This window comes from Bos indicus, chromosome 2 (genome assembly GCF_029378745.1).
Source record: "Bos indicus isolate NIAB-ARS_2022 breed Sahiwal x Tharparkar chromosome 2, NIAB-ARS_B.indTharparkar_mat_pri_1.0, whole genome shotgun sequence".
NCBI classification, from domain to species: domain Eukaryota; kingdom Metazoa; phylum Chordata; class Mammalia; order Artiodactyla; family Bovidae; genus Bos; species Bos indicus.
The window spans coordinates 122,120,813-122,188,932 of NC_091761.1; the positions used below are offsets into that span (position 1 = coordinate 122,120,813).

Genomic DNA, 68,120 nt, shown 5'->3' on the forward strand with positions numbered 1-68,120 from the left:
TTTCATCTTTGTGGCAACACGACAGCAATCATTATTGCTCCTATTTTGTTAAGAAAACGGAGGCCCAGAGAGGTGACGTGATTTGCCCAAGGTCACACAGCGAGCGAGCTGCGAAGTCTGGGTTTGACCCAAGCTTGCTCTCTGCTCACTTCATTCCCTGCCTCTTCGGCTCTGCTCTCGGTTTCCCTACCCCTTCTCCCCACCCCTCCGCTTCCTTGGCCGCCCCGCCCCACCTCTCCCCTCCCCTCCTCTCCCCTCCCCTCCTCTTCTCTCCCTTCTCTCTCTCCGTCCTGCCCTCCCTCTCGGCAGCCGCGGCAGCCGAGCCACGTGGTGGGGCCGGGAAACTGCGGCCGCCGAGCACCCGGGCGGCTGCCCCAGCTGGGCAGTGCTGCTCTGCGCTGCGCCGCGCTCGGTGCCTGCGCTCCCCTCTCCGCACTCCCCTCCAACCGCCCCGGGGCGGGAGGCGCGCCCGGCAGCGGGGCGTCCAGACAAAGGAGGCGCGGCAGAGCCGGCGCGCGGGCGGACGGACCATGGACTCCGAGCGCGAGCGGCCGGCCCCAGCCCTGAGGACCCGGCGCTCCCGGGCCCGGCCCTAAGGCGCCCGGCCCCGCCGCCCGGGGCGCCCAGCGCGGAGGACGCGGAGCCCGCGCCGCACGGAGGAGGCGGCGGCCGCCGAACTAGAGGGGCGCCGCGGCGGTCGGCGCGCGCGACCCCCGGAGCCATGGGCAAGTGCAGCGGGCGCTGCACGCTGGTCGCCTTCTGCTGCCTGCAGCTGGTGAGCGCCGCGCGCCCGGGCGGCCGGGCCGGGTAGGGTAGGGCGCGGCGGGGCGGGGTCCCGGGGCGAGCGGGTGGGGTGTGGGTCTGGGTGTGGGTCTGGGGCGAGCGCCGGGGTTGGGGGTGGTCTGGAGTCACGGAGAGGACGGGCGGAGCCTGCTCCTGCTGGCCCGGCTGTCTCTTTGTGTGCGCCTCTCGCCCGGCGCTCCCCGGTCCCCGAGTGCGTCCTGTGCGCGAGTCCCCGGCCCGCCCGGCGCCTGGGGCTCCACGCGACTGGCCCGCACTGGACGAGTGGCCTCCTGTTGGGGAGATGCGCTGTGGGAGTGTGGTTCTCCGGGGCTTGGGGGTGTGTCCGAGGCGGGTGTGTGGATCCCTTGAGGTTCCTGCCGTGTGTTTTCCTCTAGATCACTCGTTTGCGTGGGTCTCTGCCTCTGGTCTCCGCCCCACTGAGCGTTTCTCACAAACTCTCTGCTCCTGTGTGTGTCTCTCTCCGCGTTTCTCCTTGGTATGTGTCTAGATCTCTGACCATTTCTGGTCCATGTTCATCTGTGTGTGGGGGGCTCTTAGACTCCAAGAACCGTTCACTCTTTTGTGCTCTTCCTGCCTGCCTCCACCCTCCTGACTGGGCAGGCCTAAGAGCCCCTCCCTGGAGAGGGTCACAAGGAGCTACTAGGTCCTGGGCCAGCTGATCAACCAGGTGCGGGACTGCCCTCCCTGCTTTGGCTGTGACAACCCTAGCCATAGGCATTGTCAGTCTTTCCACCAGAGGGGCGGGGTGTGGGGGGGTGGAGTGGGTGAGATAGGGCTGGCAAGGATGGGAGTGGAGATACTTGGGTGCCCAGGGAGGGTGGGAGTACCTGGGGACACTGTACATAATCTCAGCTCAGGGAAATCAGGTTCTTGTCTCAGGGAAGCGAGGGGAGTGAATTTGGGGGCTGAAGGGGACCAGCTCTGCCCCTCAATACAGACTCTGGCAAGTGAGTTTGGGAAAGTGATTAAGGAGAGGCCAGGATCTCCTGCCTATGCTAGAGCTGAGATCTAACCAGTAAAGAGGTCTGGTCTGGGTTCCACTTTTGCCTGCATCCATTGCCCTTCCTCCACCACTGGTGTGTACATACAGTAAAGCAGAAGGAAGCTTTGAGTGTGGATACACACACCCCATTCATCTTTCTTCTTTCCTCTTGGGGACCCCAGCCCCGAACACTCCATCCACAGACCTGCCCTCTTGGACAGCGGCCCAAACAGCTGGACCCTGAAGATTGGAGCCCTGCTCCCAGCTGTGGGCTGCAGGGCAAGTGACATCTTGGTCAGCCTCTCTGTGAATTGCTCATCCTTGAGGTTGGCAGGGGGGATTAATTAAGATCAGGTAGAATGGAAACTCCAGAAGAGCAGAGATTATCTGTTTTGTTCGTGCTAAATCCCCAGCAGCTGGAACAGTGCCTGGCACTCCATTAATATTTGTAAAGTAAATGAGTGAATCAGTTATTTGGCAACTCCTGGCTCCCGGTAGAAACACCCTTCTTTATCTCCTTTCAAGAACATAAAATTCCAAAAAGTGCTGAAACTTTCCAAGGAATTTTCTTTCTGAGTTTATTTTAAAATTTTAAACTAGGACTTTTTCTTATTAGAGAAGTAATATACAGGGACATCTTGGTGGTCCGCTGGCTAAGACTCCTTGCTCCCAATGTCGGGGGCCCAGGTTCAAGCCCCGGTTAGGGATCTAGATCCCACATGCAGCATCTAAGAGTCTGCTTACTGCAACTTAAGATCCACTTGCTGCAAATAAAAAAGAAAAAGAAAGAAAAGTAACATACACATTTTATAAAATGATTAAATCAATAAATAACCAAATAGAGCAGAAGATAAAGACGTTTCCTTCTATGCCCAGTCCTATACTCCAGAGATAAGCAGTATTAACAGTTTGACCCACCGTATTCTCTGTTGATGATAATAACAGTCCTTAGCTTTAGGGAACAGTTACTAGGTGCTAGGTGCCCTTGTAAGCACTCTTCCATGTATTAACTCATTTAATTATCATAACGATCCTATGAATTTACTGGTCCTGAGTTCTCTAGTTAGGGGCTATGAAGCCAGGCAGCTGACCAGCATCCTCCCTTGCCTTCTTTACTGGAAAATAAGTAGTTCTGGCTGTGATGAGGGGTGCTTACTTCTCTGTAGATAAATGAAGGTGGCGAGGCAGTCTCCCTGCTTCTCTCTTACCTGCCTCCGTAGCTCTCCCTAGCTCAGCTAAACCCACCTTTCCACTTGGAGGGCTCCCCAGCATAAGCGGCTCTGGAATCCGACAAGACCTGGGTGGGATTCTGATTCTTCTGAGTCTTAGCTGGATGCCTTTGGGTAGCTTGTGAGCATTCCATGAGATAATCTGGGGAGGTGCTCCAAGGAGGGACTTGGAAATTGGTCTCTTGGGTCTGTTGCTCTGTCTGGGCCGATTGCAGAGTGGGTCCCTTCAGCTGTCGCTAATCCCCAGGAGCCTCTGCTGCCTCGCAGTCTCGTTAATGTGCTCCTGGATGGTAGAATTCACCAACCTGACCATCCCAGGGAGAAGGGAGCCTGTTTTCTCATCCAGTGGAAAGGGGCAGAGAAGGAAGAGGCCGCTAAATGTTTCTCAGCTAAAAACTTTTGCAGAAGAACTGTATCATTTTTCTTTCTCATGTGGGGTTTGATGATTACAATAAAACAGCCCAGTTCTAAACACTTCTGGAGTTGGGTTAGACTTGCTTTGGGTGAGGGAGTAGGATGTGAGGGTGCACTAGAGGTGGAAGAAGCGGGTGAGGGCTGAACTGTTCAGGTAGACAAGTACAGGGGACAAGCCTCTGGAGTTTGACAGGACAGACATGGGGTTGAGTCCTGGCTCTGTCACTTCCTAGCTGTGTGATCATAAGCAAGTTGTTTGGCCTCTCTGAGTCACGTTTTGTCATCTGTTAAATGGAGATGATAGAAACAGTTCCCGGGGGACTTCCCTGGGTGTCCAGTGATTAAAAATCTGCCTTGCAATGCAGAACACCTGTTTGATCCTTGGTCCGGGAAGGTCCCCTGTGCTGCAAGGCAAGTAAGCCTGTGCTCTGGAGCCTATGCCTACTGAGCCTACGTGCTGCAACTCCTGAGGCTCCTGCACCCTGGGACCTGCGGAAACTGAGAAGCCACCGCAATGAGAAGCCTGTGCACCTCAACTAGAGAGTAGCCGCCGCCGTCTGCAACTAGAGAAAGCTCGAGCAGCAACAAAGACCCTGTGCAGCCCAAAATAAAAAAATATTTTTTAAAAAAGAAAAGAGTGCCCAATCCTTAGAGGTGTTGTGAGGGTTAAATGCATATAGCTTGCACTGTGCCAGGCACAGAGTAAGCATTCAGTAAACTAACTTTTTTTTTTTTTAAACTGTAACTTTTTGTTGTTGTTATCTTTTTAGAAAAATTTTTTTAATTTATTTTTTTCACTGCACTGGGCCTGTTGCTGCACTCGGACTTTCTCTAGTTGCGGAGAACGGGGCGTGCTCTCTAGTTGCGGTGCATGGGTTTCTTACTGCAGCGGCGTCTCTTGCTGCAGAGCACAGGCTCTAAAGCATGCAGGCTTCAGTAGTTGTGGCCCATAGGCTTAGCTGCTCCACAGCATGTGGGGTCTTCCTGGACCAGGGATCGGACCCGTGTCCCCTGCGTCAGCAGGCAGATTCTTAACCACTGGACACCAGGGAAGTCTGTATTGTTATTATCTTAATGATGTGTATCCTGAGATGCTTCCCCGGAATTGTGACCCAGACATATCCAAGGGCCATCCTGCACTCTTCCTTTGTGGGAAGCAGCACGAAATTGGACACGAAGCTAAGAGTCTGGAGGCCTGGATTCAAGCCTTCCTCACTGACATCCGGTGAACCTGGGCAAGTCTTTTCCCTACTGCAAGCCTTGGCTTTTCCTCATCTTAAAATGGGAAGAACCACTGGTCTGTGTCTCTAGGGTCCTGCTAGTTCTGCCCATCTGGCACACTGGGAGGATGTCTAGACTGGCCTGGAGGTTTCCATGTGTCTCAGTCTGGTTCCACTATGTGGAATATCTTGGGTCCCTTGCTTTCTCCTTTCCTGGTGTATCATCTTGACATTATTAATGTTATTCCTAATTTTTGTGTGTTTCCCATTTACCTCCCCTGCCCTTCTTTCCTGGTTCACCTCCTTCCTGAAACCTTGCAGGCTATGCTATTCTTCCAGTAAGAGGATGAACCAAGGAGATTTACACAAGGGAATCATCATCAATTTCTTCACCATCGTCATTTTCTGGACTCCTGTGCTAAGCACTTTATATGCATTACCTCATTTAACCCAATGAGCTTACATATGTCACGTACTTGGCAGAGTGCCTAGTGTGTGTTCAACGATCGATAAACGTAAGCTATTTTACAGCTTTTATCCTTCTTATTGTTACCCTACAAAATGTGATAGAGGTTTTTATTAGCCCCTTTTTCTGATGAGGAAACCGAGGCTCAGAGAGGTCTAAGCTAGTCAGTGACGGAACCAAGATTCATGCGCTCTTTGGCCTGAGCAGAGAGCCACCCTCTCTGCCCTGTGTCACTCTGCTGCTCATGCTTCAACAGCCTGTGGCCTCGAGTCTCTTCACTGCGTCAAGCCTCAGTTCCCTTATCTGAAAACTGAAATGGTACTATTTCAGTAGGATCACGCACCTGCCGGGCTCCGTGAGCCGTGAGTGGTCAGTAATACATCATTGCCATGGTTGTTCTTGTCCCTGCTCCGGGTGACCTTGGGCACATGCATTCGTTCCTCTGGGCCGCGGTGTCTTTCTCTGTCCAAGAGAAAGAGTTATCCTTACCCTTCAGAGTTGGAAAAAGGGCTTGGCCAGCTGCCGTGTACATAGTAGGTACTCAAAAAAAAAAAAAAAAAAAACCCACTGATTTTATTCTTTTCCCTTCTGGAAAGCTCTTTGCTTTCTGGAAGGTAGTGGATGAGGGGGGGAAATATGTTGCTTCCTGCTGAGCTGCGAGTAATGGTGTGAAACGTGGTCAACCTGATTGATGTCGTTATTAGCAGCAGTGATGGTGAAGACCTGAGGGAGCGGGGTTCTGCAGGGGCCTGTGCTCAGAAGCAGCTGCATCTGCATGCTCAGGGCTTCCTGGGGAGGGGCCGGCTTCAGAGTCAGAGCACTGGCCCTCTTTGTTCCCTATACCCCTTTGGACAACATAGGGGCTCAGGTAATCAAGTCCCTTTTGCAGATGGACAGACTAAGGCCAAACAGCCCTCAACACCCTGGATTGGGGCAGGGGGCAACATATGACCCTGGTTCTGCTCCTTTGCAGGGGTGGGTGCCTGGGCGAATTTGACATAAGTACCCCATAAATGGCAGCCACTCTGAGATCTGGCCTCCAGTACTCTTGCCTGGAAAATCCCATGGATGGAGGAGCCTGGTAGGCTGCAGTCCATGGGGTCACTAAGAGTCAGACACGACTGAGCGACTTCACTTTCACTTTTCACTTTCATGCACTGGAGGAGGAAATGGCAACCCACTCCAGTGTTCTTGCCTGGAGAATCCCAGGGACGGCAGGGCCTGGTGGGCTGCCGTCTATGGGGTCGCACAGAGTCGGACACGACTGAAGCGACTTAGCAGCAGCAGCAGCAGCAGCTGAGATCTGGCATAGAGGGGTGAAAGACCAGTACCTCTGGGATCAGGCAGACATTGCTGCCTTGCTTTGTGACTTCCAGAAAGTCTCTTACCTTCTCTGAGCCTCTGCTATAAAGTAATCAGAATAACCATGGTACCCCATGGCAGTTTGAGGGTGTTCCCTGAGCTGATGATCCGACAGCACTGGCCCAGGCAAGTGCTCCCTGTGGCCTTGAGGTTCGGATAAGTCACTTCAGCTCCCATCTCTGCCTGGATTAGAGATTTTAGTGATCAGATTCATACCCATTAACTTTCCAAGTCTTAGTTTCTTTATATGGAAAATGTGTGGTTCTGCCAGAAAAAATAATAAGAACGATTTCCTTTTTATTTGGTGTGTGCTGTGAGCCAGGCACTACACTAAGCATTTTACATACCTTGTCCCTTGTTACTATCTGGCTTATCCACGGCCACCTGTATACTGGGGACAGAAGAGGATTCACACATCAGATCTAGAACTCCACACCTTCTACCTTGCATGCCCTGTTGTGCCCTCTGTAGGATTTGGGAGATGCAGGATGTGGAAGCTGATGGAATAATCTAAATCTTCCTTCATCCGTAAAGAATTGTTACTAGATGACTAGATGCCAGACCGTCTGAGCTGCTTATTCAACTGCAACCCCATCCAGCATCCCCACTTCTACTCACCGCAAGGCCTGTGTTAGGTTTAAGAGAATTTGTGACACAGGTTAAGAACAAATTACCCAAGAAATTAACCTGTATTGAAGACTTATCAGCCCTCATTACAACTCGATGAGATAGGGACGGTCTTTATACCCATTTACTGATGGGCATACTGAAGTCAGAAGAATGAAATGACTGGTTGCCAAGGAAACAGAAGATACAGTCTAGGCATCACATAAATGATCAAGGGGAAAGGATCTGAGAATAGTTGCAAAATCTGGACCAAGTAGAGATGGTCAGCTCTGATGGTTGAAGTCTCTTTTCTCCTCTAGTTTCAGGGAGTAGTGAGTGATGGGAAGCAGGCTGAGACCAGAGATGTGGGGTTTTTTTAAATTATTTTTGGTTGCACTAGGTCTTCGTGGCTTTGCACAGGCTTTCTCTAGTTGGGGGGAGCAGGGGGCTGCTCTTTGTTGCAGCACATGGGCTTCTAATTGAGGTGGGTTCTCTTGTGGAACACAGGCAGTAGGCACGCGGACTTGGTCGTGGTGGCGCATGGGCTTAGCTGCTCCACAACATGTGGAATCTTCCCAGACCAGGGATCAAACCCGTATCCCCGGATTGGCAGGTGGACTCTTATTCACTGTACCGCCGGGGAAGTGCAGAGGTGTGTTTTTAAAGGCCGGCTCCTGGCCACAGCGGGTGGAGATGGCTTTGGTCTGGGGGACCCCAGTCCTATGCTCTTGGTCTCCCTGCTGGTCCTGGAGAGGGAGAAGGATGGTGATTCAGAGACCGAGGGAGAGCCTCAGGCAGCAAAGCACGCCTCCCTGGGACTTGTGCCAGCCAAGTACCGGGGTTTTGGAAGAGCAGTTGCTGAGGCTGTGCGTTCTGATGGCTTACCCTGGTCTCCTGGCCCCTGCCTTTCAAAGCAGCTAGTACATCTAGAGGCAGGGAGTTCAACTGGGAAGAGCTTGAGCTATGTCGTCTGGCTGGGGGTTGAGTTCCATCTCTTGTCTCTTTATAGCTGGGTGACCTTGGGTAAGACACCTAACCTCTGTGAGGTTCCACCTGCACTTCTCTAAATCAGGGTACTAGTAATGTGCCTCAAAGAATTGTCCTTCCTGGAGATAAAATAGGCTGCCTAGGAGCCCACAGAGTGTTCACACTCTTTTTTAAAAGTACATTTATTTAAGTAAATTTATTTATAATTTTCTTATTTTTTTATTTATAAATTTTTATATATTTATTTGTTTTTAGCTGTGTCAGGTTTTGGTTGCAGCATGCGAGGTCTTCGTTGTGGTGCATGGGCTTCTCTCTAGTTGCGGTACTCGAGTTCCAGAGCGCGTGGGCTCTGCAGTTTGCAGTCATTTGGGCTCAGTGGCCCAATGGCATGTGGGATCTTCATTTCCCTACCAGGGATCGAACTTGCGTCCCCTGAATTGGAAGGTGGATTCTTAACCACGGGACTACCAGGGAAGTCCCAGGGTTCACTCTGGAATGCCTTGGAAATGAAACAGCAGATTCTATGAACCTGAATATCGTGGGATAGGAAATGGACATGTCCTTTTATTAAACTAGTTGAAGCAGAGGTTCTGCTAAATCTGTGCGGCCTTCCGCCTTACTGTCCCTCGATCTTCTGCTGTCTGTTTGAATGAGATTCCCTATCCCAAATGCCCACATGGCATATTTGGTTGTAAAATCAAGTCTCAGGCTACAGAGGCTCAGAGCAGGAGGTTCTAACCCATCACTAACTCCTGGCCCACCTCAGGGGAACTTCCTCACCCCAGGAAGATAAAATACTGTCGGGTAAGAGGGCAAACATTGCTTCAACTAACCCTACCCTGAGTGGCATTCAGCAAATATTTATGAAGCATCTACAAAGTTCTGGGCATGATTCTTGCTGCTGCCCAGAACCATGATTCCTGGTCACTTTAGGGTACAAAGTATGCCCTCAGCTGCAAGGCAGAATCCCAGGATTCTGGTACTCACTTGCTGTGCAACTTTGAGCTGGCCCTGTCCCTCTCTGGGCCTCTTTCTCTCCAGTCTATGAAACCAGGGGATGGAGGAGAGGGTGTTGAACTCTATCAGCGGTTTTCAAACTACAGAGGCTCTGCCTTGGTGGGCTGACCATTGAGTGGTGAGTTCCCTGTCTCTCATAGTGATTAAGGATTAACATGTAGGTTGGATGACTTGGATGTGTACCGATCTAATGATGATCTGAGTCCTTTGGAGGCACGAGATGCTGATTCTAGGTCCTGAGAGGACAGTGGCTATCGTACAAAATGGTATATATTATGAATAATGAAAATTGTGAGCACTTTTGTGCTTTCGCCATGTCCCTTTACCTTGAGCCTGTTCCCCCACCACCCCAAATCACAGAGCCTGGCTGAGCTCCTGGCACTGAAGTGGGGAAGAGTAGAAGTCTGCAGGTACTTTACTCCATGCTCACTCCGGCTACCCGTAGCCCTCGATGGAGAGGCAGCCCTGGGATTATTAGGGTGGGGTGGCTTCTACGCCTCTTTCTTTGGGGGTGGGGGTGTTAGGTTCTGCAGCCCCAGCCTGAACCAGAGACGTGGGTTTTCAATTACACAATTAAATGCACAATTAGGCATAATTACCAGTGCTCAGAGCCCGAGACTGCTCATAATAGGCGTGTAATCTACTGCAGCCTCTGTTTATACTACTCAGCGAGCTCCCTAATGCTGCCAGGATGCCTTCACACTGCACTGTTGCCATGGAGACAAGCCCGCTACCACCATGCAGGGCTGACAAATGGTGTTCTGGTCCTGGACCCCTAGATTGTTTCCGAGGTCTCGGCGGCCAGCCCGGGAGTGGAGGGGCCAGCCAGGTGCTCCCTGCCCTCTGACATACCCCGCTGGTTTGAGCTAGCCTCAGAGCCACCTGGGAGGGCAGGAGGCAGGAGCGTCAGCTTCCCCTCCCCCCGCCCCAGAGTCCTCGAGGCTGGAGCAGGATGGCCCAGGTGCTGTGAAAGGTCTGAGGTTATCGAGCCCCAGTCTGGACACAGGCTGGACAAGGAGCCGTGCACACAGCCGGCTCCCGCACGGTCCTGGCTTTGCTGTGCACTGGCTCCATGACTTCAGAGAGGTCTTCGCCCCGCTCCAGGGCTCAGTTTCGCCATGTGTAAAATGTCCAATAGAGAAAATTTACGGAGCGTTTCAAAGCACTGCCTAATGTCACGACTGCTTTACCTGGAGTAGCCTATTCACACTCGCTGCACCCCGTGTGGTAGACAGTTGCGAGCCCCGTTTTCCAGGAGCAGACTCCAGGGCCACAGGCAGTTATGTCAGGCCGGGATACAAACCTGACAGGCTGACACCAGATCCCACTCTTGGCCTCTAGCATGTGGCCTCACCTGTGTCATCCCACATCCCCAGAGCTGGACCGCTCTTCTCCTCACCTCCTAGAGGAGGCCTCTGAGATTCAGAGAGGAGCAGTTACTTGCCCTGTGTCACACGGCAAGGCAGTGACACAGCCGGGTCTGGCTGATGCCAGAGTCAGGATGGCTAACTGGCCTCTTAGTGGAAGTCATAAAGGGTGAAAAGATTTCCTTCTAAAAGTACACACCGAGAACCCCTTGATCACCACCCGGCCTGGCCCCAGCCACGGATGAGTCCTGGGGTCTCTCAGATCCAGCCCTTCTATTTGACCTTGAAGGAAATCTTGGTCTAGTTCTTTAATAATCTGCCCCAACCTTGGTCACTGTAAACAGAGCATATTGTTATACTCTCTCTCTCTTTTTTTTTTTTTACCTCCTTTCTCTGTCATTCAGCATATTATGGATACTGTATGCCATAATATCCATATGTCCCTAAGAGCTGGTACTGACTATGTGCCAACTGTTGGGGCCCAAAATGATCAAACACAGCAGAGAAGCGACACTGGACCCCAGAGCTTCAGGGTCAGGTGGGCTTGGGTTCAAATCCTGTCATATAATGCATGGTCTGGGGCAAGGTGTTTAACCTCTCTGTGCCTTAGTTTCTTCATGTGTTATGAAGGCATCGATCTGTACCTTGTATGGTGTTGACAGTATTCTCAATAATAACTGCCACTTACCAGATGCTTTCTGTATGCTAAGCATTTGGCTAAGACCACTCACTATATGTTCTGGGTGAACCTTCATCACACAGAATCTCTCATTCCCGTTTAGCAGACAAAGCAACTGAGACTCAAGAAGTTCAAGTGCCTTGCCCAGGGCCCCAAAAGCTCAAGTCCAGAGCCCCTACTTATCTTTACTAGGCATCCTGCCAGCATGGACATGCGTGAGTTCCTCCTGCCACCTCCCTGGAGGCCCTGGCTGCTTGGCCAGTTCTTCTTAGGGAAGGAGGCATCCAGATGAGAGGGCAGTCTGAGGGCGACAGTGCCCTCACCCACGGTTCTGTCTAGCTGGATGGTACCCACTGAAGCCCTAAAGGCTGGGTCTTCTGAGAGGAGGGTATCAAGACACATCACTTCCCCTCCATACTCTCCAGCTGGGAAAACTAGGATTTGCATAAGTTAGTGGTAAAGAACCCGCCTGCCAATGCAGGAGATGTAAGACACCCAGGTTCAGTCCCTGGGTCAGGAAGATTCCCTGGAGGAGAGCATGGCAACTCACTCCAGTATTCTTGCCTGGAGAATCCCATGGACAGAGAGGAGCTTGGCGGGCTACAGTCCACAGGGCTGCACAGAGTCAGACACGACTAAAGCGACTTAACACAAGGACAGTGCAAGTCAATGGCAGAATTGAGGCTAGAACCCAAAGTCAGTTTCGCACACTTCTTGTTACCTTCCTTTTACCACTCCCCACCCCCCACCAGTCCTTTGGAGAGAGGTATCTGGGGCCTGTGGTCTGTATATTTCTGTGTTTGTATATATGTATACAGGGGCTTCACAGGTGATGCTAGGGTAAAGAACCCACCTGCCAATGCAGGAGATATAAGGAGATAGGGTTCAATCCCTGGGTCAGGAAGATCCCTTGGAGGAGGGCATGGCAACCCACTCCAGTATTCTTGCCTGGAGAATCTCATGGACAGAGAAACCTGTCAGGCTACAGTCCATAGGGTTGCAAAGAGTTGGACACAACCGAAGTGAGTTAGCACGCACGCATGCATGTATACATGCAGCTGTACACAGCTGCATGCCCAAGCGTTTGTGGGGCAGACACTGGCACACGGAGATTTGTGGATCGATAAACATCCCTTCTGCTTCCTCCCTCTTCATTTATTCATGAACTCTGAACTCTTTGGCTCCAGAGAAAACTGCCTGGAAGAAAGCAATTAGAGCATAATTAGAACCACTCCTATTATCAACTCTCAGTGGGAGAGGAAGGGGGGCTGCTAGGGCGTAGGGGTGGCCCCGGGAGTTCCCATCACCCCAACTCCTGCAGTTGCCCATTCAGCTCCTGCTCACCCCACGGAACTCAGCCACCATGGAGTCCCAGGCCCTAGTCCATCTTCAGCAGGGAATAAGGACCTCATCCCTGGAGGCGTCCAAGCGCTTGATAAAGCCAGGGAAGAGAGCGTTCTGCCTTGCACGCTGAGTTAGAGTAGGTGATTTCCAAGACCTTTCCATGCTGAGCTGCTTGGGTGCCCCTGCCAGGACCGGAGCCAGGCACTGCAGGAAAACTAAGAAGCACAATATGGCTCCTGCTTTCTAGAAAACATCCCTGTATCAGATTGCATTGAATGAAGATTACAGTGACAATAGGAAATGTAAATTACCTGGAGGAAGCAATTTACCATTCATTGATGGCTGATTAATAGTAATACTAACAGCACGAGCAGTCGATGTTTATGGAGTGCTTCTGAGCCCAGAGCCACGGCTCTTGAGCAGCGGGGGTCCCACCAGCAGAGAGGGAGCCAGCGTTCCTCCTCCTGAACCTGAGGACAGGAAGATAAGACGCAGTGGGGTGCCAGGCACTATGCTTCTCAGTCAGACGCATTTTCTTACTGAATCTTGCAGGGACTCTAGAGGGTAGATACTAATATCTCCAGTGTACAGGTGAGGAAACTGAGGCTCAAAAAGTGACACAGGCTGCCCAAGATAACTGCACCAAGACTCAAACCCAGGCCTTTCGGACTCTAGAACCCTCCTGTGCTTTGTACTTCACTGGGTTTGAGGGTGCAGTTTGCTTTCTCCTGATCTTCAAGTTGGCCCTTGGAAGCTATTTAATGCACCCTCTGTGTCCATCTCCTAGCAGAAGGTAATGTGTTGAATCATCTTATACCTCTTTTTCTCACCATGTGCCAACTGAAGAAAGAATGGAAGAGCCCTACTCCTGATCTGGGTCACTGCTCCCAGAACCAGCCTTGGCAAAGGACATTGCTGGCCTAGCAGATGAGGATCTGGGGCCTCTTGAGAGAGGGTCACCATGGATACAAGGGCCTGGGCTGTAACCAAGGAGACAGCCCCCCAGCCCTTAGACTGTGGCAGGACAGTGTGGCCTCATGATGGGGAGGGGAGGAGATTGCCACTTGGGGCCCAGGTGGACAGAGAAGGAGATGCTGGGCTACATGCGGTCTGAGGAGGAACCCAGGACTGTGATGCTCCCACCTGGGGATGGGGTGGATACCTAGGGACCACAGACTTCCTCTTCCTTTGTCCTGTCCCACCTGAGGGGAGGTTGCCATGATAACCAATTCCCCTTCATTGACCCTCTGCAGGGTGCTGCCCTCTTTCTCCAAGTGACAGGTGGTCACCCTGGCAGCAGGCTCTGTGTCCCCCAGGGGTCTCTGACTTTCCAGGAGCCCCTCCCTTACATGTGAAGATAGATGGTTCTGCTACACGCTGCAGCTCTGTCCTGCTAGAGCTGAGGGTTCACGTTGGACCAGCTTTTGTTTGTTTTTGACAGCCTTGTGTGGCATGTGGGATCTTAGTTCCCCACCCAGGGCTTGGACCCATGCTCCCTGCTTTGGGAGTGTGGAATCTTAACCACTGGACTGCCAGGAAATTCCTTTTTTTTTTTCTCCAGCGTGGGGCCAGCTTTCAGATGTGGGCCTTTTACCAGCCCAGTGATCGTAATGAAGTACAGTCAGATCCTGCCTCCTTCTGTTCCTCCCCTCTCCATGGCTCATTGTTGCCTACAGGGGGACGTCTGATGGGTCTCAGACTTTAGCGTGCATCAGACTCATCTAGAGGGCTTGTTCAAATACAGACTTCTGCACCTTGCCTCAAGTTTCTGACTTAGTAGGTCCAAGGTGGAGACCGAGAATTTGCGTTTCTAACCAGTTCCAAGGTGCTTCTGTTGCTGATCTCACATTGAGGACCAGTGGGCTAGCCAGTGGGACAGTGGGCCGCCCCACGACACCACTTCCATGCCCCTGAGCTCAGGCCACGTGGAGGGAAGCTCACAGCTGCACCTCACACCTCTGTGCCTTGCATTTGCTCTTTCTGTCTCTGGAGGGCCCTTCCCCTCTTCATCTCCTAAGGCCAGCTCACTCATCATCTCCTCTTTGGAGCCTGTCTTCCTGCACCTGTCTTCCTATGGACGCTGGCAACACCTTGCCCCTATTACGGCAGGTATCCGTCTGTTGTCATCTGTTCCTATTTCCACATGAAATCGTTCTCTGTAGACTCTGAGCTCCGTGGAGTCTGGAGAGGAGCCTGAGCCATCTGGTCCTCAGAGCCTGGCGCTGAGTCTGGCCCTCAGAAGGCCCTCAGTGGTGGCGATGCTTGAGTGAGCCCTGTAAGCAGATGGAAAACCCGGGTGAATAATCACAAAGCTTACTTTGCCTACTCTAGTTCTGGCCCTGTGCGAGATCCTGGGAATTCAGTGGTGTGGGAGGCAAAGTCTTGGCCCATGTGGGTTCAGGTGCTGTCAGTGATCATATTGCCGTGTGGGCAGAGCTTTGCAAAAAAGAAGACAGTGACGGAGCCAGGTGTTAAGGGGAGGGCTTCTCAGAGATAGCCTTCAGGGGAGTTGAACAGTCTGCAAGCAAGGCACAAAGCTTTTCACAGACTTACTGCATTTACTCCTGACTACAGCCCCACCAGGCAGGAACTGTCGTCGTCCTTGCTTTACAGATGAGCAAAGGGGGACCCAGAAGGGGAATTCACCAGCCACAAATCACAGCACGCAAGCAGCAGAGCTGAGGTCTGCCTGGATTTCGTGATGCTAAATCCTAAGCTCTCCATCTCCTGGGGCTACCCAGAGTCCAGGCACCTATGTGGCCTGAGACTTTGTCGGGAATGTGGCTCCAGTGAGGGCTTACCGGCTTGCTCGCAGCAGACCCCAGGGTCCCCTGTTAAGTCAGCCCCAAGGCCACTTTCAGGACCTGCCAAGGCACGTCCAGAGGGAGCCTGTACAGCTGGTGTGTGCGCTCCAGAACCCCTGGGACAAAGGACCGCTGTCGGGGGGCGGGGAAGGTGTGGGTGTTGGCCTGCACGTGTGTCCCAGGCCCCCAGACCTGTGTATGAAGCTCCTGCACAGAAGGGACCAGGAAGACCCTACTGTCTAACAGCGCAGAGCCCTGAGGAATCTGAGAAATCTCAGCACACAGCCTGGCCTTCCAGACTGCTGGGTCTGGAGGGGAAGACAGACCATATTTTATTCAAAAGTTTGTCAGCTTGATTCGGAACTTAAATATTTGGACGCGCGGTGCTCTGTTGGTACTTTCGCCTCAGTGTCCGGAGGCCCCCAGATGTTAGCAAAGCTTCTGGACTCAGGGGTGGGTGCAGGCAGAGGCTGCCAGGTGCCTTGTCTGCCTCCGGCGATGCCAGCTGCTCCAGCCTGTCACTGCCTATCTGCTGGTCAGCAGCCCCGGAAGCCACCTGAGTGGGCTGCTGTCCCTAAGCTGCCACTCGCTGTCATCCCCGAGATAGGCCACCAGGGACACAGGGATCCTCCCGTGAAGGGAGAGGCTGGCTGGGGTCCAGCCTGGGAATCACACCGTGCTTGTCAGCTGTTGACAGGTGGGGCTGGTTGGCTCCTGGGCCTGATGGGGGCGGGATGGAGGGTGTGGGAATGCGGCCAAAGGCCTGTGGCCAAATCCTTGACATATGCTAATGGACTCTTGCCCTCCCAGCTTCGGGAGGAAACAGTGAGACAACCGGCTTCTGCCTCTCCTGGGGAACTTGAGCGGAGGCAAGGTGCTCAGCCTCTCCGGGGCCAAGTTTCTTCATCTGTAAAGTGGAGATCATCGGATCCTGCCTCTTAGGGCTGCCCAGCAAATTCAGCAAGAGAATCCGTGAAAGGCGCTCAGCGCAGCACCTGGCCCTTAATGCTTACAATGTGGTTCAGTTCAGTTCAGTTCAGTTACTCAGTCGTGTCTGACTCTTTGTGACCCCATGGACTGCAGCACGCCAGACCTCCCTGTCCAGCACCAATTCCCGGAGTTTACTCAAACTCATGTCTATTGAGTCGGTGATGCCATCCAACCATCTCTGAGGTCCCCTTCTCCTCCCACCTTTGATCTTTCCCAGCATCAGGGTCTTTTCAAATGAGTCAGTTCTTTGCATCAGGTGGCCAAAGTATTGGAGTTTCAGCTTCAACATCAGTCCTTCCAATGAACATTCAGGACCGATTTCCTTTAGGATGGCCTGGTTGGATCTCCTTGCAGTCCAAGGGACTCTCAAGAGTCCTCTCCAACACCACAGTTCAAAAGCATCAATTGTTCGGCCCTCAGCTTTAGCTGCCGTAATTACAGCCAAGGCGAATCGCGCTGAGGCTCCAGGAGGTGGTAGGGCTGTAAAACTCCCAGTTAGGACTGTTTGCTGAAAGGGAAGCTCGTGACAGAGAATCTGGGACTGCGGGAGCCGGAAAGTTCCCAGAGAACATCCCTCCAACCCGTTGTACAGATGAGTCCACAGAGGCCCAGGAGATAGTGGGCCTGAGGGGATGTTAATCCCTGTCTCCTTCCCAATGAAATTCAGGGAGCCTGTCACTGAGGCTCACTGTGGACTGTTCCAGAAAGCGAGCTGGGAAGGATCGTGATTACGCGTGTGATTCCAGACCAAAAAAAACCCTGAATAGAAATAAGCTCTCCAGGTGGGTGGAAGCGGATTGCTCTCTGCTCAGTTCTGGGCAGCCATGGGCACAAGGCTGTAGGTAGACCTGTTCTCGTGGGCTCGATGTTTCTGGGCAGGAGTTGGTGGGGAACAGGGGCAAAGTCAAAATGCTATAGACATTCCCAGGAGATGAGCGCAAACCCCATTCTGACACCTGGTGACCTCAAGAAAGGGCCTCCCTCTCCCTCTCTGGACCATGGGGACACAGTTTCCCTAGCAGGATACAAAGTCTGTTACTCAGGTCACCTAGGGCCAGAGGACCTGAATTAAAGCTTCACGAGCTGTGGGCCCTCGGGCAAGTTACTTTTCTCCTTCATGCTCCAGTCTTCCCATGTGCAGAGCGTTGAACTGGCGTGTTTCTGTGGAGGATTAAGTGAATCAAAGCATGCTGAGCATTTGAGATACTTGGCAATCATAAGTGTTAGCTATTGGCCTCTGTGTCATTCTGGGGATAGAATGAAATACCACCTGTGAAGGACGCTGCTCACATGTGCGCATAGTAGGCACCTAAGAACCGTGACTTCTTGGGACTTCCTTGGTGAGCCAGTACTTGAGAATCCACCTCCCAATGCAGGGGGTGTGGATTTGATCCCTGGTCGGGGAACTAAGATCCCACATACCAAGGGGTAACTAGTGAAAGTCGCTCAGTCGTGTCCGACATTTTGAGACCCCATGGACTATACAGTTCATGGAAGTCTCCAGGCCAGAATACTGGAGTGGGTAGCCGTTCCCTTCTCCAGGGGATCTTCCCAACCCAGGGATCAAACCAGGGTCTCCTGTATTGCATGCAGATTCTTTACCATATGAACCACCAGGGAAGCCCAAGAGGTTAACTAAGCCGTCTCAGCTAGAGAGCCCACACTGCAACAAAGACCCAGCGAAGCCAAACAGAAAAGAACCATGCCTTCCCTTTCTTTCCTCCTGTGAACCAGGCCTGGGGATGAGGCAGGGCCCATCCTTGGGAGGGCCCCTCCCTCTCCCTCCACTCTTGGCTGCCTTGCAGACCACGCACCCCTTCCTCCAACAGGTCCGCCAGCAGCCTTCTGGCCTGCAGCCAGGAAGTGATTGCAGGCGGCAGCTCCACTCCTCAGCTCCCCTGCCCTCCCTTTTCATCTTCCCAGCCAGTCCCTCAGGAAGGGGGATAGGGACAAGGATGAGAAGGTCTCCTGGGGGTGGCAGGTATCTGGTTAAGAGCCAGGCTCTGGCTCCAGAACCACCTGGTTTGCCACTGCTCGTGCCCTCTCCAGCTCTGAGATCTCAGGCCACGCTCCCCTCCATAGAACAAGGATGATAGCCCGTCCCTCATTTAAATGAGAGAGTGCCCCTCATTTAAATGAGAGAGTGCGTACAAAGCACTTGCCTCAAAACCCCGTCCCTCATTTAAACGAGAGAGTGCGCACAAAGCACTTGCCGCAAAACCTGGAGCAGAGCTGCTGTTTAATCTCAGTCGTGTCTGACTCTGCAACCCCATGGACTATAGCCCGCCAGGCTTCTCTGTCCATGGGATTTCCCAAGCAAGAATGCTGGGGTGGGGTGCTATTTCCTTCTCCAGGGAATCTTCCCACCCAGGGATCGAACTCATGTCTCCTGCTTGGCAGGTGGACTCTTGACCACTGAGCCTCCAGGGAAGCCCCTGGCACAAGGTTAAGTGCACACAAAGTACCAGTCATCGATGTTAGTATAGTATTGAAGTTCAAAGCCAGGCATTTCAAAGGGAAATACTTCAGCTGTGTCACCCAGAGGGGCAGGAGGGGTACTGCCCTCCTGTGCAGGGTCTCTCACAATCCTTTTTTACCACCCTGGCTCTCACAGACCTCACATGATCCCTTCCTCTAGCCTTCTGTTGGGCCAGAATAGAACACTGGGGGCAGGTCCCCTGGAACTGATAGATCACCAAGAAAGGAAGAGGGTGACAGGAAGGGGGAGTGACACTCCATTCTTTCCTAGGTGCCACAGATGAATCAGAGCAGGAGACTTGCACAGATGAGCAGACCTTTACCATATGGGAGAGTGAAGGCAGCACAGAAGGAAGGATGCCAGAGCCCCCCTTTACCTCTCCGAGCCTCAGTGTCTTCATCTGTCCAGGGGGGCTAACAATCCCATTCCAGGGTGGTGGCATCCATTGCACCATCTTCTGAGCTGTGAAGAGCTGCCCAGATGTTGGCAGCTGGCTGTGATTCCCCACTGGAAGGAGAAGCCGGGACCTGAGCCAAGGTCTGGACAGTGCTGGAAGGGGGATTCTGAAGCCCCGGAGAGGGACTTCTAACACCCACCACAGTTGCTAGGCAGACTTCCCACCTGGCCTCTCATCAGGATGGCAAGTCAGAAGTGGTTGCTGTTACCATAGCAGTGAGACTGGTTTTCATCAGTGTTTCCTCCTTGGGAGCATCAGTACAGGAGGGGCCACTAAATAAGGCAGGGAATTGGGGTTTTTTCCATCAGGTCACATGAAGAGTGACTCAGCCAGGAGAAATGACCTCCCAACTCATTCCAGATGTTGACTGGGAGCACTTGACCCCTGCAGTAGGTGCTTATCGCTCTCCACCCCCACACCGTGAACCTTTACCCAAAGAGCACTCAGAGGGCTCGGTACCCCTGCCCCAGCCACAGTGGGCCTCCCAGCCCTTCTGTCTACCTTCTCCCTCTCATTCCCCCTGCTCTAGACATGGGGGTCTTCTCTGGACCCTTCTACTTGCCAAGCTCCTCTCATGCAGGATCCTCGGCCTGAGCGGTCTTTCCTCCTCTCCTGTCCTTGCTAACCCCTCTTCCTTCAGATCACTTCCTCCCTAAAGTCTTCCTCAACCACTTCTGTCATACCTCTCATTCTTGACACCTCTCCCATTATTAGCACAATAATAATTTCCGTTTGTGCACATGTGTCTTTGTGTGTGTGGTTCCCTCCCCCTACCCACCCTTGAATGTAATTTCCATCAGGATGAGAAGGGCAAAAATGTCTGGACTTTTTTTTCTCCTTTTTTTATTGAGATATAATTCATATACCATAAAATTCACCATTTAACAATTCAGTGGTTTTTAATATGTTCACAGAGTTGTGTAACCATGGCCATTATCTAATTCCAGAACATTTTTCACTGCCCTAAAAAGAAACCTCAAACTCATTCCCCCTGCCCTCTGGCCCCTGGCTACCAGTAATCTACTTTCTGTCTCTCTGGGTTTGCCTGTTCTGGACATTTGTTATAATAGAATCATACGATGTGTGGTCCTTTGGGACTGGCTTCTTTCACTTAGCATGATGTTAGGGTTCATTCATATTGTGGCATAGGTCATTCCTTCATTCCTTTCTGTAGCTTAATAATATTCCATTGAATGGATGTATCACATTTTGTTTATCCACGAATCAACTGATGAATGTTTGGTTTGTTTTCCCTTTTTGGCTGCTATGAATAAGGCTGCTGTGAAGATTCCTGTACAAGTTTTGTTTGAGCTCTGTTAAATTCTGAGGTATATACCTCGGCATGGAATTGCTGGGCCATGTGATGTGTGTGTGCTCAGTTGCTCAGTTGTGTCCGACTCTGCAAGCCCGTGGACAATAGCCTGCAGGCTCCTCCGTCCATGGGGATTCTCCAGGCAAGAATACTGAAGAACAGTGCCATGCCCTCCTCCAGGGGATCTTCCCAATCCAGGGATTGAACCCAAGTCTCCTGCATCCAGGCAGATTCTTTACATCTGAGCCACCAGGGAAGCCCCGTGATAACTATGGGTAATTTTTTGAGGAGCTCTCAAACTGTTTCCTGTAGTGGCTGTACCATTTTACATTCCCATCAGCAATGCATAAGGGTTCCAGTTTCTCCACATCCTCGCTATACCAGCTTATTTAGAGTAACTGTTCCTGTGGGTATAAGGTAGTACTTCATTGTGGGTTTGATTTCCCTGGTGACTAATGATGTTGAGCATCTTTTCATGTACTTACTGGCCAATTATGTATCTTCTTTGGAAAAATTTCTATTCAAATCCTTTGCCCATTTTTAATTGGGTTGTTTATTGTTCTATTGTTGATTGGAAGAGTTCTTTGTCTTCCCTTGTGGCAGTTCCTGCCAGTGAAGGAGACGTGGGTTTAATCCCTAGGTCAGGTAGATTCCCTGGAAAAGGAAATGGCAACACACTCCAGTATTCTTACCTGAGAAATGCCATGGACAGAGGAGCCTGGCGGACTACAGTCCATGGGGTTGCAAAGAGTCAGACCTGACTTAGTGACTAAATAGCAACAAGAGTTCTTTATATATTCTGGATTCTAGACGCTTATCACATCTATGATTTGCAAATATTTTCTCCTATTCCATGAGCTGACTTTTCACTTTCTTGATAGTATGCTTTTATGTTCAAAAGGTTTGGATTCTGATGATGTCCAGTTTATCTAGTTTTCCTTTGGCTGCTTGTGCTTTTGGTGTCATATTTAGGAACTGTTGCCTCTTTTAAGTTCACTCAGATTGACTCCTGTGGTTCCTTGTAAGAGCTGTATATTTTTAGCCCTTATGTTTAGGTCTGTGATTCATTTTGAATGAAGTTTTATATATGGTGTGAGGTAGGAGTCCAACTTCATTCTTCTGCATATGGATGTCTAATTGTGCCAGCATCCTCTATTGAATAAATACTTTCTCCATTGAATCATCTTGGCACCCTGTTGAAAGTTTTTTGTAAATATATGAGTTTATTTTCAGATTCTAGATTCTATTCCATTGATCTATATTTCTGACCTTATCTCATTACCACTGTGTCTTGATTACTGTAGTGTGTTAAGTTTTGACGTCAAGAAGTCTTCCAACTTTGTTCTTTTTCAAGATTGTTTTCGCTGTTTTGGGCCCCTTGGGTTTCCATACAAATTTTGGGATTTTGATAGAGATTCATTGAATCTGTAGATCAATTTGGAAGTATTGTGATCTTAACAATATTGTCTTCCAGGTTATGAACACTGGATGTCTTCCCATTTATTTAGGTCTTTAATTTCTTTCAGTAATATTTTGTAGTTTTCACTGTATGAGTCTTGCACCTCCTTGGTTAAATTTATCCCAAGTACTTTATTATTTTCTATATTATTGTAAATAAAATTGTTTCCTTATTTCAAGTTTGAATTGTTCATTGCTAGTATATAGAAATAAAGCTGGTTTTTGCATACTGATTTTGGACCTTGCAACTTCAGTGCTCTGATTTAGTAGCTCTAACTTCTGTGTGTGTGTTTGTGTGACTTCTTTAGGGCTTTCTATGCACAACGTCATGTCATTTGCCTCACAAATATCACGAACAAACTAGTGGCTACAGTGGGAGAGGGAAGGGAGAGCGGTGGGGGGAAATATATAGGGGTGGGGGAAATATATAGGGGAGGGGGAATATATAGGGGTGGGGGGAATATAGGGATGGGGGAAATATATAGGGGTGGGGGAAATATATAGGGGGAGGGGGGAAATATATAGGGGTGGGGGGGAATATATAGGGGGAGGGAGGAATATATAGGGGGAGGGGGGAAATATATAGGGGTGGGGGGAATATATAGGGGTGGGGGGAATATATAGGGGTGGGGGGAATATATAGGGGTGGGGGGAATATATAGGGGTGGGGGGAATATATAGGGCTGGGGGGAGAGGGGAGGGAGAGGAGTGGGGGGGAAATATATAAGGGTGGGGGGAATATATAGGGGGAGGGGGAAACATATAGGGGTGGGGGGGAAAGGGCTATGGGATTATATGCAAATAGGTTGTGAAACCTTTTTTAAAATTGAAGTATATTTGATTTACAATGTTGTGTTAGGTTCTGGTGTAAGCAAAGTGATTCAGTTATACATGTATGTATGTATTCTTTTTCATATCCTTTTCCATTACAGTAAAACTATTATAAATTGTAAAGCACTATAGAATTTTAAGGCTTTTTCATTCAATTAAAAAAAATCATATTATCTGGAAACAGAGATAGTTTTACTTCTTTTTTTTCCAATCCAGGTGTCTTTGCTTTCTCTTTCTTGCCTAACTGCCCTGGCTACAATCTCAAATACAATGATGTGAGGGGTTCGGGTGTTTCTCTTTAGACATTTCTGTATTTGTTTGTTTTGAGCTGTACTGGGTCTTCATTGTGGTGCACGGGCTTCTCTCGTTGTGGAGCACGGGCTCTAGAGAGTGTGGGCTCAGGAGTTGCTGCGTGTGGACAGGGCTTCTCTACTTGAGGGGTGCAGGCTTAGGTGCCCCACGGCATCTGAGATCTTAGCTCCCTGACCAAGAATCAAACCTGCGCCCCCTGCATTGGAAGGTGGATTCTTAACCCCTGGAGACCACCAGGGAAGTCCTTCCAATACAATGTTGAATAGAAGTGAAGGAGAGTGGACATGTTGTCTTGTCCCTGATCTCAGTTTCTCACCATTAAATATGATACGAGCTGTGGGGTTTTTCATAGATGGCTTTTACCCGGTTGAGGAAGTTACCTTCTGTTCCTGTTCAGTTGAGTGTTTGGTTCAGTCCAGGGCTGTGTCTGTTTCTGCTTTTGCTCACCACTAGATCTCCAGTATCTAGTATTGGTACTGATACTCGGTGAAGATGTTCTGGTTGAACAAAGAGAAAATGAAAAAGTCTCGTAATGACCTAAAGAGCTCAATCTTCTCAAGACCCTTCCTACAGTGATTCCAGCTTCTATATCTCTGACCTCAGGTGTAGACACTTTCTCTTCACTCATTCCCTTTGCTTATCCTGGCCTGACCCATAGATGTGGGCTCTGATATCAATTATCTCCATTTCAGATGAGATGGGCTCTAATATCAGTTATCCCCATTTCAGCCATGGTAAGAGGCTTACTAGCTGTGTGGCCTGTGGGCAAATGGTGGAGGCAGGATTTGTACCTGGTCTGGCTGACTTCTCAGATTTCAGTTCCTGTACCTGCCTGGTTGGTGAGGGGTCAGGGTGAGAGGAGCTGAACCATAGGATAAAGACCTGTATCTCTACAGAAGATCCATTCTATCCTGATCTGAGGGGAAATGGTAGAAGGAGAACCATAGTCTACTCTACTATGTCAGAGTAGAGAGTGTGTGTGTGTGTGTATGTTTGTATTTTCTCAGTCATGTCTGACTCTTTGCAACCCCCTGGACTGTAGCCCACCAGGCTCCTCTGTCTGTGGAATTTCCCAGGCAAGAATACTGGAGTGGGTTGCCATTTCTTACTCCAGGGGGTCTTCCTGACCCAGGGATTGAACCCACATCTCTTGCATCTCCTGCATTGGCAGGTGGGTTCTTTACCACTGCACCACCTGGGAAGCTTCAGAGCAGAATATTAGGTGCATATTCTTTTGAGATAAAACAGACTTCCAGGAGATTCTTCTCTTGCACCAGGCTCCTTGGAGGTCAGTTCTGCTGTTGGGGATGCTCAGGTGGGAAGGAGGAGGAGCCGGGGCTTTATTGTTCTGCTTCTCTTGACCCAGTTGGAACAGAAAGTGTGAGCCCAGGAGTTCTGCCCAGCGAGGAGGGGAGCTTGATGGTTCCCAGGGGTCAGTTATCCCATTGAGCCCACTCCTTAACCTGGTAGGCAAGTAGGGTAGGGGCTTCAGGCCCCATTCTACAGATGAAAAAACTGAGGCCCCGAACAGTCAAATGATTTGCCCAAGGTCTCAGCATTCATAATTTTCTGAGTTAGACAGGATGTCATAGGTTCATAGCAGAGTCCAGGAGGGAAAAGGCAGGGTCAGGAGGAGGCCCTGAAACGTGTTGGTCTGAGTGCCTCTGCTTACAGACAAGGGCCACCCACTCTCAAGGCTGACTCAGCCAGGCTGGCTCAGAGGGAGCACTGGGTCAGCTTCAAGGGAGCGTTTTGAGGGACCCCTGGGATAGCGCATTTGACATGGAGATTTGCAGAGATGCTGTGAAGGCAGGCAGGCCACCCACTTGAGGTGATAGCACAAGGGCTGCAGGAAAGCATCCAGAAAGAATGAAAGAAACCTTCACTGAAGGGGTGAGAAAACTTCAGCAGATCAGAACACCATCTACAAAAGTGAGGGTGAGGTGGACGGAAGGACTGGACTCAGAGGAGACCAGAGAATGGCATCTTCTGGGTGCACCTTCTGTGCCAGGCATCTGCTTTATATCCTCTCATGTCAGCTCTGAAAGGTGGGTTTAATTCTTTTCCTATTTGTAGACAAGGGAGCGGAGGCATAGGAGGTTTAGACTCGCTGGACATCACACGGCTATTAAATGAGGAGTCTGAACAGAACATACCTCAGCGTCCTCTGTGGTCCTGGTGGATCCTCTGGGAGGGCACCGGTTTCAGCAGTTTGGGGAGGCATCAGCAAGAGTCGTGCTGACGCTGTGCGGGAAGAAGAGGAGCTGATAGGGAGAGTGGGGTGGTGTGCAGGCTCTGGAGCCCACAGCGTGTGTTTGAATCCTGCCCTGTGACCCGGGGTCTGTGACTTTGCTCCCTGAACCACAGTGTCCACAAGCGTAAAATGACACTTCTCAGGAGTGAGAGAGTCGATGACACGGACGTCAGGCCGCATGTACAGGGCAAATCCCTGGAGCGGAGGCCTTGCTTTCTGCTCTGGTCTCTCATTACACAGACACTTGGAGTCAATCTTCTGAGCAGCCAGTGCAGGCCTGGTACAGAGTCAGTGTCCACGAATGCTTGGTGAGTGAGTGAGGAGATCAAGGGTGGAGCAAGGGGCCAGACCCAGCCAGGCAGTTGCTGGACTGAAGTGTGGTGGTGGTGGTGGTGGCGGCGGCGAGGTGGTTAGGAGGGTCAGGGGAATCAGGGACAGTGCCTTAAAGGAACCTGCACAACTGGACCACTGTGGTCTCCTGTCCTTCAGAACAGGAGTCCTCTGAACTGTGGGGTTCTGGAATCTACACCATGAGTAATAATCACAGTGCCATTAACATGGCTTTACCTATAGCTGAGGGCCAGCAAGTGTTCTGAGTGTTTTACACATATTCCCTCATTTAGGCCTCAGGACAATCCATGAAATAGGTACTGTTATTATTATCTTCATTTTACAGATGAAGACATTAAAGCACAGAGAGGTTAAGTGACTTGCTGATGATCACACAGCTAGGAAGTGTTGAAGGTCAGATTCAAACCCAGACAGTCTAGCTTCTAGACCACACTTTTAACCACTACACTGTTACAGCTTCTCTGGGGTCAAGCTGCAAGAGTCTGGCCTCGGGATGAAACCAAAGACTTCATAGTGAAAGTCACTCAGTCGTGTCCGACTCTTTGCGACCCCATGAACTCCAGCACGCCAGGCCTCCCTATCCATCACCAACTCCCGGAGTCCACCCAAACCCATGTCCATCGGGTTGATGATGCCATCCAACCATCTCGTCCTCCGTCGTCCCCTTCTCCTCCTGCCCTCAATCTTTCCCAGCATCAGAGTCTTTTCAAATGAGTCAGCTCTTTGCATCAGGTGGCCAAAGTATTGGAGTTTCAGCTTCATCATCAGTCCTTCCAATGAACACCCAGGACTGATCTCCTTTAGGATGGACTGGTTGGATCTCCTTCTAGTCCAAGGGACTCTCAAGAGTCTTCTCCAACACCGCAGTTCAAAAGCATCAATTCTTCGGCACTCAGCCTTCTTCACAGTCCAACTCTCACATCCATACATGACCACAGGAAAAACCATAGCCTTGACTAGACAGACCTTTGTTGACAAAGTAATGGCTCTGCTTTTTAATATGCTGTTTAGGTTGGTCATAACTTTCCTTCCAAGGAGTAAGAGTCTTTTAATTTCATGGCTGCAGTCACCATCTGCAGTGATTTTGGAGCCCAGAAAAACAAAGTCTGACACTGTTTCCACTGTCTCCCCATCTATTTGCCATGAAGTGATGGGACCAGATGCCATGATCTTAGTTTTCTGAATGTTGAGCTTTAAGCCAACTTTTTCACTCTCCTCTTTCACTTTCATCAAGAGGCTTTTGAGTTCCTCTTCACTTTCTGCCATAAGGGTGGTGTCATCTGCATATCTGAGTTTATTGATATTTCTCCCAGCAATCTTGATTCCAGCTTGTGCTTAGTAACAGTAGTATTCCCATTTTACAGATGAGGAAACTGAGGCTCAAGGAAATGACTTTCCCAGATCCCACAGCTTGTTAAGTGACAGCTAGGACTCCATCCAGAGCCTGCGCTGATAACTCCTAGACTCTGTTCTCAGTCCCCTCCTGGGCAGATGTTGACTCCTGATTGTTTCATCAACTTTCCGATCTTTGCTATCCCACTTCCATTGTCATAGCCACTCCTGAGATCCTCTACACCTCCTTAACTAATTAATTCTCGCTGCCTAAGTGCCAGCTTCATTAATGTTCTTTCTACCATGAGTTTTTGACTTAATAATATGGTATCGTTCATTGTACTTAATGGGGGGAATCTGATTAATCACCTTTATATATATCCAAATGTCCATTTGTCTATAGCAGCCATGTGCTGGGAGAGCCTGGTTTATGGTGGGTTTTCTCTGTCTGGGTTGTCTTCCCCCACTCCCCAGGTTCTCTCTGGAGGGCACCCTCCTCCCAGGCCTTCACTCCCCACTCCAGAGCCTGCTGAGGAATGGCACTGGGGATATGCTGACAGTTTGGACATGGGAATGGGGCAGAGGTAGAGGGGGCATCTCCAAGAAGGTGGGAGCCCTAGGAGGGAGTCTCCGAGTATGGAGAGGGATTCTGGCTCCTGCCTTCAGCCATCCGAAGAAGGCCTTGATGTCTCCATTAGATTGCCCATCTCCAGCCCCCTTCCCCAGTCAGGGAGCCCTGTGCTTGAGGCATCCATCCATGGATTCTACCTCTGTCCATGGAATCCTCCAGGCAAGAATACTGGAGTGGGTTGCCATTCCCTTTTCCAGGGGATCTTCCCGATCCAGGGATCAAACCCAAGTCTCCAGCATTGCAGGCAGATTCTTTACCATCTGAGCCACCAGGGAAGCCCTAGCTAACCCTACTCAAACCTTCCCTGGCTCCTAGGGCCAGTGGGATAAAGCTCTAGGTCTGAGGCCCAGCTGTAGCCGTCCATACCCTGCCACCCTCACTTCATCCATGCAGAGCTGCTCCAGGCCCCCAAGTGGACCACACCCTTCCACATCTGGGGTGACTAACTCATCCCAGTTTGCCTGGGACTTTGGGGTTTATCCCCTCAAGTGCTGGACCTGGAGAAACTCCACAGCCCCAGGCCAATCGGGGTGGTTGATCACCCCACCCACACCTCGGGGGGTTTGCCCATGCTCATTCATCCCCTGGTAATTTCTTCTCTATTTTGTTTTTTTATAAAAGCATTGCTCATCAATGTAGCAACCTTACAGAAATCTCTCTAGTGGACTCTCAAAGACCCCCCTCCAGTTCCAGTCTCCAAAGTTAACAGTTTGATGATTCTTTTTCTTTCTTCTGCACAAAATTTGGATCCTGCTGGGAATTCCCTGGTGGTTCAGTGGTTAGGCCTCTGCGCTTCCACTGCAGGGGGCACAGGTTTGATCCTTGGTCAGGAACTAAGATCTCTCATGCCTCTCGGCACAGCCAAAAGGAAGAGAAAAAGGGTCATGCTTCTCAGGTAGTCCTGCAGCCTTTCATACCACACAGCTTGACCCTCTTTCCACACCCTACTGTAATGTCTGTGTTGGTTTCATCTTAGGGAGATGTCATAATTTACTGCATGTCCTTTTGAGGGACATCTGGAGGATTTGCAGTTGTTTTTTTTTTTTAAGTCCAAGGCCATTTTTTTTTTTTTTTAGTTTATTATGTATTTTATTTTTGGCTGTGCTGGGTCTTTGTTGCTGTGTGAAGGCTTTCTCTGGTTGTGGCGAGCTGCTACTGCTGGTAAGTCGCTTCAGTCGTGTCCAACTCTGTGCGACCCCATAGACGGAAGCCCACCAGGCTCCCCCGTCCCTGGCATTCTCCAAGCAAGAACACTGGAGTGGGTTGCCATTTCCTTCTCCAATGCATGAAAGTGAAAGTGAAAGTCAAGTCGCTCAGTCGTGTCCAACTCTTAGTGACCCCATGGACTGCAGCCCAGCAGGCTCCTCCATCCATGGGATTTTCCAGGCAAGAGTACTGGAGTGGGGTGCGAGCTAGGGCTACTCTAAGTTGTGGTGCATGGACTTGTGGGTTCTTCCTGGACCAGGAATCAAACCAGCAACCACTGGACCACCAGGGAAGTGCAAGGTCGAGTTTAAGTATCACCTCCTCTGTAAACCCTTCTTTAACCCTCCAGGTGGTCTCAAGTTTCTTTCCTATTACTGTCATTATTTTAATAATAATAGTTAACATTTATGGAGTGCTGATTATCCAGCACTTGACATACATTATCTCATTTCATTTTCACAAGTCCAAGAAGTGCAGAGACTTGGTATCCCCATTTTACCGATGGGAAGACTCAGGCTAACATGGCAGATAAACCCAAGCAGTGTGACTCCAAAGCATTCCCTGAACTGCCTTGCATGGTTTTCCCAAGGGTACACTGGAGTGGTGGTGCCGGGGGCCCGGGCCAGGCCAGAGGCCCTCTGCTGCCCTCCTTCCCAGCTGTGCACCAACCAGGTCAAAGCCCAGAGGTGTTGTTCCTGAAAGGCCAAAGCTGGTAGCCTACAGTGTCTAATTCACTCTTGCCAAGATCCAGAAATTAGGGGTGGGGAGAGCAGGCTCTTGGGCTTTTCTGGGCCTGTAAGAAGGGTATGCCCACAAGCAGAAAGCAGAGTGCCAGGACTGGAGACTGGAGGTTGGAGGAGTGGGGCCAGGCCTGGACTTGGGAATGAATTTACATATGTGTGTGCATGTTGAGTTGCTTCAGTCATGTCCGACTCTTTTCGACCCTTTGGACTATAGTCTGCCAGTCTCTACTGTCCTGGGATTCTGCAGGCAAGAATACTGGAGTCGGTTGCCATGCTCTCCTCCAGGGAATCTTCCCCATGCAGGGGTTGAACCCACATCTCTTACATCTTTTGCATTGGCAGGTGGGTTCTTTACCACTGGGGATCTAGAATACCCCTTGATTTTCTCAATACTGCTGTCAAGTAGGCACCTTGTGCCCATTCTACAGAGGAGAAGACTGAGTCACTGGTCTGAAGGTCCTTCTCTGCGCTGTCCACACCACCTCCCACTCTGGTGCCTGCGAGTTTGGACCAGATGGTCAATGAGGAGTTAGGTGTCCCATGAGATAGAGGGACCCTTTGATTTTAGACTGACCTTGGTATCTTCCTGGGCTGCTAGGCCCAAGGGTTATGCAAATTAATGTAGATGTATGCTAATTAGGCCGCTTCAAGGCCTGTTCTTCTTATGGAGCTGCCGGCTCAGAGGTATAGGGGGACAGATCTGCCCAGAAAGGGCCTGAGGAGCCCCTCAACTGGGGATAGGTCAGCAGTCACTGGGATGAAGGGATGGGGTTGCCATGGAGACAGAGGCCAAGCCCCAGCCACTGCCTCAGGATAGTCCAGGACTGGCCAGATCAGCCCACTGAGACAGTCCAGGGCCTCTCTAACAGCTCTAAGTGTGGTCTCCGAGGGCTAATTATGTGGAAGGTAGTGACCAGCTGCTCCCTGGCTCCTCCAGGCCCGGATGAGGGAGGGGGCTGGGCCACAGCGGGTGGGTATGAGGACAGACAGATGGCAGTCTGGGGGCTTGGAGGCTGGGGAGCTGTCCTGAGGAAGAGGGCGCAGCACTGGGAGGAGGGGAGGAGGTTAACCCTCGAGAGCAGAAGGCACGGGGTTGTAGGGGTGAGTATCCCAGTCTCCAAGAACCACGTGGTGGGATTCTGTAAGGGCTCCGCCCCAGCAGACATTTGCGGAATCAGCTCTTCTGTGTGACCCTGGGTAAGCCCCTTGGCTTCCTTGAGCCTCAGTTTCCTCATCTATCAGTAGAGGTCAGATTAAGAGATGTGACCTGGGACTTCCCAATTGGTCCAGTGGTTAGGACTCTGCACTGGCCTGCAAGCCATTTGGCACAGCCAAAAACAAAATAGAGAGCAATGTGACTCGAGTATAAGGGGCAGTATACAGTAGGTACTCAATAGGTGGCTGTACAGTTCTAAGACCCATTGGGAGAGGTTAGTTTAGTTTGGGTGGGGGCTTTCTTTGTATTTGTTTTGTTTTTTCGTCCTCGCTGCACAGCTCGTGGGATCTTAGTTCCCCAGTCAGGGATTGAACCTGGGCCCTCGGCTGTGAAAGCACAGAGTCCTAACCCCTGGGCCACCCGTGAAGTCCCTAGTTTTCTTGTTGGAAAGAGCTTCTTCTCTTCTTGCCTCCTCCGGCTTCCCTTGCTCCCTGGCCTGGGCCAGGTGTTCTGGTATCTGTCCTGAGGAGGGGAAGGTTTCTCATCCAGGGAGGAAAGGAACTGGGCCCTGTGGACTCAACACTGAGCTGTCAGCACTAAGCCCACAAAAGACACTCAAGAACTGTTGGCAGAATGAATGAATGAGCAGATATGAAGTGCTCAGAACAGTGCCTGGTTCTAGTTGGAGGTTAATAAACATCAGCTATTACTTCTCTGCCCATGGGAGGCTGAGCTGGGGGGCTCACCAGAGCAGAGCAGATTCTGTCCCCACTTCTGCTCTGTCCCTTCATATCACCTTGGCTGTCTAGAGAGATGTCTGGCAGGTAGGAAGAGCAGTGGAGATAGAGATAAGAACTCAGATCTTAGCTCTGCCACATCCTGTCTGAGACACTTGCAGAGACTCAAGAAGACCGCTCTGAGCCTGCTGTGTAAGAGGGGAACATTCATATCAAGGTGGCCACACTAGGGCTCTGGGGAGAGGGCTGCTGGCACCTGGAGAAGGGGTGGTGATGGGTCTGAGTATAGTCAGGCAAGGGGAGGCAGGGCTGTGATGACCCAGGCAGAACCTAGAGAGACAGGTTGTACCAGGGACTGGCAAAACCAGAGGTCCCAGGATCCCAAGGCCAGTCCCCCTGCAGGCAGGTGGGCTGCAGCAACAGCAGGCCTGGATAGTAACCTGGAGCTGGAGTGGCCCCCATAGTGCAGAAGAGAACACTGAGGCCCAAGGAGTTTTGCCCGTGGTCACAAAGCATGTTCCCGTCACAGGAGATCTCAGATCCTGAGCCACCCAGGTGCTCTCCACATAGTCTTGTGATGAATCAACAACATCTTACAACATTTTCTCTTAACTTAAAAAAAAATGTAGCTTTGTTGTAAAACATCTCAGAAATCCAAAAGTGTTGTGTATTTAAAAGTAAAAGTCTCCCGTTTCCCGCTCCCTAGGGAGAACTTCTCATAACCATTTGTTGTATGTTTCCCTGGCTCTCGATTCGGCATTTACAGTTACACACATCTTGTATCTGTTGTCTTTTTTTTTTTAAACATAAATGGAATCATATTGTTCTGCAGCTCTTTTTTTTTTTTCTTTTCACTTAACAGTGATAGCCTTGGACATTTTCCAGGAGGATCCAGGCTGAGCCAGAGAGAGGCAGAAGGGCTGCAAGACCCCTGGCAAAGAAAGGGAGAGAGAGAGTGTGTGTGGCGGGTAGGAGGAATTCCCCACAAGTCACTACACACAGTGGGTGGGAAACCAGGCAGAGAAGCCTCCATCCTCGGGTCCCAGAGGACTGTGGCATCTGGTCTCTAGGCTTGAATTCTCTGTGGTCAAAGCCACGCTAGCTTGCTTATCACCATATACCCCACATTGTGCCTGGCACATAGTAGGTGCTCAAGAAATGCTTGTTGGATGAATTGAGTTCCTTTTAGTCCCATCTTCCCTGACCCTGCCAGAGACTGCCTAGTCTCCGTTGACCGTAGTCTTTTTAATCTCTTGCTGGGTGTTTATTTTGACTCATGCTCAAATGGCTATGGATGCCAGATGGACCCTAGAGAGGGGGTCCATCCCTGAGCTCTGAGACAGAGCTCAGAGAAAGAGAGAAGACCCTCCCCTTAGACAAGTCACTGCCCTTCTCTGCTGTCAGTTTGCTCCCCTCTCTAATGAGGGCTTGGACCAGCGGGTCTCCAGGGGTCCTTCCAGCTCTGCCATCTGTGGCTTCAGCCCCACTACCTCATTTCACGGATGAGGAGCTGAGTCGACTTTAATTTTGTCAGCTGCCTCAGAAATCCATTGGGAAAAGGGGGGCTTGAGTTTGGGGATGCATCTGAGGCTGCTGCCATGTCCTAAGCACCAACTGTGTGCCAGGTACCCGCTCTAGAGCTTCACATGCACTGTCCAGAATCCTCAGGGCATTTTCCCAGTAGGCAAACAGGCTGGCTCAGAAAGGGGGAGTAACTTGCCCAAGGCCACACAGTGAGTCAGGGACTGATCTGGGAGTGGAGCTCTGATCTGCCTAGAGCCCCCAATGGTGAGCTCCTCCCGCCTCAGCATCTCTGTGAACTAAAGCCAGTAAAGGAAAAAAATTAATATTGTGAAGTCAGTAAAGGAGACCAGGTTGAACCAAACTATTCTCCAGAAACTTCAGGGTCCCCTTCCTCATTGTTTCCCCAGACAATCTGACTTCTGTATCTAAGTCCCCTGGTGACATGGCTAGAATTTGGGGCAAAAAGTGATTGACTTGCAGAACTGGCTGGCAAGGGCTTGGGCCATGAGGCTTCTGATGGGGTTCTGTGGCCCCAGGCTTAGCCCTCTCCCCCAGCTAGTTTCCTGGGGCTGGGGTGGGCCCATCTGCATTATTCATTCTTCACCCCTCAACCCCCAGCCCCCCACCTGGTGTTGGGCTCCTGGGGTTGGCGTCTAGACAGACAAGAGCATCCTACTGAGAACAGAGGCAGCCCTGACTCGGGGCTGAAGGTTCCCATGGCAACTGCATCCCCCTCAGCTGGCAGCTACCCAATAAATAAATAATCAGGGATGGGGGTGGGGAGCTCAAGGCCGGGGGAGGGGCAACAGGGGAGCCTGGTGGAGGCTTCACTCTGGAAAGAGGTGTGGGTTAGGCTTGAAGTGGCCTGGGGGCTGGTATTGCAATCAGCCAGGTGAGAGGGTAGAGGGAGGAATATGGCCAGATGTGAGAGATTCAGAAGATCAGAGAGCCGGGACTTGATGACAGGCTAGGCATGCAGGTGAGCAAGAGACTAGGACCTAAAGCTTAACTTCCTAGCTCATGCAGCTGGACACCTCATGGGGCCCACATCCCAGGCAATGGACCAGGTTTGGGCGTATTAAGTTCATGATGAACCATCCAGTGGGTACTTGGTTATAAAGGGGCTGGAGGTTTAAAAGACTTAAGCTGGCAGGAGGTTGGGGCACGCATTTGCTGGGACACATGGAGTATGAAGAGAGGATGGGCTGCACCGCAGTCAGGCCTGAGAAGTGGAGGATGTGTGTGCCAGGCATGGCTCTCGCCGCTGGAAATGCAGCAGTGAACATCCCCACTCTCCTGGAATTTGCTGTCTAATGCAGGAGACGGTAAATAATGAGTAAGTAGTATGTTAGTCAGTGAAAAGTACCACGGAAAAATAATTAAGTGGTGAAGGGTGGGAGTAGCCAGGAGTTCTGCAACAGAATATAATTTTACATGGTGCTGACTCTCCTCAAGATGAGATGAGGGAGGTACTGTGAAACATACCCATTTTGTTGGTGAGGAAACTGAGGTACAGGGAGATTCAGTGACTTGCCCAGAGTTTTAGAAAAACCAGTGGCACCAGGGTTCTAACCCAGCTCTGCTCCTAATTTCCTGGACCAAGTTGTTATAGCAGGTGGGTGGGGGAGTGAGTGGCAGGAAGGATGTGAAGACCTTTAATCAACTTTGGATGTGAGAACCTTGGGATACATAAGGCATTAACTGGAGAGGAAAAGGGGTTGTTGTTTTTTTTAATAGAAGACTCTTGAGCATGTTTAGGAGCCAGAGGGAAGGATCCCAGGCAGGGGAAGAAGTTGAGTTTACAAGAGAAGAGACTGTGGATGACATGGGCTCCTGAGAAGGTAGAGAACACAGTTCGGAGTGCAGGAGGAGGCATTGGCCTTGGGTGGGAGGAGGGATGGAACGTCAAGTGTAGGAGATGGGGGTGAAGGAGACCAGGTCTTCACCCAGAGCAGGGTGAAGGACACCCAGGAGGTGGAGGATGGCGAGAAGACCTGAATATCATCAGGGAGAGTGATTTCCTGGGGAGCCTCTTGGATTTGATCATTCCAGATCTCCAGGGGCCCCAGTCTGCCCCGGGGAGTGACTCTGCAGCAATGCTTGGCTGCTTTTCAAGAACTAAGAAAACTATTAATTGGGTTTATCCAGGAGTGGGCTTTCCCTGACATTCGTGATGAAAAGGCAGAGGAGTATGAGAGTCTGGGTTGCAGGCGAAGCTGATGGTGAAGTGAGGGGTCCCGTGATCCCAGCAGGCTGACTTGGGATGTGAAGTGGGGAATGGAAGCGAGGAGAGGGCTGGGGAGCTGGCACCCTGGGCTGGGCTCGTCATCATGAAGGCTATTGGAAAGAAGCTGGGGTGGTCCGAGAGGGGCTCAGGAATCGCTGACTTTGGAAAGCGTGGCAGTTACAGGTGGTGACCCAGCCCAAGAGGTGGCCGTGGACAAGGAAGAATGGAAGCCTGGGTCGTGGGAGAGGACTTAAGAGGCTGAGAGATTGGGGTACTGCAGGGGGTGCCCCCACCCGATGTTAGAGTCAACCAGGGTGATGCAGGGATCGAGGAATCATCTTCAAGGAACGGACCTGACCTGGAGTGGATGATGAAGCCAGCCATGGATGAGGGTGGGACAGCCACAGGCCTCCCACCTTTGGGCCCGAGGAAGGAGAGGAGAGAAGAGAAACAGAGCCACTGAAAAGACTCCAGAGAGGCAGGGTCCTTGGGTGAAGGTGTAGCAGGTGGGGGACCCCTTAGAAAAGGCACTGAGGCCAGAGAGACACTCGCTGGTGTGGAAGGGCTCGTGAAAGGGGGCTGGGGGGGTCTGGGTCAGGAAGCGGCACAGAGGGGCATTCAGATCAAGGGCAGAGAGGACTGACCGATGGGCAGGAAAGTGGGACTTACTCTGTGGGCGCTGACAGATCCAGAGAGGCTGAGGGGTCTGGGGGGTCTGGATTTCTTCTGTCCTGCTGGGACTAGTTACCACTCATCCTGCTTGTCTGGGGTCCTGAGTGACCTGAGAGTTGGCTGGCCCAGAGGCCATAGAGATTACCTCAGGCTCTCTGGGCTGCATGGACGACAGAGTGACTCAAGCAGATTTTGTGCTTTAGAAAAAGCACTCCACAGAGGTGGTCGGCAGCCTCCCTCTGCCAGGAAATCTGGCAGGAGGCTGCAGCACTTGCCCACAGAAGCCTCGTGTCAGCTCACGGAGGAGAGAGACCCAAGAAGCCAGCTTGTTCTGGCCTGTAGGCTGACCAGGTCAAAATTTCCCCAAAGTCATTTTTTCCCTCTCACTGCATGTGCACTTGAACTTTTTGCAAAGGGATAGGTTGCTGTTGTCTCCACACAAGTCCTCTCATCAAAGGAAAAAGGACACTCCAAGGCCAGTTATGATTTACACCCACTGCAGTCTTCAGACTAGTGTTTCTAAGCTGGTGGAACCAGATAGGGGAGATACTCCTCCTGTTTTTTGTTCTTATCTTTACTTGTTAATTAGCCGCATATCAGTGCTGGGGAAGCAGGAGTTCTGGAGTAACAACAGCTTTAGAATTGGGATTATATGGAATCTCAGTTAAAATATTTATTTATTTAAGTTGATCTCTGCACTCACCTTTGGCAGAAGAGGCAGCATCGTTCAGGCCTGGGTTATCATGCTTATCACAATGGTTTGTAACTGTCCAGTTTTCCATCCATCTCCCCACCTAGGCTCTGAGTTCCCAAAGGGCAGGGACTGCAACATATTCACTTCAGCATCCCAGCGTCAGCACGAGGCCTGACACAGACTAAACATTCTGTGAATAAATAAATGATGGACCCTGGATGGATGAGGGCATGTCAGATGTCGGAGGGATGAATAAAGGGATGTGGATGGGGTTTTGATGAATGAGTGGGTGAGTGTTGGATGGGAGGCTGCAAGGATGGCTCAGAGTGACAAGAACAGCTAGTGTTCCATATTCAGTGGAAAGAGAGGTCCCTCTGGGCCAGGCAGGAAGTCTTGCTAGGGAAGGAGAAAATTGTGCTATATTTTGAAAAATGAGGAGGACTTGGGTATAGGAAAAGGGAAATGATAGTGAAACCTCAACTGTTATTTCAGCTGCTTAGGGGCAGAAACTGACCCAGAATAAAGAATTGAGCCAAATCCTAGCAGCCTTCAAAGCCCAACTAAGACGCTTTGGCTGTTAGGTCTTCTATTAATTAACTACCTTCTATTAAGTCTAATAGTTTATGTGATGTCTCCATATCCTCACAGCTTCCTGGGGGAATTCCTGTCTTCCCCATTTATAATTAAAGAAATAGTCTCAGAGAGGGGAATTAACTTGTCCTGAGTCACACAGCAATCTGCAGTCTGAACCTGAGTTGACTGCCGCTCACTCCATCAGTGAGGGCCCTGAGAACACAAGGGCTTTGAGCAAGGGCCAGGGTGGGGGTGCGGGTGATGCCAGGTTTAGGCAGTTGTGTCCAGGCAGGGTGTCTCCCCAGCTACACTGTGAGCCTGGGCAACTCTGTCACAACCTCATTTCCAGGATCCCATGCCAGCTGAGTCTAGAGCACCCACCCGGACCTCAAACCACCAGGGCTCCCCAGGGCCTCACAGAGTCAAGGTAGAAAGGAGAACAGACTTGGGGCAGGAGCTTTGGGTTCAGGCCATTGGATTAAAGACCAGAAGAGCCCTTAGATTATTTAGTCTGGCAGCCTCTGTGTATGAAAGAGGAGCCCAAGACCCACAGAGAAGGTGGCTTGCCCATGTAAGCCAGGAGTCAGTGTTAGAACCTCAACCAGAAACCACATGTCTAAACTCCCAAGCCAGTGCCAACCGGGAAAGGTGGCGTGTTGGTGCCAAAATGGGACAGAAGGCAGAGAAAGGCAGGGTGTCTGCCTGGCTCTGCCACCAACCTGCTGTGTGACCTTGGGCAAGTCACTTCCTCTCTCTGGGCCTCATCGTTGCTTTCCTCTGAGCTAATGATCTCAGCGGTGCCTTTCTGCCAAGAAGTATCCAATGAGAGATGAACTTGGAAAGCTCTTTGCAACCTGCAGAGCCCTGGGAGGGGAGTCACCAGCAAGAGGCAGGCCGGTGCCAGGTCATTGGATGCCAGGGTTGGGCCTCTGCCCAAGCTTTACCATCTGTGTGGTACCATCACCTCCACCCCCTCCTGCCTCCTAGCCAGGAAAAAGCCTTCTGGGACCTTATTTTATTAGGATCATCTCTCCCTACCTAGACAGACTCTCTTCTCTCTCCTTCTATGTAGGCAGGACTCTTGGGTATAAGTGACAGAAATCAGTACAAGGAGGGAGAATTCGTTTAGTCATGGCTGGATCCTCAGACCCAAAACAAGGTCTCCCAGACGCTCCCCTTGCGTGTTCACTCTTCTTTCCTCACTCTCTGTCCCTTAGCTCTGGCTTCCTCCTCAAGCAGGCTGTCCCCTGCATGGTGGCAAAGACAGTCCCCAGGAGCTCTCAGCTGACACTATACCCATCCAGGTATCTTGGCGGACAGGCAGCATCTCTGTCCTGATCCCCCAGCAAATATCCAGGCAACTCTCAGGGGCAGAGCGCAGAGAGAGTGCCCATCCATGAGCAGATCACTGTGTGCTGCTTATTTACTTAGACTTGGGTCCTGAGCCCACCGCAGAAATCAGTACGCATGGACTGAGGGTCTGGGAGGCAGTTTCCAAAACAAAGAGATAGGTTCTGTCAACAGAAGAAGGGATATGGGACGGGCGGTAAGCACTGGTATCCTTGGGACCTGTGTTTCTAAGTGTATCAGCTGAAAGGTTGAATCAGGGGCTACTGGAAAGGGACTGTTGATCGAGTCCTATATCAGTCACCTCCTGCTGCATAACAAATCCCTCCAAAATGTAGTGGTGCAAAAACAATCATTTTCGGGAGTTCCCTGGCGGTCCAGTGGTTAGGACTCAGGGCTTTGACTGCCATGGGCCCAGGTTCAACCCCTGATTCGAGGAACTAAGATCACACAAGCTGCACGATGTGGCTGAAAATTTAAAAACAGTAATAAAAACAAAAAATAGAACAACCGCTTGATTTAGCTCACGATTTTGTGGGTCAGCTGGAGGTTCTTTGGTCCAGGGACGTGTCTTTGGTCTGTTGGTGGGTTGGCTAGCGTCTGAGTGATCTAGGATGGCCTCACTCGTGTGTGTTGATGTGGCTGTTGGCTGGGGTGCCTTGGTTCTTTTCCCCGTGCCCTCTTATCCTCCTGAAAGTGAGCTTGAGCTCTTTCAAAAGTTGTTTTCTGTGTTATCAGTGTAAAAAGTGGGCAAGCTCCAATGCACCAGCGTTTTTCAAGCTTTTTCACCTGCTTCCTCTTGGCTCACATCTCATTGAATGAAGCAAGTCATGTGACCGAACACAAGCATTAGTATGGGAAGGCACTGCCAAGGAGCACAAAGTTAGTGTGGAAGCAGGAGGAGAAAAAGGAAAGCAAATCCGTTTCTCTGCAGCCCATGGATTCCCTGGGCCAGGACAACCTCCAGAGAGGGGTCCTTAAAAGAGGAAACTCAGTCCTACCAGCTTCCCTGGGTCCTCCAGGGCCATGGCTCATCCCTAGACCAGTGCTAGGGGGAGCCAGTCTGAATCCTGACTCCACTGAGACCCACCCCCCTGGGAAGCTGCAGGTGCCAGGCGGGGAGGCTTCTTGGCAGGGAGGAAGGTGTTCTGAACCCTGGCTCCTGTCTCCCATTAGCCCACCCCAAAGTGATCACCAGGGCTCCATCCCTCTCTCATCCTCACCAATTTGTCCTCACCTCCCAGCATCCCCTTGGGTACTCCAGGCTGGGGTGACCTTGAGACGTGTGTACAGTCAGGTCATGGTGCCTCATCACCCTGGTAACTGGTGTCCCCTGCTCCACAAGGTTGAGGAGGAGTCCCCGTCTTCCTCCTTTAGGGAGTGACGTGGCCTCAGCCTGCTCTTTCCCACAGGTGGCTGCGCTGGAGCGGCAGATCTTTGACTTCCTGGGCTACCAGTGGGCTCCGATCCTAGCCAACTTCCTGCACATCATGGCAGTTATCCTGGGCATCTTTGGCACCGTGCAGTACCGCTCCCGGTACCTCATTCTGGTATGGCTCACTCGGCCCCTCCCCAAACCAACTCCCTCTTTCTCATCCCCATCCATTCCCACCTCATTCTCCAGCCAGAGCTGCCCCCCAACCCCGGGCACCTAGACCCCTGCCTGAGTCTTGGCTCCAGCCTGGCTGGTGATATCCAAATCCCAGTGCTTCTTTGCTCAGTGGAGACAAGATTAGTACTTTCCTAAAGAATTTTCTATGGAAAAGTCCAACTATTAACCAGATGCATCATTGAGTGAGTGCTTCCCATGTGCCAGAGCTCCCTAGTAGCTCAGTTGGTAAAGAATCTGCCTGCAATGCAGGAGACCCTGGTTTGATTTCTGAGTTGGGAAGATCCCCTGGAGAAGGGATAGGCTACCCACTCCAGTATTCTGTCCTAGAGAATTCCGTGGACAGTCCATGGGGTCGCAAAGAGTCAGCCACAACTGAGTGACTTTCACTTTCATACTTCACTTTCCCATGTGCCAGGCACATGCCAAGAGTTTCACTAGCTTTACTTACCTTTACGACAGCCCTGCGAGGTGTATCTTACTGTCTCCATTTTCCAGATGAGGAAATGAGGCTCAGAAAGGTGACCAGGACTCCTTGAGTCACACAGCTAATAAGTGGCGGGGTTAGAGCATCGCTGCCAGAGCGAAGGCTCCTGCCGCATCCCCACGCTGCCCCAGTAGGTCCGTGTGAGGGATGCACTTGGTCTGGCTTCTCAAGTTGCTTCAGGAAGGCTTGGCTCTTGTCCCTTGATGTTCATCAAGCATGTGGTCTAGAGAGACTCGTGGGATTCTGAGGCCAGTGCCTCCTGCGCCCAATCCTAGGAGTACATTGTGTCCCTGGCTCCCTCCACCTACGTCCTCTTTCTAAGCTCTGGTCCCTGAAGATCAAACTCCTGTTTTCAGCTGGTCTCATCCTCGTCTGCTGCTCTTCCGCAGTGACCCATTCACACACCTCTCTTGAGGGAAAAGGCTCTTTGGTAGGTTTGCTTCATAAATGCCTGACACCTCCAATACTGATGACATGTAATTTCATGCCCCTCCCACCCCCAAGCCCACTCACCCTCATTCTAGGCTGAGTTTCCCCACCTCCAACAGCTCAGTTCCAGAAGTCAGGTGAACAGGGCCCTTCCAAAGCTCTCCCTCACCTGAGAGGACTCTTCTCTCCAGTCCTTAGGAATTCCCCAGGCACCTCTGTAAACAGCACTGTCTTCCAGGAAGCTGCCATTAGAATCACAGGCATAGGATTTGGGTGGAAATCATCCAGCTCCTTGGGCTTCCCAGGTGGCTCAGTGGTCAAAAAACCCAACTGCTAATGCAGAATCTGTAAGAGATATGGGTTCGATCCCTGGGTTGGGAAAATCCCCTGGAGGAGGAAATGGCAGCCTACTCCAGTACTCTTGAAAAATCCCATGGACAGAGACGCCTGGCAGGCTACAGTCCATGGGGTCACAAAAGAGTCGGACATGACTTAGCAACTAAACAACAGCAACCGCGAGCTCCTCTCTAGTTCTTGGCCATGCGCAGGATGCCGTCTGGTGTCTCTGTTCTCTACAGATTGGATAGGACTACCTACCAGAGGACTTGGGTTTGCATGACAGCCCTACCTCTTCCTAGCTGTGTGATCTTGGAAAACGTAAACCTCTTCTCTGAGCCTTAGCTTAGCTTTAAAGAGAAAGACGGTGCTTTCCCTGCAGGGCTCTCGTAAGGGAGCCTGATTGTAAGATGATTTATACACTGAGAAGTGCTCTCTGAGTGAGGCACTGTCATAGTTTCCCCTGCGGAGGTCTTTTTAGTCCATTGACCCACCCCCCTCCCCACTCCCCCAGGCCCCGCCCTGACCCCCCCTCTGCTTTCCCCAGTATGCAGCCTGGCTGGTGCTCTGGGTTGGCTGGAATGCTTTTATCATCTGCTTCTATTTGGAGGTTGGACAGCTGTCCCAGGTAAGCCTCGGGCCTGGCATTGTCAGAGGGCAAAGCCTGGCATCCCCTGCCCCAAGGGCTCCTGTGGTGTGGGTCTGGGGTGTCATCTCCTAAAGAGAACACTCTCTACACATTGGAGTAATCTGTGCTCCCCCTCCACCCCTACATTTTCATTTCTGGCCTCTGTACTTCTCAAAAACAAATGATGAAGCTGAAGGGCAGTCTGAGTGAAGATGGGTTGGGGTTCCAGTTGATCACAGTCTCAGAAGAAACCATCAATATGTCATGACCCAGAAGACTTCTCTTAGGCTTCACACATGTTCAGTGCAAAAGAAGTGAAGATGCAACATGCTTAGTATGGCTTAGACCGTGAAGATTTGAGTCCAGTTCTGATAGATATTTTTCAGATGAGAAAGAGACTAGGTAGTAGAGTCTGTTCTGGGAAAACTGAACAGACCATGTCACATGGAGAACTGTTGAAGAAAGTGGGAGTATTTAACCTGGAGAAGAACAAATCCAGAGGGCACAACTCCTAGTTTTAGATAGAAAGGAGGCGAAATACATGAATGAGAGCACTTGGCTTCGTACTGTTGCTAGATTTAAATCCCAGCTCAAACATTTCCTAGCTGTGTGACCTTGGGCAGGTGGCTTACCCTCTCTGAGCATCAGTTTCCTCATCTAGTAAGTGCAGTTAATAGAAACTCCAATTTCATGTGGTTGCGGAGGGAGATCGCACATCTCAGTGCTTGGCACCCAGTCGGTATGCAGTGAATATTTGTTAATGGACCATATGAGTGAATGGATTGGGAAACACATGCATACGTGGGTGAGAACTGATTAGCCAGCCCCTTCTCCATTTCAAGAGGAAACCAAGGACTAAAGAGAGGAGAGGTTTGCCCAGGGTCACACACAGGGAGCAGTGGAGAGGTTGAATGAGCTGTGAAGGTCTGTATTGGAGATTTCACTAACAGCTGGAAAGGGGAACCGGCCACCATTAATATCCTTTCCCGCCCTGAAATTCTGAGGCTCCTGTGGGGCTATAGCAGCCCGGCATGATCATCTGGCGCCACCTACTGGCCAAACGTAGACTTGCAGATACAGACCATACCTTTCACAAATCAAGCCAGGAAGGAAAGCTGTTATAACCCGGTGTGAAGTAGACATTTATATAAGGTCTCCTGGAACCTGGGAAGGATCTTCACCCTCCCCCCAGCTCAGTATCCTAGGCCCCTCTGCCCCTAGGACCGGGACTTCATCATGACCTTCAACACATCCCTGCACCGCTCCTGGTGGATGGAGAACGGGCCAGGCTGCCTGGTGACACCTGTCCTGAACTCCCGCCTGGCCCTGGAGGACCACCATGTCATCTCAGTCACCGGCTGCCTGCTCGACTACCCCTACATTGAAGCACTTAGCAGTGCCCTGCAGATCTTCTTGGCTGTGAGTTTCTGTCCCCCTGCCCATCCCAGCCCTGCCCTTGGCAGTAACACACACACAGTTACATAACCCTCTTTCCTCTTAACAAGCCAGTAAGATATCGCCCAGGTCCAACTGGAGAAACAGAGGTAAAATAATCACTTGTTCAAAGTCACACCCAGAACGGAGAACAGAACCAAGTGTATTAAGTTTAAGGCACAGTCATTAAACTTGGGAAGTTGTTCTGGGTTTGCCTTCCTCTCAGCATATTTGGCCCCTCCAGCCAGGGTGGGCAGGGCCAGGCAGGGGGTGAAGAAAGAGCTTCCCACTCCTCCCTCTCTTTCTGATGCGCTGTGTCCTCCCTCAGCTGTTTGGCTTCGTGTTCGCCTGCTACGTGAGCAAAGTATTCCTGGAAGAGGAGGACAGCTGTGAGTCCGGAACCCCTAGGGAAGTGGGGACCCCATGTCGTCAGCACCCTGGACAGGGGCCCAAGCGGGAGGGAGCCCTGGGTCAGTTAAGGGGTCCCTGAGACTAGGCTGGGTGGGGATCTGCATAGCCGGCCCATTCTGGATGAGGATCAGATGTCCAGGTGCCCAAGCCAAGGCACTGCCCCACTACCCGCCCCGTAGGCCCCGTCCTGTCCCCTCGGAGGGGTCCACAGCCTCACTCCAGTCAAGCACCACCCATTCCCAGTTCGTCCCACTCCAGCCCCTCGGAAAGGCTTGCCTCCCTGCTCGTTCCCCCACTCCCACCCTACAGCCTTCTCCCTTAAACGACAGCCCTCCGCATCTACCCTCCAGCTCTCTATCTCAGGCCTTGGCCCATCCCTCGGGATGTTACAGCAAAGCTCAACCCCTCAGGCCCTGTACCCGATCTGGTCCTCCCTTTCAAGACCCAGCCTCCCATCACCTCGCCTATCCACAGGACCATCTCTCTAACCACGTGCCATCTCCCCTTCCGCAGTCGATTTCATCGGCGGTTTTGACTCCTACGGATACCAGGCGCCCCAGAAGACGTCGCATTTACAACTGCAGCCTCTGTACACGTGGGTCATGGCGCGGAGCCGTGTCGGGTGGAGGGACCCCGGCATTAGTGTAGGAGAAAGAAGGGGAGGGGGGAGCGGAAAGGGCAGGCGGATCTCTCCGCCTCCCTATTCAGTGGTCCGCTTCCCTAATTGGTTTTTGTTTCTTGCAGGTCTGGGTAGCGTTTGCCCCACGCCCACCCCCGCGGCTAGACTGACCGGCGCTGCCGCGAGCTCTGGCCAAAATGGCAGGCGCGCCCCCTGGCGGCTCCCTGACTGACTGCAGCCTGAGCCGGCTGGATCTGGGTCTGAAGCGGACTTGGACTTGGCCCTTAGCAGCCTGGACTTGAGGGGCGGGGCGGGGAGCGGGGTGTGGCGGGGAGAATCGCGGGGTTTGTATTTTTGTTTTTTTAATCTCAGCCTTGACGTGTGCGGGAGACTCCCCCGCCCTTCTCCAGCCTCCCCTTCCTCCCTTCTTCCCCCAGCATCCTGTCCCCTGTCCAGAGGGAAAGGGCAGGAGAGACACACACACCCCATCTCGCCACATTTATTCACCAGCCCTGAGGAAAGTTCCCCCGAACCATGAAGAGGAGGAGTCCTGGGTTCTAATCTCAGCTCCATCACTAACTCTGTGTGACATCTGGCAAAGCCCTTGTCTTCTCTGGGCCTTAGCTTCTCACCTCAAATAATTAAAATAATCCCTTAGTAAATGGAGCTCTTCCTAGCCTTTTCATTTGACTCTCAATTCTCTGGACTATACTGGGGCTTTGCTATAATCCCCATTTTGCAGATATGGAAACTGAGTCCCAGAGATGTAAAGCGATTTGCTTGAGGTCACACAGCTGGGCTTTTGGTGGAGGCAGGCCTTGAATACAGTATATCATCTGTAGTTTCGGACTCCAAAACCCAGTGTCCAGTTTCTGAATTCCGTTTCCAAGCCCCCTTCCAACTTGGACACTGTAGAACCCATATGGCATACACCACTCTCACATACCACCACCCCCACTTGCCAACGCCTCTCTTAAAGCAATATACCCGTTCTCTTGTTGGACACGGGATGGACAGATCCCAGAGCCCTGAATTCAGCCTGACCGACAGGGAAGCCTTCTTAGACTCGGCCTCTGCCCACCCTTGGCAAAGCTTTCGAGCTTTCTCTAGCAAAGGGGGGACACAACCCCATTGCCCCAGTCCCTCCCAGGTCCCTGAGGCTGCTGCACCCATGACCCCTCACCCCCTCAGCAACTTTGCCAACCTCTAAGGACACCATCCACTTCATCTGGTGAAAGACCAGTGGTTCCAGCATGGAAAAGGGCTCATCTGTGCTGCCCAGCCACCAGTGTTGAAAGATCACCAGCATTCATGATCGTTTCGGTGTCCAGAAGCAACTTCTAACAACCCCAGAAGTTGTTCCAGAGAGGCAGAATGGGGGAGGGATGCCGTAGGGGAGATGGGTCTGGAGGGCCAGCACCCTTCCTTAAGAGCAAGTCGACGTAAGGGCTCAGTCTCCTCACCTCCCTCCTCAGACACCTCTGAGGACCCTGCATCCCGTGTGCTGGCTGGTGAATCCAAGGGCAGGAAGATTGGGCCTCGGCTTCCAGTTTGTGAAACAGGAGTGGCTCCGGCTTAGGAAGGCGGGTGGGAGGCCCAGGGGAACCAGGTGGAAGTACAGACGGTCGTACACCTGAGCCCCTCCATGACGACCATTCCTCACTCTCCACGCGCTGATCTGCCATCCCCTCCTGTCTAAGGCCAAAATATCCTGAACTCGGATCCCACCCCAACATCTAGTATGCAGGTCTGTGCTGAAGAGCCAACCCTGGGCATTTCTCTGGTCACTACGGGACCTGAGATCAGCCCTGGCCAGCTACAGGTGCAGCTCAAGAGTGTGATGGTTCCCTCCGGCCTGGCTGCTGCTCTGCCCCTGGGCCAACTCCTGCCTCCAGCCCTCTCCTCCCACCCCCAGCCAGCTGTCATCTCACCCCGAACCCCTTTTCTACTCAGCAGGTTTAGCCACTGGTGCTTTGAAGCCTTTTGTTTTTATAAGATGGTTTTTTTTTTCCAAGGAGACAAGATTTTCGTCTCACTGGCAACTTGCAAGGCAGGGAATGTTGCCCTGGTTTCTGTGCAGGTGGGTTGATTAAAGACTGTGTTTTCTTCTCTCTTCCTGTCCTCCTGCCCATGAGTTAGCAGGGTCTTCTAAGGGAAAAGTCTTTGTATGAAGGGTGGGCAGAGGTTGGGAACCTATGTCATTGTCATGATCAAACATTCCTGGGACACTGGCCTGTGCCTCTGGCTGGCTGTGTGGCTTTGGGCAAATGATCCTCCCTGTCTTGCTTCACAATCCCTTGGAGAGCTTTCTATTTTTCTGATTAAGTGCATTTTAAGATTATGCTTTCAAATATCATTGGCATCTTGGCTCTGCCCTCTTCTGATGATTCAGTTCCTGACTTGGAATAAACTGGCAGACAGTGCTTTAGACACAGATTCCTGCTTCCCAACTAGGACATCCTGGCTCTTTTTCTGACCATACCATGAGAATCAGTCTTTTGAATCTTAAACATTTATTTTTGTGTGTAAATAAGTAATACGTATATATGATGCAGAATTCAGAAAGTTTCAGGGGGCTATGTACTCTTCACCTATTTTTCATATCTTTCCAAAGATAGTCAATTTTTTAAAATTATATAAAATCTTCCCCCCTTTTCACACAAATGGTAAAATATGTTACTTACTCTTCAACTATACTTTTTTCAACCTAACTCTTGGAAATCTCCCAATAACACATGTGGAGCTGTCTCCCATTCTTCCACAGTGATTTGGTAGAACAGATTTTCAAGATCTCCAGATGACCTTGCAGTTAGGGCCAAGAACCAGAGGTTCCACATAAGCATGCCAGGTCCACTATGCCAACCTCTGTGGACCACTCCTGGTTGTGGAGTCAGAGGGAAGTAAATCAAGGAGTTTATGGTCTAGTGGGGAGCCCGTGGAGTGGTCAGGTGGAAGGGTGGATGCTGAGAGCAGGTGGTCAATGCTAAGGACAGTTTAGCATGAAAGGCAGTTGTTAATAGGAGCTAACAACATGAGCAAAAGTAGGGAAGGAAGAAAGCCCGTGGTGTCTAGGGTAAGAATGGCCAGAGACGAGCTAGCTGGAGGAAGGTTCAGTGGGGAATGTATTGGATTTCTCTTGCCGTCATAAATTATCACAACTTTAGTCTCTTAAAGAAATACACATTTGTTATCTTAAAGTTCAGTAGAAGTCCATCATGGGTCTCACTGGGGTAAAATTAAGATGTCTAGAGGATTACACTTCTGGAGGCTCTAGGGGAGAATACATCTCCTTGGTCTTTTCTAACTTCTAGAGGCTCCCTGCATTTCTTAGCTCTTGGCCTCCCTCTTCAAAGCCAGTGACATCACAGCTCTCTGATCCTTTTTCCCATCATCGCATCTCTCTAACCACAGCCAGGAAAGGTTCTCCACTTAGAAGGATCTGTGTCCAGGATAGTTTCCTCCTCTCAAAGTCTTTAATCCCATCTACAAAGTCCCTTTTGCCATCTATCACATTCACAGTTTCCAGAAATTAGAATGGGAACATCTTTCCCAGAGCGGGAGGTCATTATTCTACCTTCCACAGGGAAGGAGTCCTATCCTGTAGCCCTGAATGTCAAACCAGAGTGCATCAGAATGTCAAACCCGGGGGTGGAGGGGGGGGTAGGTGTGGGGGGGTAGCTATTGAAGGACTTTCAGCAGAAGCTACTCAGAATTGTCCTCTAGTGAGAACTGGCAGGGCTGGAACAGTGGGTTAGAGGAGGGAAGCAGGAAGCAGTGTTTTGTCTGGAAGAAGTTTAGGGTTTCCTTCTTCTCTGTGTAAACATGTGTTCTTGGAGGTGTGTGTGTGACCAGGAGCTCTATGTGTATAAACTTGGGATGGCCCCTGCAGTAGAGTCACGATCAGCATGAACTGCAGGACTCAGGCATCCCTTGGTCCCCGTTCATCACTCTAGAAACTAGTTAATTTGGCCTTCCCACAAAGCCCAGCACAGGGACTTCCCTGGTGGTCCAGTGGTTAAGAATCCGCCTGCCAATGCAGGAGACACAAGTTCGATCCCTGGTCAGGGAAGATGCCACATGCTGCAGGGCAACTAAGCCTGTATGCCACGATTACTGAAGCCCATGCACCCTAGAGCCCGTGCTCTGCAACAAGAGCCAGGGTAAAGAGACGCCCACGTGCAGCAACGAAGACCAAGTGCAGCTTCTGCTGCCCTGGGGCCATTTCCCAGCAACCTCTGCACATTCGAATAATCCAGCTAGGATAGATCTTCCAATGACTACTGAGTCATAAAGGTGCCCAAGCCATTCTTTGAAGCACTAAAATACGAATTCCCCAAGGTGCATTTGACAAGCACAAGAGTCTCCTGGGATTTGTAGATAGACTAGTGTTTGCTTGAATAAGTTAGGATGGGGTCTTCCTGTTTCTAAACAGAGGGAGTGCCTGACACCAGACCTCCTTGCCTTGTAAGGTTCATTACTCCACAGGCTACTGGCGCTTGACAGGCCAAGCTTCTCACGTTTACAGAGCATAAGAATGCCTTAAAAATCCAAATTCCTAAGCCTGATCTGAGCCACACTGAACCCAACATCTGGGCAGCAGCAGGAACCTATGTTTTTCCCAAGTGCCCAGAGTGATCCAGGTTTGGGAAATTCTAGAACCAGGTAAAGAGGCCTCCAAACATTTTTGAAACTTTCCCTCCTCCAGGGTCATGGAAGTGAAGTGAAGTCGCTCAGTTGTGTCCGACTCTTTGCGACCCCATGGACTGTAGCCTACCAGGCTGCTCAGTCCATGGGATTTTCCAGGCAAGAGTCCTGGAGTGGGTTGCTTTCCTTCAGGGGATCTTCCCGACCCAGGGATTGAACCTGGGTCTCCTGCATTGTAGGCAGACACTTTACCGTCTGAGCTACCAGGGTCATGGAAGGCCTACCCAAATTATGCCTGCCATCCCCCACAGAACTCTACTCTAAGACCTCTAAAGTTTAAATTTCATTTGTTAATACTTGTTACAGTCTTAAATTTTTTTTAAAATGGGTTAATCGTGTCAAAAGGTAGGATCAACTCTTGAACTTTAACACTGACAACTTCACCACTAGGTTAGTTTGAGCAAAGACAGGTCTGAGTTTGCCCACCACCACCTGAGCTGGGCACCACACCGTGCCCCGAGTCTCAGACTCAGCGATTCGCCTGATACCAGTCTGATGAGGTCCAGGCCGACGAGGTGCAGAGAGAGCCCTGTGTTGGCCTTCCAATACTGAAGTTTGAGATTCCCCTCTGCCCTCTCCTCACCCTGGGACCTGGGGCCCCTCCTCCCCACCTCTGGCCTTGCCGACTTCATCATGACATGAGAGGACTGGACTTTGCAGAATACTCCTGGGTTTCTTTACTGCTGACGTTCTGGGATGGGACTTCTCCACCCTACCTGTACTTGGGGTGTGTTTTTAAAATACAGATTTCTGGGCTCCACTCATGTACCAGATTCCAATTCACTGAGACCTGAGCATCTGAATTCATTCTTCAAATATTGATTAAGAATTTACTGTGTACCAGGCACTGGGGATATGAAGTGAACAAAGCAGGACATAATCACTGCTCTCCTGGGGGGAATCTATGGGAGGATACACACAAAGGCAGAGCAGTAAATTATATGGTTTGTCAGATAATTGTCGTGGAGCAAAAGAGGGCAGGGCAGGGAAGGCAGGATAGGGATCAATTCTGGTTTTAAATTGGACATCAAGTCCGTCAGAAAGGTTTCTTCCCCCTGGCCATGCACTGTATGGCATGTGGGATCTTGGTTCCCCAAGTGACCAGGGATCAAACCCACACTCCTTGCATTGGGAGTGCAGAGTCTTAACCACTGGACCGTCAGGGAAGTCCCTGAGAAATTGTTTTGATAAAATACCTGAAGAAGTTAGAAGACAAAGGGAATAGCAAGTACAAAGGCCCTGAGGTAGAAGCCCGAATACTAGAAGGAAGCAAGGAGGCTCAGATCAGACAAGTCGCTCAGTCGTGTCTGACTCTTTGTGACCCCATGAATCGCAGCACGCCAGGCCTCCCTGTCCATCACCAACTCCCGGAGTTCACTGAGACTCACGTCCATCAAGTCAGTGATGCTATCCAGCCATCTCATCCTCTGCCGTCCCCTTCTCCTCTTGCCCCCAAACCCTCCCAGCATCAGAGTCTTTTCCAATGAGTCAACTCTTCGCATGAGGTGGCCAAAGTACTGGAGTTTCAGCTTTAGCATCATTCCTTCCAAAGAAATCCCAGGGCTGATCTTCAGAATGGACTGGTTGGATCTCCTTGCAGTCCAAGGGACTCTCAAGAGTCTTCTCCAACACCACAGTTCAAAAGCATCAATTCTTCGGTGCTCAGCCTTCTTCACAGTCCAACTCTCACATCCATACATGACCACAGGAAAACCCATAGCCTTGACTAGATGAATCTTTGTTGGCAAAGTAATGTCTCTGCTTTTGAATATGTTATCTAGGTTGGTCATAACTTTCCTTCCAAGGAGTAAGCATCTTTTAATTTCATGGCTGCAATCACCATCTGCAGTGATTTTGGAGCCCAGAAAAATAAAGTCTGACACTGTTTCCCCATCTATTTCCCATGAAGTGATGGGACTGGATGCCATGATCTTCGTTTTCTGAATGTTGAGCTTTAAGCCAACTTTTTCACTCTCCACTTTCACTTTCATCAAGAGGCTTTTGAGTTCCCCTTCACTTTCTGCCATAAGGGTGGTGTCATCTGCATATCTGAGGTTATTGATATTTCTCCCAGCAATCTTGATTCCAGATTGTGTTTCTTCCAGTCCAGCATTTCTCATGATGTACTTTGCATATAAGATAAATAAACAGGGTGACAATATACAGCCTTGATGAACTCCTTTTCCTATTTGGAACCAGTCTGTTGTTCCATGTCCAGTTCTAACTGTTGCTTCCTGACCTGCATACAGATTTCTCAAGAGGCAGGTCAGGTGGTCTGGTATTCCCATCTCTTTCAGAATTTTCCACAGTTTATTGTGATCTACACAGTCAAAGGCTTTGGCACAGTCAATAAAGCAGAAATAGATGTTTTTCTGAAACTCTCTTGCTTTTTCCATGATCCAGCGGATGTTGGCAATTTGATCTCTGGTTCCTCTGCCTTTTCTAAAACCAGCTTGAACATCAGGAAGTTCATGGTTCACATATTGCTGAAGCCTGGCTTGGAGAATTTTGAGCATTACTTTACTAGTGTGTGAGATGAGTGCAATTGTGCGGTAGTTTGAGTATTCTTTGGCATTGCCTTTCTTTGGGATTGAAATGAAAACTGACCTTTTCCAGTCCTGGGGCCACTGCTGAGTTTTCCAAATTTGCTGGCATACTGAGTGCAGCACTTTCACAGCATCATCTTTCAGGATTTGGAATAGCTCAACTGGAATTCTATCACCTCCACTAGCTTTGTTTGTAGTGATGCTTTCTAAGGCCCACTTGACTTCACATTTCAAGATGTCTGGCTCTAGGTCAGTGATCACACCATCGTGATTATCTGGGTCATGAAGATCTTTTTTGTACAGTTCTTCTGTGTATTCTTGCCACCTCTTCTTAATATCTACTGCTTCTGTTAGGTCCATACCATTTCTGTCCTTTATTGAGCCCATCTTTGCTTGAAATGTTCCTTTGGTATCTTCTGTTGTTTTCCTCTATTTCTTTGCATTGATCGCTGAAGAAGGCTTTCTTATCTCTCCTTGCTATTCTTTGGAACTCTGCATTCAGATGTTTATATCTTTCCTTTTCTCCTTTGCTTTTCACTTCTCTTCTTTTCACAGCTATTTGTAAGGCCTCCCCAGACAGCCATTTTGCTTTTTTGCATTTCTATTCCATGGGGATGGTCTTGATCCCTGTCTCCTGTACAATGTCACGAACCTCATTCCATAGTTCATCAGGCACTCTATCTATCAGATCTAGGCCCTTAAATCTATTTCTCACTTCCACTGTATAATCATAAGGGATTTGATTTAGGTCATACCTGAATGGTCTAGTGGTTTTTCCCTACTTTCTTCAATTTCAGTCTGAATTTGGCAATAAGGACTTCATGGTCTGAGCCACAGTCAGCTCCTGGTCTTGTTTTTGTTGACTGTATAGAGCTTCTCCATCTTTGGCTGCAAAGAATATAATCAATCTGATTTCAGTGTTGACCATCTGGTGATGTCCATGTATAGAGTCTTCTCTTGTGTTGTTGGAAGAGGGTGTTTGCTATGACCAGTGCATTTTCTTGGCAAAACTCTAATAATCTTTGCCCTGCTTCATTCCATATTCCAAGGCCAAATTTGCCTGTTACTCCAGGTGTTTCTTGACTTCCTACTTTTGCATTCCAGTCACCTATAATGAAAAGGACATCTTTTTTGGGTGTTAGTTCTAAAAGGTCTTGTAGGTCTTCATAGAACCATTCAACTTCAGCTTCTTCAGCGTTACTGGTTGGGGCATAGACTTGGATTACTGTGATATTGAATGGTTTGCCTTGGAAACGAACAGAGATCATTCTGTCATTTTTGAGATTGCATCCAAGTACTGCATTTCAGACTCTTTTGTTGACCATGATGGCTACTCCATTTCTTCTGAGGGATTCCTGCCCGCAAGCAATAGTAGATATAATGGTCATCCGAGTTAAATTCACCCATTCCAGTCCATTTCAGTTCGCTGATTCCTAGAATGTCAACATTCACTCTTGCCATCTCTTGTTTGACCACTTCCAATTTGCCTTGATTCATGGACCTGACATTCCAGGTTCCTATGCAATATTGCTCTTTACAGCATCAGACCTTGCTTCTATCACCAGTCACATCCACAGCTGGGTATTGTTTTTGCTTTGGCTCCATCCCTTCATTCTTTCTGGAGTTATTTCTCCACTGATCTCCAGTAGCATATTGGGCACCTACTGACCTGGGGAGTTTCTCTTTCAGTATCCTATCATTTTGCCTTTTCATACTGTTCATGGGGTTCTCAAGGCAAGAATACTGAAGTGGTTTGCCATTCCCTTCTCCAGTGGACCACATTCTGTCAGATCTCTCCCCCATGACCCGCCCATCTTGGGTGGCCACATGGGCATGGCTTAGTTTCATTGAGTTAGACAAGGCTGTGGTCCTAGTGTGATTAGATTGACTAGTTTTCTGTGAGTATGGTTTCAGTGTGTTTGCCCTCTGATGCCGTCTTGCAACACCTACCATCTTACTTGGGTTTCTCTTACCTTGGGCATAGGGTATCTCTTCATGGCTGCTCCAGCAAAGCACAGCCATTGCTCCTTACCTTGGACGAGGAGTATCTCCTCACCGCTGCCCTTCCTGACCTTCAACGTGGGATAGCTCCTCTAGGCCCTCCTGCGCCCGCGCAGCCACGGCTCCTTCGACGTGGGGTTGGTCCTCCTGGCCACCGCCCCTGGCCTCGGGCGTGGGGTTGCTCCTCCGGGCCGAAGGAGGCTAGTGTGGCTCAAAGCAAGGAAAGGGGAGAGTGGGAGGAGACAAAGTCAGAGAGATAAGGGTGTGAATGTCTGACACTGTATTGGCTTGAACAACGCCATAAGGGCTTTAGTTTCTGATCTGAGATGGGAAACTATAGAACTAGGAAGAATCCCTTGGGATACTGTATGAAGAATACACTGTAAGAGGTCAAGGACTGGAGCATGGAGACCAGGTCAGATGCTATCAAGACAATCCAGGTGAGGGATGGTAGTGCTCAGTTAGGATGGCCAGAACAAAGAGGCCTCAGGGTATTTCTTTCCAGTCCTAAAATGCTAGGAATTGCCAGTCTAATTGAAGCAAGGAGTTAATAGACAGGCAGTGCCTTGTCTTGTGTGTTAAGCCAACAAGCATTTATTGATTATCAATCCAGCACCATTTACTGAAAGCTCTGATTCGAGGCAGCATGATCAGCACCTATTAGGACAGACAGTAGCTGCAGGGGTGGTGAGGAGGGGCAACCTCTCCCAGTGGGGACTCAAGGAGGGCCTCCTGGAGTGACCCAGAGGGAAGCGCCTGGATTTCTCTAGATCAGAGTTTCTCCAGCTCCACATCATTTCAACCTAATAGTACCAGTGTTAGTTGCTCTGTCGTGTCCGACTCTCTGCAACCCCATGGACTGTAGCCCGCCAGGCTCCTCTGTCCATGGGATTCTCCAGGCAAGAATACTGAAGTGGGTTGCCAAATGCCCTCCTCCAGAGGCTCTTCTCAACCGAGGGATCGAACCTGGGTCTCCTGCACTGCAGGCAGATTCTTTACCATCTGAACTTGGGGCCAGGTGCTTCCTTGCCTTGGGAAGCTATCCTGTACACTGCAGGATGCTCAGCAGCGGCCTTGTCTCCACTCACGGGATGTAGCCCCACCCTCAGTAGTGACAATTGCCAGATATCCCTGCGGGGCGACATTGCCCTCAGCGGGGAACTACCTCTCTAGACAGAAGAAATAAAGTGAGTTAAGTCATCAAGGAGGGATGAGTGAGACTTGGGTAAATCACTTAACTTGAGCCTCATTTTTTCTCATGTGTAAAATGGCGCAGTATCTGAAAGGTTTATTGTGGTAATGAGAATACCTGTAACGCACTTGACATATAGAAGGTCCCAGATAAATGTTAGTTCCTTTCCATCATAACACGAAAATGACACCTCCTGACCCTTGTCTCATCAAATGATGGGCTGCTTCTGAGACTGGGATCTTCAGACTCCAAACTATGGCGTTGGTGTTTCTGCCCAGACAATGGCCCTGGGGAGAAGGGAGGAATGAAGCTAGATCAGTGGCTCCAGACTTTTGAAATTACCATGCTCATCCTCACCTGATTTTTTTTTAAAAGAGAGCATTGATTCATAATTTGTTTCCCAACTACTCAAGGCAGCTGTCCCAGCTCTGTGGGGCAGGACTCACCACATGACCTCCTGGAGCACTGGATCCTTTATCAGCTTGATGACCTCTTCCCATTTCAGTACGAGATGGTTCTCTGGCTTTCAGAAATACTGCGAGGTCACAAGGACCCCAATCTGCTACAGAGGCTCCCAAATATCAGATTAAGAATCACAAATGGTTGGTGATTATAAGAGACCGGGGATTCCCAAGCCTCTAGCACCAGCACCAAGTCCTGCAGCTACCGTGCCAGGCACTGGACTCGGAGTTTCACTTGTGTCAATGGCTCATTCGCCGCTAATGTCACCGTTTCATAGATAAGGACATGGATAAGGATTGCATTAAATCTGTATATTGCTTTGAGTACTATGGTCATTTTTATTTTTTTAGGAAGCAAACAATTTGATGTTTTAATGATCTTATCTTAATTACTTTTGTCTGTGCTAGGTCTTCATTGCTGTGTATGGCCTTTGTCTAGTTGCCAGAGAAAGCAGAGGCTACTCTTCATTGTGTTGCACAGGCTTCTGATTGCAGAGGCTTCTCTTGTTGCAGAGCACAGGCTCTAAGGCACGTGGGCTTCAGTGGTTGTGGCTCGTGGACTCTAACGTTCCAGCTCAGTAGCTGTGGTGCATGGGCTTAGTTGCCCCCTGGCATGCGGAATCTTCCCAGATCAAGGATGGAATCTCTGTCTCCACCATTGGCAGAATGATCTTAACCACTGAACCACCAGGGAAGTTCACTATGGCCATTTTAGCAATATTAATTCTTCCAATCCAAGAGCATGGGATCTCTCTCCATTTCTATGAAAGCATTAGTTGCTCAGTCATGTCTGATTCTTTGTGACCCCATGGACTGTAGCCTATCAGGCTCCTTCGTCCATGGGATTTCCCAGGCAAGGATACTGGAGTGGGTTGCCATTTCCTTCTCTGGGATCTTCCCAACCCAGGGATCGAACCCAGGTCTCCCACATTTCAGGCAGTTTCTTTACTGTATGAGCTACCCGGGAGTCATCTTTAATTTCCTTTAACACTATCTTATAGTTCTCAGTATATAAACCTTTCACTTCCTTGGTCAGGTTTATTCCTGTTTGCTTTTTTTTTTTTAATGTGATTTTTAAAGGGATTTTGTTTTTATTATCCCTTTCTGATATTTCATTATTAGTGTAAAGAAATGCAATAGATTTCTGTATGTTAATCTTTTTTTTTTTTTTTGGTTATGCTGGGTCTTTGTTGCTGTGTGTGGGTTTTCTCTGGTTGTGGCAAGTGGGGGCTACTCTTCGTTGCAATGTTCAGGTCTCACTGCACTGACCTCTTGTTGTGGAGAACAGGTTCTGGGTGCAAGGGCTCAGTGGTTGCAGTTCAAGGGCCCTAGAATTCAGGCTCAGTGGTTGTGGCTTACGGGCTTAGTTGCTCCACCCATGTGGAATATTCTTGGACCAAGGATTGAACTTGTGTTGCCTGCACTGGCAGGCAGATTCCTATCCAGTATGCCACCAGGGAAGTCCATCTGTATGTTAATCTTGTATCCTTCTACCTTGCTGAATTCATGTTTCCGTTCTAGTAGTTTTGGTGTGGCATCTTTAGGGTTTTCTAGACATAGTATGTCACCTGCCAAGGATAAGGACTTCCAAACTCCCTCACCCTCCGGGTGAGTACACCTTATATGCATTTCTGTCCACATTCTTGGCTTCCTGCTCTTGTGTGTACGGAGGGTCCTCAGTGTGACTGGTGGGGTTTGTGAGGGTGGTGGGAAATAAAGCTGTGAGGCCCAACAGGAGAGGATGCTACTGACAGGAGGAATATAGCCAACACTAAACCTCACCGAGCCCTTACCGTGTGCCGGGGTTACATCAACTCCCTTAATCCTCACAGAGAGCCTGTGAGGCAGCTGCTGTAATTCCCATTTGGTGGATGGGGAAACTGAGCCACAGAGAAATTAAGATTGCACAGGTGGTAAAGGGGGACGACGCCTGTTTGTTGAACGCCTGGCTGGACTCCTCATGAGTGATGTTGTTCATCCTCCCCACCATCTCCAGTAGAGGTATAGCCCCTGTTTTACCCTTGCTGTCTCTTGCTTGTTTTCACAAAAATCCTAATCTTGCTTTTGCGTGATCTCACTCTGCCTCCTTCCGGGGGGAACTCTGGGGAGCATGGCTGTCACAGTGACACCTGCTGGCTGGTGCCATATCTACACTGCCTCCAGACACCTGGACTCCACTTCCCCCGCGAATGCCTGACCATCCTGCTGCCCAGACACCACCCTCCCTCTCTTGGCACCAGACTCAGAAAGGGCTCTGCAGAATAACCAGGGTTATGCAGAACCAGACCAGGGTTAGTGTCCTGGCTCTGGCACCTGCTAACTGGGAAATCTTAGTCATGTCTTATCATTTCTTGATAAAAATCCCTCACTTGTAAAATTCCTCACCAGGCAGGGTTCTCTGAGGATCACAGGTGCTCCTGAAAATGAGAGATGCAGCGTGAGTTCCGCCCCCTGGCCTCCAGGCACAGAAGGTGTCCTCTCTGCCCACCTGGGGTGAGTGTGAGGATGTAGGATTGCACTCCAGCCTGCGCGCCTGCTCTTCCCTCGCATCTCCCCACTTCCTGAAAGATGGCAGCTCCTGAATCACCATGGATGGGGATGGCGGGGGCGCTCAGGGCCCCAAGGAGAAGGTAGATGGGGAGCTGGGGTCAATGGGACTGCACGGGGAGAAGGTCAGTAGGGAGAGGAGAGGAATCAGGGTGAGACAGAGCACTAGGGGACCAGGAAGGTGAGTTCTTGTCTCAGTTTAATGGATCACTTTAGACAAGCCAGCCGCTGGTCTGAGCCTCAATATTCCCATCTGGAAAATGACCCTCTTAATGCATATTTTCAGGCCATAAAGGGTAAGAGCTTTGGAAATTGTAAAAACTACACAGGGAAAGAACTCACTCTATTTTGGGGTGGCCTGAGGCCTCCTTGACAGACCACACTCTGGAGCAGTCTGGTAGGACCTGAATCTCAGTTCCGAACCCCAGAGGGGCTCCCAGAGGCCCCCTCAACCAGCCAGACCCAGTCTTCCTCCATCTGCCTCTGCAGCCCAGCCCGCCCTCCTGAGATGGCCACGGGCAGAGGACCCATTTCACTGTTGCAGGACTTGGCCTTGAGAATCAGCCACCATCCGTTTCTGCCTCCTCTCCATCCCAAGTTCTGCTCACCTCCCTGCGGCCTGCACCCAGAGGCCCCAGGAAGTATCTCTGAACCTCCACTGTGATAAGCACTGCCGTTGCCCGGAAGTGAAAAGAGAGCTCCCGGATGGAAAAGGAGCTGTTCCGGGTCTGAGGACCATCATCTCTCCCCATTCCATGACTGCAAGCACTGGCCAGGGGTCTGGATGTCACTGGCACACTGCTGCATCCAGCCTGGTCCTGTCGGTGCTCAGTAGGTGCTTGTTGAGTAAGTGAGAGAATGAACGAATGAATAAATGAATGAGTGAAAGAATAGCAGGGTGGATACTGTGGTTATTCCCTTCTACAAACGAGGAAATTGAGGTTCGGTGAGGCAGAGGGCCCTTTCCTTCGCCGGGCCACCCAGCCCATGACTGGACTCCTGTTTTCCCAGTCTAATGCCCTGTTCTTCTGCGGGCAGAGATCCTGCCCTTTGCCTGGGTCCTGCAGCATGGTAAGAATTACTGGCCTAATTCCCTGGGTTTTAGGGAACCTGGGCTCCCCAACATCCCCCACCTTCTTTTCCATGGAAAAAACGTAAAAACCCTCATCCTGGCAGGGGGCAACACAGCCTCGTCTCCTGGGTGAATGCACATGTCACACCCCTGGGAGCTGTGGTCACCACTACCACAATGAGGTCCTCAAATCCCTCTGTCCCCTCTGATGTGGCCAGGTCACAGTGCCATAGCTGGAGCTTTGGAATAGACAGCGTAGAATCCAACCCCAGCTCTGTCCCTGGGCAGCTCACTTACCCTCTCCAAGCCTTAGTTTTACTTATATAGACGCATCTCTCTCTCTGGGTTGTACTGGGTTTATAAGGACCCATGCATCACTGTGCCTGGCACTGAGTAGGACCTCTATACATGTAGCTTTTCTGACCCATGTCATCAGTACAAGGTACGTTGACACCTCCACTCTGAGGTCAATGCCAAGGACCACCAAGGACTCTCTAAGCTTGGGCCAGCCAGGGAGAGGTGAGGTGGCCACTGAGTACCTATTCCTCCAGCCACAGCCCCATTAGAGTGCAAATGAAGCTCTCTTTGCTTTCCTTTTCCCACCAGAGTGTCACCTGCCCACCCTTCTGAGTCCTGCTGGTGGCCCAGCCAGCATCCTTGGCCTGGCTCCCTAAGGGGCTTGCTCCCTCTGTTCCAGTGACCTATTGCTGCCTAACAAATCAACTCAAAATGTTGTAGCTTAAAACATTTTAATATATCTCACAACTTGGGGCGGGGATCAAGGATTTGGGTGGGTTATTCTGCTCCATGGCACCAACCATAGTTACTGGGCAACAGTAGTTAATGGGTGATGAGTTCGGTCTGAGAGTCCTAGGCACCCACAAGGCTGCTCTCACATGCTTGCTGTCTGGATGGCATCAGCAACAAGACTGAGCTCAACTGGGCCCATCTCCCTGTTGTCTCAGGGCCTCTCCACATGGTCTCTCCAGCAGAATCACTGGAGTTTCACAGGGTGATTCAGAGCTTCAGAAACCCAAGGTGGCACTTCCAGTCTTCATAAAAGCTAGGTTTGGAACTGGTACAGCATGTCTTCCACTATAATCCATTGGTCAAAATAGCCACTGGCTGGTCGACATTCAAGAAGGGGAACCACTAACCCTATCTCTTAACAAGAGGACTGGCAAAGAAATTGTGGCCGTCTTTAGTCTGTCACACCATCTAAAGTCTCTCCATTCCCTTGAATTTAACACACATGTGTATAGCCTCAGCTTCTATTGTGTCAGGCCCTGTACAGGGTACTAGGGATGAAATGGTCATGCTAGAGGAAACTTAAAATCATGGCTGTGTCTTAAGAAGTGGAGATATCCTTATATAAAAGATGTCTTGTTTCTGAATGCCTTAGGGGGTTAGATTTGCGATGGGTTTAGGAGTAGGGGCTAGAAAGAATAGAACATTTTCCACATACAGGGTGAGAAGAATGTTGGGGGACAAACTGATACAAAAAAAAAATGAGAAACAGGAAAAGGCCTGGAAAAACTGGAGGGGGTGAGCTGGATGAAAATCTCCCCATGGTGGAAGAGCTTTTCAGACAGATGTCCAAATTCACATTCACTCATTCATTCAACTGAGGTCAGTCTACTGCCTACCAGGACTGAGCACTATAAACAGGATGATGAGCAAGATCAGTCCTTATTACAACATCATAGGGGAAGAAAACGAACACACAAAAAGTAAAAAGACAGATAAACAAAATAATGACAAATTGCTACATATCTTACTAAGGAAATTCACAAGTTGCTGAAAAAGAATAAAATAAGAACCAACTTTAGATATTAAAACCCTCCTCCCACGCTCATCAAATCTTTAGTAAAATCTGCTACCCACACAAAGGCCTGTGCGAGGGGGGATTTGTGGAAGTCAGAGAACAAGGCTGAGTTCTAGATCTGGTCTAACAAAATGAGTACCAGAGACAGGAGAACAAGATGGAGATGCTTCCACGAGCTCAACTAATTAAGCAGGAACAGGGGCTCAAATTCCAAGTCCCATCCCTACACTGCATCTCCCAGGATTTTGCAAACAGCCTGCAAGTGTGTGGACCTCTACAGATATATGAATGGATGAGTCAAATCACAATCTGGGTTCATAATCTCAGCCCTTAAGGGGTCACAATCCAATAGGGTAGGCACCCTCTCCAAAACCGGAGCACATCAGAATCAGATGTAGCCTGTGATGGAGGCATGGAGAAGGGACTTAGAAACACAACCTTGTTCATTGATGTATGGCAGAAATCAAACCAATGTTATAAAGCAATTATCCTTCAATTAAAAAGAAATAAACAAAACAACAGCAAAAAAGAGAGAGAGAGAAACACAACCTTGAAACACGGAGCAGGGAGAACTGATCACTCTTCTGGATGAGTTCAGAGAAGACTTCCTGGAGGAGGGGACATTTGAGCTGAGTTTCAAAGGATGAGAAGGAGGTTGCTGGGTATCAGGAAGAATGAATCAGTTGGTGCCAAGCCAGACAGCTCTTACATAGAGACCCAACAACACAGTGGCTTAAGGAACACAATGTCTTTCTCACATTACAGTCCCCATGTGAATCGTCCAGGTAGGTGGCAGCTCTGCTCCCTGCAGTTACTCAAGGACCCAGGCCATTCTCTACAAAATTGTTATCATGAACGTCTCTGCAACTGTCTCAGCTCTCACATCTCCACTTCCTGCTCCTCTCCTACTGGGAACTCTTGTCTCCACCACGTGTGCCTGTGTCCATGCTGTGGGTCAAAAAAGACGCAGCATGGAGCTCACTTGTCTCCTCATTGAAGTCAGGGTGAACCCACATCCAGGCCCTTCCCAGACTGATTTCTCCCTCTTCATCTCTCAGTGACAAGGACTCTAGATTGGCTCAGCCTTCAGAAAGGCCCTCATTCTGGGGAGACGTTCCAGCCCCATCCGCACTAGATCACTGTAACTCCCAAAACCCATTCCGATTGGACAAATGTATGTCATGTGCCCATACATGAGCCAATCACCACAACGAAGAGAATGGATACAAAGATTGGTCAAGCCATTCCTGTACTCACTTCATCCCTGATGCTGTGAATGTAGCCCCATCCTCACCGCACTGAGTCAGTGGGAAGGGCACTTCCCTCGAAATGATAGATCTCCAAATGAAAATCAGAGGGGATGGATGCTGGGGAGCCAATTCACAAATGATCATTATGGTGCAACCCCCCTTCAGTTTTCCACCAGCCTTTCCAAAAATCAGTAATGTCTATTCCTGCTTCCTGGTCAAGGCCTATACCTTCCTCTTTTAGCTTGGTTCACAAACATTTGCTGAGTCCTCTTTCTCCATAGAGGGGCTGTAAACTGAGAAGAAATGGATACAACCCCTGACTTCTACAAATTCACAGTTCAGGGGAACAGTATTAGAAGCTACCATTCGTTGAGTGTCTGCTGTATGTCAGGCACTGTTATGCCTTTCACACATCACCACATTTGATTCAAACACACAAAAAATGGTAGCCTCTGTGCACAGCCCCTGTTTCTTCAAACTGTAAGCTCTGAGAAAATCCACCAGCCTCTAATGACCTCTACCTCCTCATCTCATGCCAATCCTCCTTCTTGTTTGAGTGCCCCACAACGACCTTCTTTCAAGTCCTTGATATCACCATGCTGCCTTCTACCCCAGGACCTTTGCACATGCAGGTTTCTCGGTCTAAAATGCACTATCTCTTATTTTTCCTACTTAACCTATGAATCCTTCAAATGTCACATCAAACATTCCTCTGGGAGAGGAAGGTCTCCTCTGACCTTCCAGACAAGGCAAAGATCTCTGCTTAGAGGCTTTTGGACCACTCTGCTCTTCTTCCTAGCACTACTCACAAGTATAATTATATGCTCATTTGTATTTAGTGTTTGTTATTAGTTTCCCCACCGGACAGTAAATTCCCATGGGGGCAAGAATAGGGTCACCAGATAGTTTTACCTAACACATAACAAAAGCTCAGCAAATATTTGTTGAGTGAATAAGTTGTACATCCATGTGCCTGTCCCCCAACATATGAGGGGGCAGGAGCTGAATCAATACTTGTTAATGTGCTCTTAATCCAGAATGTGACAAAGCAATGCTTACTTTGGTTTGTGGTAAGTTTTGTCACTTGTAACTGCTAGAATCCTGGTTAACACAACGTTCAAACAAGTTTGATAAAGACTTTTTTTTTTGGCTGCACCACTGCAGCCTGTGGGACCTTAGTTCCCCCACCAGGGATCGAACTTGTGCCCCCTACACTGGAAGCACCTAGTCTTAACCACTGGACCACCAGGGAAGCCCTCTGAGCTAGATTTTAAGGGGGCAGGAGACCCAAGTCAAATCATAAATCGTTTAGCATGAACCTGGCTTCCCAGGTGGCTCAGTGGTAAAGAATCTTCCTGCTAATTGAGGAGACAGAAGACTGCTGCTTGATCCCTGGGTCAGGAACATCCCCTTGGAGAAGGAAATGGCAACCCACACCAGTATTCTTGCCTGGAAAATCCCACGGACAGAGAAGCCTGGCAGGCTACAGTCCACGGGGTCGGGAAGAGTTGGATACGACTTAGCGACTGAGCATCCATGACACATCACAGGCCCTCATCTCCCAGAAGACATCTCTCTTATAGTTCCCCATACTTTTCCACCAAAGTACATACCACAATTTTAACTGGGTAATTCGTTTTGCCATCAGTTGTTCACTGTTTTCTGATTAGACTGTAAGCCTTATTTGTGTACAAACTGTAAACTCGTCACTGCATACCTTATACTCAATATATGACCAACACAGAGCAGGTGATCAATAACTATTTTTTGAAAGAAATCAAAGTGAATAAATTAGTGAATAAAATAATTAGGCAGTAATTAAACGGTGGTTCAAAGCACCAGCTTCAGGGTAAGAAAGACTCTCAAAATACTAAGTCAGACCCCAGGTTGAAGTGCTTCTACCACCTACTAGCTGTGTTAATCCGGGCAAGTCATATCAACGCTTCTGAGCCTCAGTCTTCTCAGCTGTAAAATAGGATGATAATACTGAAGAAGGAATTCATAGGGCCTGGACTCCATCTTAGGCCTGATCATGCTCGGCCACCTTTCCAATGGACTCTGAACTCTGTGTTTAGTGCCTTTGAAAACAATAACAGAAGGATAAGACCCCCTCCAGACAGGGGAACCTTGAAGATCGTATCTAGGTTACTCATCGCCTAAGAGAAAACACACACTAATCACCCCTTCCTCCAGACAGGCCATAAATTTTTCTGTATCTATCAGAGTTTAACCTTGGGTTTATCGATTATTGGCTAATTGTTTGACTGTTTGAGCACATGAGCACATAGCACGTGAATGATGGGGTTATTGGGATTGTATTTTCCTTGGTTTATGTAAGTCTCAAGGAATTTGGAGTGGTGGGTTCAGACATGTACACACGGGGTATAAAAGATTTTCACAAATGCTGGTCGGGGTCCTTGGCCAAGAGGAGATTCTGCCTTGGGCCCACCGGTGTAATAAAGTGCACTCCACTATCTGCATTGTCCTTCTGAGTGAGTTTGTTTCCCAGAACGCATGGCTACCAACACCACCACCTATCCTATGGATTGGTGTGTGGAAAAGTGGAAATTGCGTGTGAAGTTATTAGTACAGCTATTAATACAATTCTTCCTAGCAAGTATTCAAAATGTGTGTTGGTGAAGAGTCTGACAACAGCCTTCCTTTTCACTTCCATCCTCCCAATCCACTCTCCAAAGACCCTGAGAAACAAGATAGGCCGTGGTCATGCTACAGAAGAAAATGCAGACAAAGGATTTCCTCCAGGCCTCGGTGGATCAGACCTGCTGATCCACAGGACCGGCAGAGTCTGCCGGAGACCAGCAGGTGGGGCTGCAGAGCGAGCGGCTTCCTGGAAACTTCTGGGGCCGCGGGCGCTCAAACAGGCGTCGGGTCCTCGGTCCGCCCATTGCGCCCCCTCCAGCCTGACACCTCCCACCCCTTGGTCCCTCCTGGACTGACACTCCCTGAGCTCGGGCCCCGCCTCCAGCCTCACCCTTCGTGGAGCACCTCTTCCTGACTCTGGGCCCCTCCGAGCACCGCCTCTTTCCCCGGAGTTGAGCCCCGCCCCCCGCCTCCACCCTGCCTCCTCCCAAGGCTTGCGCCCCGCCTCTCAGCCCCACTGATTCCCTTTGTTCATGAGCCAGCTCGCCCGGGTCTTGGTAGGCGCTGACTCAGCGGAATGGAACCAGACCCTTGGCGCCCCCACCCCCACCCCCACTCTCCCAGCAGAGTTGGAGGTTGGCGCCTGGGGAGATGAGAGGTGCGATTGCGCCCGCCCAGCCGCTCTTCTTTTGTTCAGAGAACATTCCTTTGCTCCTGCCCTCCCAACCTGGACTTCACGGTTCCTCTTTCAGGACCGTGATACTCAATATGCAGCCCTAGAACCTGGCTCCCACCACGTCCTGGTTGTTGGTGTGAACCTCAGGTTTGTTGTTGTGTAGTCGCTAAGTTGTGTCCCACTCTTTGCGACCCCATGGACTGTAGCCCACCAGGCTCCTCTGTCCATGGGGTTTCCCAGGAAAGAATACTGTGTTGCCTTTCCTTCTCCAGGGGATCTTCCCCAGCCAGGGATCATACAGGCATCTCCTGCATTGGCAGGCGGATTCTTGACCACTGAGCCACCAGGGAAGCCCTCAGTTTGCTCATTTGTACAATGGGAACCAGAAGGCTGATGTTGAAGGAACACTTGGGAGATTAACTGCGAAAACACGATTATGAAAGCTGCAGACACAAAATGAATGTTAGATGCTTGGCTTTGGAAGGGCTCCACTGATAAAAGCTGACATATGTGTGTTAAGTTCACCTCCTTCATTTCTTCTCACCTTTCTCAGGTCTTTGAAACCACACTTTCTCAGTAAGGGCCTTCCCTGATCTCTCTTAAACACCTACAAGCTCCTGGAGTTACCCTGTCACACATTTCCATAATAGGCAGTAGCTTCCTCAACTCAGATACTTGCACCTACTTTCTTTTTAAATTGAGGTATAATTTACGGCGAATGAAACGCACAGACAGAACTTAAACACGCAGTTCCATGAGTTTTGACAAAATGGAAACATCTCTGTAACTTACACCTCTGTCAAGACAGAGAACACTGTGGAGACAGAGAACTCCACAGGAAATTCCCTTCCCAATGAAGAGCATCTGTCACCGCCCACAACCACTGTTCCTATTACAATTAACCTGGAGAAGTTTTGCCAGTTCTAGAACTTCATATAAATTAAAGCATACAGTATGACTTTTCTGAGTCTGACTTCTTTCATTCAGCGTATTCTTCTTGAGATTCAGATATATTGTATGATTAGTAATTTGTTTCTTTTCCTTGATGAGTAGTATTTCATTATATAGCCATAGCATGCTTTGTTTATTCGTTTCTCTGTTGATGGTCTTTGGGGTTGTTTTCAGTTGGTGGCAATTATTAAACTATGAACATCACAATTTTTTGTGGACCTGCTTTTTTTATTTCTTAGGAGAGGAATTTCTGGGTCATAAGGTTGTTGTAGGTTTAATTTTATAAGAAACTGCCAAATAGTTCTCTACAGTGGTTATAATATTTTACATTCTTACCAGCAACATGAGAGACTTCTGGTTCTTCCACACGCTCCTGAGCATTTGGCACCCCCAGTTGTTTCACTTTCGTGAAAGTGGGTGCAATGTATCTCCTTATGGCATTGCTTTTTTAAAAAAATTAATTAATTAACTTATTAATTTTGGGGGGGGGGGCTGCCCTGGATCTTACTGCTGCAATTAGGCTTTCTCTAGTTGCAGTGAGCTAGCTCCTCATTGCTTTTCATTGCAGTGGCTTCTCTTGTTACGGAGCACTGGCTCGAGGTGAGTGGACTCCGTAGTTGTGACACACAGGCTTATTTCCCTGTGGCAGGTGGAATCTTCCCAGACCAGGGATTGAACCCATGTCCGCTGCATGAACAAGCAGATTCTTAACCACTTGACCACCAGGGAAATCCATGGCATTCATTTTTGAAAATAATGGATCAATATTTTTAAACGATTAAGACAAGTACACAGTTCCAAAAATTTGAAAGGGTCATCAGCAAAGAAAAGGCTCAGGCCACTCCTTTTTTCTCCCTAGAAAGTGTCAGCCTTAAGAATGGCTTGTCCTACATGAAAAGATCCTCAACATCACTCATTAACAAAGAAATGCAAATCAAAACCACAATGAGGTACCATCTCACCACAATGAGGTACCAGTCAGAATGGCTGCTATCAAAAAGTCTACAAACAATAAATGCTGGAGAGGGTACAGAGAAAAGGGAACCCTCTTACACTGTTGGTGGGAATGCAAACTAGTACAGCTACTATGGAGAGCAGTGTGAAGATTCCTCTAAAAACTGGAAATAGAACTGCCATACAACCCAGCAATCCCACTGCTGGGCATACACACTGAGGAAATCAGAATTAAAAGAGACACATGTACCCCAATGTTCATTGCAGCGCTGTTTACAATAGCTAGGACATGGAAGCAACCTAGATGTCCATTGGCAGAAAAATGGATAAGAAAGCTATGGTACATATATGCAATGGAATATTACTCAGCTATTAAAAAGAATGCATTTGAATCAATTCTAGTGAGGTGGATGAAACTGGAGCCTATTATACAGAGTGAAGTAAGTCAGGAAAAAAAACACCAATACAGTATATTAATGCTGTAAATTCCATATACAGCGTTTTAGAATTTAGAAAGGTGGAAACGATGGCCCTATATTTGAGAGAGCAAAAGAGGCAGAGATGTAAAGAATAGACTTTTGGACTCTGTGAGAGAAGGCGAGGGCGGGATGATTTGAGAGAATAGCATTGAAACATGTATATTACCACATATGAAATAGATCGCCAGTCCAATTTTGATGCATGAGACAGGGCACTCAGGGCCAGTGCACTGGGATGACCCTAAGAGGTGGGATGGGGAGAGAGGTGGGAGGGGGGTTCAAGATGGGGAACAAATGTACACCCATGGCAGATTCATGTCAATGTATGGCAAAAACCATAC

General features: G+C 49.9%; 1 protein-coding gene across 2 annotated transcripts; it reads left to right on the plus strand.

Annotated features, from left to right (window-relative positions):
- Positions 1-319: 319 nt before the first annotated feature.
- On the plus strand, positions 320-46,633 carry NKAIN1 (sodium/potassium transporting ATPase interacting 1). 2 transcript variants are annotated; one of them, XM_019979535.2, is made up of 7 exons: positions 320-775; positions 39,980-40,117; positions 41,976-42,056; positions 43,278-43,475; positions 43,819-43,879; positions 44,415-44,496; positions 44,646-46,633. In XM_019979535.2, exons 1-7 carry the CDS (start codon positions 722-724, stop codon positions 44,653-44,655), a joined length of 624 nt encoding a protein of 207 aa, XP_019835094.1. In that variant the 5' UTR covers positions 320-721; the 3' UTR covers positions 44,656-46,633. The 2 variants fall into 2 exon arrangements, with proteins under 2 accessions (XP_019835094.1, XP_070630866.1); XM_070774765.1 differs by lacking the exons at positions 320-775; positions 39,980-40,117 and having other exon boundaries at positions 42,007-42,056; positions 43,262-43,475.
- Positions 46,634-68,120: the final 21,487 nt, after the last annotated feature.

What these genes read in the sequence shown, in the direction of transcription:
- NKAIN1 (XM_019979535.2), top strand. Translation starts at nt 722, where the DNA reads ATGGGCAAGTGCAGCGGGCGCTGCACGCTGGTCGCCTTCTGCTGCCTG. An exon ending in CCCTGCAGATCTTCTTGGCT is followed by an intron (nt 43,476 to 43,818) that starts GTGAGTTTCTGT and finishes GTCCTCCCTCAG; the next exon opens with CTGTTTGGCTTCGTGTTCGC. An exon ending in CCTGGAAGAGGAGGACAGCT is followed by an intron (nt 43,880 to 44,414) that starts GTGAGTCCGGAA and finishes CCCCTTCCGCAG; the next exon opens with TCGATTTCATCGGCGGTTTT.